This window comes from Sorex fumeus, unplaced genomic scaffold (genome assembly GCF_029834395.1).
Source record: "Sorex fumeus unplaced genomic scaffold, SorFum_2.1 ptg000043l, whole genome shotgun sequence".
Classification (NCBI taxonomy): domain Eukaryota; kingdom Metazoa; phylum Chordata; class Mammalia; order Eulipotyphla; family Soricidae; genus Sorex; species Sorex fumeus.
Window position 1 is genome coordinate 5,689,205 of NW_026606100.1, and position 69,142 is coordinate 5,758,346.

The window sequence follows — 69,142 nt, forward strand, 5'->3', positions numbered from 1 at the left end:
GGCCTATGGCCCGGGGCTTCACACCCCGGCCTCTAGCTGTGATCAGACACGTTGGCCTGAGGCCCCGGAAGGTGCATTTGGAGAACGAAGGAAAGAACGTCAGCATATTGCTTCTCGTCTGCTGCCCACACTCTCCTGGGCTTGTAATTTAAAAATAAGTGTTTCTGACTTCATCTCGCAGAAAGCACCAAGTAATGAGATTTGAGGAGAGACTCACAATCAAGAAATGAATGCAGGCTGACTCCCGGCCTGGGAGCAGTGGTCACACACGAGTCCCTGGGCTGTGGAGGAAGGTGGGCCGCGTGGGGTGAGGAGCTCTCGGCCCCTCTTCCTGGGACCCCCCCTTCCTTGTCATGCTACATTTGGGGTGTATCTGGGCCCCACCCTTCCCCTTCCCTGGCATGCAAAGGGGGAGATGACAGGAACCAAGTCAGGACAAGAGAATTGGTACCTGACACTGGCGCCTCTGCCCTGCTCTGGGCTGGCCCAGGTCCCCTTCTGCCCTCTGCGCCCCCTGGTCGTGGAAGCTGGGCTGGGGAGGGGTGGAGCTGCGGGTGGTGCCCCCACAAGGCCTCGTCTCCGCACGCCCGTCCACCCCAGGAGCACCAGGAATAAATAACTGCCATGTTTATTAAAAAATAAATTTGGTGCCTAGCGGAAGTGCTGTTTCTATACATAGAAAAAAAATGTTTAAAATAAAACCCAAAACAGTTTCAAAGGCGCTGTGACATTAATTATTCATCACTCGCTAATGAAAACACGCCTTTGCAAACAATGCACCTCCCCCCTCCAAATGGGGTCAGGGGCTTCCCGACAAGCCTGACCCAGTGGGACAGTGGCCTGGAGTGACCTGTGCAGCTGAGTCTGTGGGCTGGGGCTGGTGGTTTTGAGCCTCAGAGCCCCCTTGTGTAAAATGGGGGGATGGGACCAGAGCAATAGTACAGTGGGTAGGGTGCTTGTTTTGCATGCAGCGGACCTGGATTTGATCCCTGGCATCCCATGTGGTCCCCCCAAGCACCAAGCATCACCAGGAGTAATTCCTGAATGCAGAGCCAGGAGTAACCCCTGAGCATCGCCGGGTGTGGCTCCCTTCCGTTCAAAAAGAGGAGGGATGAAGATGGTCTGTTTGGCGAGCTTTTGGCAAGCACATACTATGTGCGAGGTCTGGGCTGCTCTAAGAGGTCCTCTTGGCTGCTACCCGTGTGTGTCCACAGGAGCCAGTATGCACCCACCACAGCGGGTGTGCAGTGCTGACTAACAAACAGCCCCAAACCTTAAAGCAACAGAGCAGGAGGGGGAAGGAGTGGCTCTAAGTTGTTCAACAGTTGAGGTGGACAGCGGCTACCTCCTGGAGCGGTGCCGGATGGCAGGCAAAGTGCACCCAGCCCGCTCCAGCCCACAATGCTAGGGCCAGAACTGAGCCTGCCTCGCACCCGCACGCCCCCCAGTGAGGCTGCCTCTCTGGCCGGAGCAAGATAGAGACGCCTGCGAGCAGCAGCAGGGACTTGAAGCCTCCATCTCCTCCAAAGCAACCCAGGGCAGAGGACTGACGAGGCCAGGCACTGCCAGGCACCCTTTAGGAAACTGGCTCGGACCCATCCACGGAATCTCATCTGCAAAATCCTGGGTTCTTGGCTCTTGCCATTACCTGGGCAATCCCAGGGTGCTGGCAGGCCTGACACTTTATTTTTTTCTTTTTGGGTCACACCCGGCAATGTACAGGGCTTACTCCTGGCTCTACACTCAGGAATTACTTCTGGCAGTGCTCGGGGGACCATATGGGATTCTGGGAATCGAACCCAGGTCAGCCCTACCCGCTGTGCTATCGCCCCAGGCCTGACACATTTGGTCTGTTGTTTTTCCTTCCTTCACTCGCTTGCTCACTCCCTCACTCACTCATTCATTTGCTCACTCGCTTGCTCACTCACTAACTGGCTCACAAACACCACCAAGTATGACCCCGCCCCCCAGGAGGTGGCAACCTGGGTTCTGGTTGGAGCAGACCAGTCTCCTGGAGGAGCCAGGACCTGGTTCTATCATTCACCTCCTCCTGACCCCACCAAAGGCTCTGGAAACCTCCCCCCGGGAGCCACTCTGGTGCATGCAGGGGGGCGGGGGGTGCAGATCAAGCAAAGCCTGGCTCCCAGTGGAGAGGTGCTGTGCCCCAGGGCAGCTGTGGGAACCCCAGCCCTGGGGAGGGGGGTCACTGAAGCTCTGGCCTGAGAGTTTGGGACTCGACTGGCCCAGCTTGGCTTCCAGGAGGCCTGTGCAGAGCGAACCTGGACACCTCACCTGCTCTCCGCCTGCCAGTGGGGGAAGGGTGCTAGCCTGGACCAATTCCCACGGCCCCTCAGGAAGCAAGTCTGGCCTGAGCAGCACTCAGCTGCCTATGAATTTCCTGTCTTCTCTGAGGCCGGAGCAGAGCAGATAGTGGGTGGCACCCAGGATGCTTTCCTATGGTGGTGGGGGAGATGCCAACATGGGCACCAGGGCCTCCTCTAGGGTGGGGGCGGGTGTCCAGCTCAGACCTCACCCCCGCCTCCAGGGCAGCACAGAGGCTCCTTTCCAGAGCCACCGTCACAGGGAGGCGCTGCTGAACAGCCCTGCGTGGGGACAGGGTGGTGGCAGCAGAGTGACACACCTCCTGGGAGAGACTCATGTTCTGGGGCTCCATCTCCCGCTGTACCTGTATTACCTGGAGATCTGCCTAGGGGAGACCAAAGTCACGACCTCAGAGGCAGACATGTGTGTACACATGTGCCCACTCGAACACGCCCATCCATGTGTCCACATCCACACACAGCAGACTCGGATGCTTGCTCACAACGTGCCTGATGGGGCAGGAGGGATGGTACAGCAAGTAGGGTGCTTTGCACGCAGTGAGTGGTCCCAGGTTTGATCCCCAGCATTTCGTATGGTCCCCCAGGGGCCATCAGAAGTGTGATCCCTGAGCACAGAGCCAGGAGTAAGCCCTGAGCACAGCCAAGTGTGGTCTAAAACCAGAGGCAAACCACTTGCCATGAGGTCTGCAGAGAAGGCAGGGCAGGTGCTGAGCGCTCATTGGCTCCTGGGAGTGTCACTCATCTTTCCCATTTTGCTGTTCTTTTTGATTTGGGGGCCAGAACTGGTGGTGCTCAGGACTTACTCCTGTTTTGTGCTCAGGGATCCACTCTTGGAGGGTCTCAGGGGACCATATGTGGTGCCAGGGATCGAGCTGGGGTTAGTCGTGTGCAAGGCAAGTGCCTTAGCCCCTGCGGTATCTGTCCTCGCCCCCTCCTTAAGTGGAAGCCACTGAAGCCCCCATCCAGGGCGACTTCTGCAGCCCTGCTCACCCCACAGAGCTCCTGGGGGCTTCCGGGAACCTGGGATAGTGAGCGAGGCTCCCTGAAGTGGGGACCTCCGGAAACCAGCCCCTGCTCCCCACTTGGCAGCAACGCTGGTAGGAGCGAGGAAGAAGGAGAAAGAGATGGGCAGGGAGCCCTGTGTTCCATGGATAACAGAGACCAGGGTTCCAGACAGATTCTGAGTCCCCGGAGACTCTCAGCCCGAGTCTGGAGGACCCCCCTACTGAGGGCAGGTGAAAACCAAAGTCTAGAGGCCTTTTAGGCTATTGGGTGTGGACCCTCAGCTCCCGGCACGGGAAGAACAACTGCTCTGCCAGGGAAGGAATTTATTTGCTCTCTAAGAAAATAGCAGCTGCTTAGAGAGCCCCGCAGGACTCGCTCCCTGGGGAGGCAGCCCCGCCCCTTCCAGCCGCCCACAGGCACCCCCAAGGAGGAGCTGAGACAGACCTATGGCCAGCTGGGCCGAGGGGACCCTCAGGGACGGAGGAGTCATCTCTGATCTCCGTTCACAGGACCGCCAGCACACAGACGAGGATCCCCAGTGCCCAGATAAGGACCCTGACAAGGATTCCTAGTGTCCAGACAAGGTCCCCAGTACCCTAACAAGGATACCCAGAGCCCAGATGAGGATCCCCAGTACCCTGACAAAGATTCCCAGTGCCCTGACGAGGGTCCCCAAACTCAGACGAGGGTCCTCAGTACCCTCATATGCTTCTGCCTTTGCACCCATAGCCCTGACTCCTTCCCCCAGCCCCTTCCTGCCCTGTCACTGAGACAGGGCAGGAGTCTGGGGGCGCTCAGGAGAGGGATGCCTGGGGAGGGTGGGCTGCACTTCTGAGGAGGTGAACAGTGAGCCTAGAGCCAGAGGAGGGGGGAGTCTGGGGGCACAGTGGACTGGGCTGTGGCGGAGCCTGGCCTGTCCTCACATCCTGTCCTTGGTTGTTCAGCAGGATGCAGTCAGAGCAGAGCCGAGTCTGCTGCCAACCTCAGGAGCCCTGGCCATGGGACTGCACGGTCCCCCAGAACCCGGCCATTTCTGGGTGCCGCAGCCCATGGCATACAGGACCTAAGTCTGGACCAGGGGCCTGATCCCCCTTCACTTGACCTTGCTGTGGGCCGCAGACAGTCCCCTGGCAAGTGCCCCCCACCCCCAGTTCATCTTGGGAGAGGCAGGGAAGCCATCAAGCTATGAGCAGGGATTGCTGGGTGTGGGGGCTGGAACACCATCCAAGACAGGCAGTCCCCCCAACCCCGATATCACCCCACATCTGCAGTTCCTCCAGTGCCCACCCTGGGGGAGCCCTAGATTTGCTGGACTTTCCCCAGCAAACACCGGCTGGGTCTTGCAGTTCTGGAGGGTCGTGAGTCCATAGTACAGAACTGGGCCTTGGCTTCTGGAACCTTCTGGAAGGAGCAACCAAGGATAGGTGCAGCAGGGAGGAGGAAAGGGCTGTAGAGGCCTCATTGGGTGAGCACTGTTTGCTGCTCAGAATGAGCCCCCAGATGGCACAGGGGCTGCGGGAAGGGACCAGGCCTCTATCTGCATAGCCAGAAGCACACGAGGGTGCTGGAGACCCTTGTCTGGGTGCTGGGGGCCCTCGTCCGGGTGCTGGGACCCTGCCCAGCTCCCTGTGAGATTCAGCTGCTGGCTCGTGAGTTCTGCTCAAGGTGCCCGGGAAAGCTCTTGTCCACACCTGGCACCATCACTACAGGCGCTTGGACTGGCGGGAGGGCCCAAATGGTTTCAAGAAGGGACCCTGCCAGAGGTGTCACCCTGGGAACTTGCTCCATCTAGACTCACCTGCCCACTCTCCAGGGAGGGACCTGACCCTGATTTGTTTCTTGGTTTGTCTGGGACATGCCGGGCTGTGCTCAGGGCTTACTCTTGGCTCTGCAGTTAGAGATAACTCCTCTCGGGGATCAGGGAACCATTCATGGTGCCAGGGAACGAACGAGGGTTGGCTGCATAAAGGCAAGCACCATACCCGCTGTACTAACTCTCCAGTGCCCCGTTTTTTGTTTTGTTTTGTTTTGAGGCCAACCAATGGCATCTGGTGGCTACCCCTGGCTCAGTGCTTGGGGGTCACTCCTGGTGCTGAGAAGACCTTGTGGTGCTGGGGATAACCCGGTTCTCCTGCGTACAAGGCCCGCGCTCCAGCCCACTGAGCTTTCTCCCCAGCTGACCCCAATTTTTGGTTTTGTTTTTGGGTCACACCTGGCAGTACTCAGGAGCTCCCCGTGGCTCAGGAATGGGTGGGGTTTCAAACCCAGGCATGCACCCTGTATCTGCTATGCACATTCTTCCTTTAATTTTGATTTTAGGGGGCCACAGCTGCCGGGGCGCAGGGGCTGCTTCCAGCTCTGCTTAGGTCACTCACTCCCCGTGGTACTTGGAGGACCTGGTGTTGTTGGGGACCCAACTCACACCTTCCTTATGCAAGCAGAGATGATCCAGTTCACAGAGCTGCTTCCCTGGTCCTGACCCTGCTTTCTTTGTTTCATTTTGTTTGGGGTCCACACCTAGCATGCTCCTGGCTCTGTGCTCAGGGATCCCTCCTGACGGGCTTGGAGGACCATCTGGGATCAAACCGGGTCTGCTGCATGCAAGGCAAGCTCCCTCCCTCCTGTGCTATCACTCACTCCTGGCCACACTTTTGTAACAAAATCCCGGGTGTGCCATGACTGGGAAGGCGGGCGAGGGAGGAGGAACTCCCCAGTCCCCCAAGACCCGCAGCTCGGAGCTGACAGGAAAGGGGTGACTCTGTGACTTTCCATCCGGGGACCCCTCTGTCCTGCAGCCCACCCCACACCAGCCAGGCACGCCTGCTTTCCCCGAGCCCAGACGCCAGAGCTGCGGTGGGAGTCCAGAGGAGGGTCTGGGTCCTGGCCAGGCGGGGATCCCACGCCCACTCCCTCCAGCCCTGGCCCTCCTGCCCTGCGTGGAGGCTCCCAGGGAGCCCCAGCCCCTCGCCCGCCAGGCTTTGCTGAGCGGAGATTGTGCCGACGTTGCCAGAATGGGCATGAAGCGTGTGCACGGCTATGTCAGGGAAAAGACCCAATTAGGAAGGAAATTGGGGGGGCAGTGTGGGGGCCCTGGGAGCCGCGCTGGCAGGAGGCTCAGTGCTGGGGAGACACTGTGAGCACTAGAGAGGGGAGTTTTCCCAGGCGCCCCCAGCACCTCCCACCCAGGGCCCTAGGTCTGCAAGACGGATGCAGTGGAGGGCTTGGGGATAGAGGTTCAGGTGGCCGAGGGCTTGCTGGGGGCAGGGGGCACTTAGGAACCCCTCCCACCTACTCAGTTGGACTCACAGATCACTAGGCTTTGTGGGCACAGGCATCCCCACCCCCAAGCTCCTTTTATGCCCTGATGGCCAGTGCCCCTTTGGGGGGAACACCAGCCACCCCCGGCACAGCTGAGTGAATAGCCAGAACCAGTCTGACGCCCTCCTAGCACCAAGGTGGCACGTGGATCTGCAGGGAAGGGAAAGGCAGATGAGTGACAGCGTGCGGGGGGGGGGGGCGGGGGAGGCGCGAGGGGTCCCCGTCTCGGTCCTCCTCCCTCTTTCCTCCCCCCAGACCCCGGGGCCCAGAGGGCCCAGAGAGGGGCTATGGAGACACTGACCTCCAATGCAGCTTCTCCCCACCACCCCAGTCCTGCGTCCTTTTCAGCCCTCACTGAGGCTGAGCACTTCCTGTCCCCAGCAGGAAGTAGGGGGACAGCAAGTGGGGGTGTGGGAAGTTGGTGTGACTGCTATCACGGGGACAGAGAATCACTCATCCTCAGAGCCGAGGCCGTGGGTGTTCTAGCTGGGGCAGGCAGGTACCTGAGGGTCCACGTTCTCCCCGCCCCCAGCCACTCCCCATGGCTGAGGGGGGCACGGGTGCCATTCTCCCTGTGCTCGGACCCTGCTTGGGCTACAGCAGGTCCATCCCCTAAGGCTCCACGAGAGGCAGGTGGGCAGCACTGTCCCGCATTTGGGCTTCCTGCCTTCCCACAATACCCTGTCCCCAGGATCGGAGCCAGGAAAGCCCCGAGTGACAGGTCCAGGGGGTCCCCACCTACTCCACCCTCTTCACCTGGGCCAGAACCCTGTTTTCCTGCCCTTCTGCAGGATTGCTGGTGCACCCTTCCCCCACCCCCTCCGTGAGCCCATGCTCTTATTAGCAGGTTTTCCCTGATTTTGCAAGTCAAATTGTGCATTATTGAGCGCACGCCCGCCCGCCCGCCCGCCGTTCTCAGCTCCAGCTGGAGACGCAGCCAGTGGAGCTGGAGGCCATCTGGGAGCCAGGGAGCCTGCCTGGGTCACGTGCCTGCAGCGCCCGTCGAGGCCTTCTACAAGTGCCTATCCAGGGACACCCCCACCCCTTGCTAGGCTCTGGGGAGACCCCACCCCCAACAATGGCCGTCATGGGCTGCAGGAAACCCACCCCACGAGGGCAGCCGAAGGGAGTGGGGAGGAGAAGCCGGTCACAGGCGACAGCCCAGGCCCTTCCTCATCTGACCTGGGGCTCTGGGTCCGGCTCAACTGGTCCCACCAAGCGGAGGCTTCTCGGGGTGTCACGGGTGACTCGGGGCCCTCTCCACACCAAGAAAGTCTTCCCAGGAGATGCCGGTGGGTGCTCAACCCTTGCCTGTCCCAGCAGAAGACCAGGTCGGCTTCAGCCACATTGGGGTGGGGTGGGGGGTGGGAGCCTGAGTCAGGAAGTAGCCTGGGCTCACTGACAAGGCAGGAGGTCTGCTGAGTTAGGGCTCAGCCTCCAGGGCTGAGTGGGTACAGGCCTGGATGGCTTCCAGGAGGAGGTGGTCCCAGAACCGGGTTTCAGAGCATCGTAGGACTCATCCGGTGGAGAATCCTGGGTGCCAGACATCGTGCGTGCCACATGGGATGCCCACGCCAGCGGGTATGGACCGAGGCTCCCCTGAGATGTCGCTTCAGGGACGCTGGATGCTGGCACCCCCCTCACTCCGCCGCGCGGCAGTTCTCACCGCCCCACGTCCTATTTCTGGAACGTGGCGTTGGGCGCTTCTGTTTGGTTGTGTTAATTGGGATCAGTTTTTACAGAATGAGACTAATGGGGTGGGAAAAATCTGCAAAAGTCTTTGTGCGCCAGTTAACCTGTGTGCGGGGAGCAGGCTTGGGGGAGGGGCATTCTGGTCCCGGGGACACAGTTGTCCCCATTGGACCAGTACCTGGGCCACTGAAAAGGGCTGCCACTGGCGCAGCCTGAGCAGGGAAGGCACAGGCAGGAATGGGGTGGGGACCCTGCCCAGACTGAGGGATCCCAAGTCAGGAGCATGACCTCATGGTGCCTTTGTCCCAAGAGTCTGGGACAGGCCCAAGGTTGGAGGGAGGAGGGGGCGGCGAACCAAATGACATTGGCTCACAGACCATAAGATCACAGTTCCTCTCCCCGCACAGAGAAAGGGAGTCACTGAAGGCAGGGTCTGGGGAAGAGGAAGTGGCAAATGGAGGACAGGTGTGTGTCCAGAGGGGGTGGCCCCTGGAGCAGGTGACCACCCCGGGAGAGCCTCGGAGTCCAGATCCAGCTGCTGCCTGGAAACAGCAGACAGGACTCGGTCCCACAGTGGTTCCGGGACGAGCCCTTGCTCCTGCTTCCACTGGACACTGCCCAGCACCCCCCAAGTGCCCCCAGCACCCCTGAAGCTGCAGTGCCCCTCCACCCACATGCTGGCTTTTGTTCTGTCCCCCATCATTTTATTTTTAATAGTGGTGCTGCATCGGGCTGTCTTGGCACGGTTCCCTCCAGGCTGCCGCACGCCAGGTCTGGAACCCCAGGGCCCCACCCTGTCGAGCGAGGTGTTCTCTGCGGGGCCTTCTTTGTCCTCAATTGTTGGCATTCATTTTTCTCCTTCCTGAGGGTATCCCAGAAGCCTCGGTGTGTCTCCCCTTTGCAGTTGCAGTGTGGTTGGTGGGGGGGCTGCCTGGTCCCCCCGCCCCACCCCGACTCCCTCTCCCGCACAGAGATGGATGTTCCTTTATTGCCCATAAATCTCCGCACAGCCCTTTGAGGAGACACCTCCGAGGCCTCCAGCTCCCCCGTGTTTGTAGCTGCAGGTTTAATTAGCCCGCCCCGCAGAGGAGCAGCTGCCAGGGCGGGGGAGCTGGGGAAGGGCCCCGCGTTTGGTCTGGGGTGACTGCAGGCACTGCTCCTCCCTTGCTCACCCACCTGTACGGATTCAATCCGGAGGGCTGGCCAGGGGGACCCCAATTCTCAAAGCCTGGGTGGCCCAAGGGCGAGGCCGGAGCTGCACCTCTGCAGGGGGGCCCTGGAAGGAGGCCCGTTGGTTCTACCTGACCCAGCGTGGACTGGATATGGGGCCTGTCCCTCCCTGCCTGGGCCAGCAGAGGGCAGGACACAACCAGAGCTGGACACCCTGTGATGGTCAAGGTGAGACTCATCCTGGGAGCTTCCGGGTCAGCAGCTCCCCAAGGATGAGCCTGAGTGTAAGGGGACTTACAGAGGGCTCGGCTGCAGCTTGAGAGAGAGGCACTGTGGCCAGCCCTGAGTCCCCCACAGGGGTGCATCCTGCTCATTGCGAGACCTCAGGAGGGTCCCACAGCCCCTCTGGGCCCGGGAAACCAGCTAGATGCTGTCCGAGGCAGGCAGCCTGGAACGCACTGCCCGGCCCAGCCCCGGGCCTGATTCCCCTGCTGTCAGCTGACCATCTGGCGCTGGCCTGAGCCGGGCCCTTCTCCAGAGGCGCTTTGAGCACCAGGGACCTTCCTTATGAGGCTGTGAGATATGGGGACAAGAAAACCGAGGGTCAGGGTGGGGTGGGGGTGGCGTCTGCAGGCTGGGGTCCCCTCTGGACCTCCAACAGTCCTGGTTTTGTTGGGTGTGGGTTGCTGAGGGTTGGCGACTCCACTCGTCTGGACGGGGACCAGCCCAGGGGAATCAAGGGGGTGACTGCCTGGAAGAGGGGGTTCTTCTCAGATTTGAGTGTTGAAGCAGAGCAGAGTCTTGGGGTGAGGACTCTGGATTTTGTTGTGGTCACTAGGGCTGGGAGGGATGTCGCTGAGGAAGCTGAGGCAGAGCCACGGGGCTGTCAGCCTGGCTCCATGGGCGCTGCCCAGTATAAACTTCCAGAGCTGTCCCCTGCGGCTGCCCCGTTCTGGAGGGAGGAGCCCTGGGAAGTTCTCAGGCTGTTGCCTGGGGTGCTAGGACAGCCTTGGCCCACAGTAAAGAGTGAACTGGGGGTCGAGGCAGGCCAGGGTTCTATGGGACACTGGGTGACAAAGGTGGGTGGGGTCTCCTCACTGTGGGTGTGGGGGCTCCCCGAAGGCCAGAAGACCGGAAACAGCCTGGACCGAGTGTACACCTAGGCTCAGATGACGCCCAGTTTCCAGGTCAAGGGACACCATGGCTTGACAGGGCTCAGGGGAAGGAGCTGGAGCCCAGGATGGTGGGACCTCCAGGACGAGGTGCTGAGGTGGGGAGAGGGCCGTGTGCCAGCCACGGTGTCAGCCCCCTGCCCAGACACTCTGTGTTGCGACTCTGGTCCCAGGTCCTTGTCAGCGTGCCAGACACGTCACGGGCTCCGACTCTGAGGACAGGGGTGACCCGGCCACGTGGGGGGCAAGCACACAGCCCTGAGGCGGCGCCTCTGCCCGTAGCCCTGGGGCCCCGGGCCCCTCAGCGAGCTGCGCTTCCCCATGCATTTCCTTCTAGCGTGTTCTCGGTCCCTCTGGACATCAGCTGCTAAACATTCTGCTGCTTCTATTATTTCAAAACTAATTTAAGGATTAAAAAATAATTCTTCCAATTACTGTTCACAGCTCCGGGCAGTCAGCTAAACAAGGGCTGTGCTCCTGCCTGAGGACCTGAGCCAATGCAGGGAAACGGCATTGGCCCCCGGAGTCCCTCAGCCCCTGCCAAGGGGAACAGGCACCCCTCCCCACCCTCCTGGGACAGAGAAGTGACCCCTGAGTGCAGCGCCTGCTGGGGACCCTCGCCTGCCCTGCAGTGGCTCAGCCTCCCCGGATGTCACCCACCTCGACTGTCCTGCACACTGGGCTAGAGCCTGCACAGGTCACCCACCCTGTGGCTTCGAGTCCTGTGATGGGGCCAGGAATGGCCAGAATCCCAGGAGCGGAAGGGGGTGGGGAAGGATGGGGTGGGGGGGGCTGCCTGTTCCGCGCTGCTTCTCGCGTTTTAATTACCTTCCCATGCAGGTGCTGGGGGTCCAGGAGGCTGAGCAGGACCTGGTGGTCCTCTGAGCCCCCCACCCTCGGGCTCAAGAGCCGGTGAGTCAGGACTGGGGTGGGGGTCCGGGCTGGAGGGGAGTCCGCAGCCCCTCCCGGCCATGCTGGCGCTGGTCGGTGATCTCATCTCTTTCCCAGGCTGTAAATATCACCCAAACGCTCACGACTCCCAAATTGTCCTCCAGCCTGGGCCCTTCTCCGGAGCTCAGCCTGCACAGCCCACGCGACACCCCCGCCCAGATGTCTCCCGGGCCCCAACCACGGAAGCCGCTCCTGCCGCACCCCCAACCTTGGGACGGTGTGGAGGCTCAGGGCAGGAGCCCTGCCTGCCACCTCTGCTGCTGCCGGAAACGGGCACGTGGCTTGTGGCCACAGCCCTCTGCACCCCCTCCCACCCTTCTATCTTGGCTCTTGTGTCCCCCCATTCCCCAGTGCTCAAGCACCCACGTGTAAGCAGCATCCCGAGAGAGACCCCCAGCCCTGCCCCTGGGAACAGTCCCCAAGGTTGGGGGACCTCCCCCTTCTCTGTGCCCAGGACCTCCCGGGATCACCTGCTCTTCCATCAGCAAGATTCCCCCACCAGGGTGTCCCTTTCTCTTCCCAGCAGGCCGGTGGTAGGCACAGAGGCCCAGGACAGGAGCTGCGGCTCCAGAAGTGGGGCCAAGGGTGGGTGGGGTGGGGAGACCAGGAGCCTAGTCCCAGCTCCCCGGGGGCAGGGACCTGCTGTCTCCTGAGCTGCCATGGGCCCCAGCCCCCAGCTGCAGGCCGCTGGGGGTGACAATCTCCAGTCACAGTGCCCGGGGAGGCATGCGCTCTGAGAGGTAGCGAGTGCCCTATTTCGGAGGCAGGCAACCGGAGGAGCTCCGGTGGGCCTCAAAGGTTCTTTGCAAATAGGTGTCTGCAGTTTGCATGGGCCCAGGGAGGTGGGGGGGACGACAAAGGGCTGTCGGGCAGTGCAGGAGCCTCAGCCTCAGCGCAGAGCCCTTCCACGGCCCCCCACTCCCACCCCAACCCCCGATCTAGCAGCTTACCGCATCTTCTGGGGAGTGGTAGGGGCTGCGCAGGAGAAAACTGGATAAAGACGCTCCTGCCTCCGCTCCCTCTGCCCACCGACGCCCAGGCACAGGCTGGCACACTCCAGGCCTGGTGCTGCAGGCGGAGGGATGGGGGGCCAGGTGGTGGGCTACAGGCGCACAGCACCAGACCCCACAGAGCTGGGCCTGCCTGCACCCTGGGAGAGGGCAATGGGATCACTGGGCAGGGGAGTGCTGGGCGGGAGGGGTGGAGGGGGGAAGCAGAGGGCTTGTTGCTGAGCTCATCTGCCCCGCACACCCCCCACCACCCCGGGCTTCTGGAGCCCCGGCCGCCCCCACAGCCATCTGGCACCACCATCCATTCTCCCCCACCGCCTCCCCCAGACGACTGTGTTTTCTTCTCTCTCATCCCCCCAGCACCCTGCCTGGGGGCTGGGGGAGCCGGCCCACCCCTCCTGGTCCCCGTGGCCTCCTTCCCTTTTAGCTCTGAGTCCTCACTGACCCAGCAGCAGAGAATGCGTATGGATGCACTTCTTTTTTTTTCTTTCAGGTTTTGGGTTACCCCGATGGGCTTTGGGGTCTCTCCAGGCAGAGTTCGGGAACCACGCTGTGTTGGAGATGGAACCCGGGTTTGCTGCCTGCACAGCAAGCGCTCCAGCCCATTGAGTCATCTTTTGGCCCAAATAAATTCAGGGAAGTCTTTTTTTGGTTTGTTTTTGTTTTGGGGCCGCACCCATCGACTATTCTCAGCTCAGTGCTGGTGGGGCGGGGGTCACTCCTGTGGCTCTTGGGGCCCTGCAGCCCTGAGGATGGAAGCTGGGCCTCCTGCACATGCACCACATGTTGTGTGCATGTGTGTGTGTGCGTGTGCGTGTACGCGGGTGTGTGAGCAGCAGACAGGCCTGGGTCCTGGTGGGGTGGGCTGGGTAGGTGCAGCTGAACCAACAGGGGGTTGCAGGTGTAGAGTGGGACCGTGAGCAACCGGGGGGCACATGGCCCAAGCCCACCTCGCCCCACAGCTCTCCACCTGCCCAAGGTCCTTGGAGATCCTCTGGGGACCGCCTCACCCCTGGGGTAGGGCTGGCTCTGGGGGAAGCCTGGGACTTCTGAGCCGTGCATGGCCCAGGGTAAGATGTCCCCACAAAAATGGGCACTGCTGGAGGGATGGGTACATGACACTGTATGACTGAAACGCAAGCACAAAATTCTGTAACTGTACCTCACGGTGATTCACTAGTAAAAATAAATAAATTAATTAAAAATTAAAAAAAAATATGTCCCCACAAACCAGTCCACCCAACTCCCTCCAGCCAGGCTTGCCCTGCACACACGCCTCTCCCTCGGCTGCCCGGTGGCCTCAATCACTTGGGGGCAGCGGGGCTAGCCCAGAGTCGAGGGAGCAGGGTAGGCGGAGCCAACCCGCTTCCTGGGCAGCTCCCGCCTTGGGGCGCGCCCAGTCAGCACCGGTCTCTGGGCCGGCAGCGCCCAGCCCCCTTCAGCTGCCGGTCGCGGGAGGGGAGGGGGCAGGCACTGCCCTTCCAAGCCCACCTTCCCTCTCGGCAGCCCCCCCAGCCCTCACAGCCCGGGAGGCCATAGCTGTAAGAAAAGAGCTCTTTATTCCACGTCGTCCGATATTTTTACACAAGTAAAATAAAATGCATATCTCTATATACCGCGATCCGGGCGCGAGGCCGCGTTCTGGAACAAACGCTCCTCGGCACCCTGTAAACATGATGGGGGGTGGAGATGGGGCGGGCGGGCGGGGTCCGTCGGGGAGGGGCCTGGCTGCCCGCTGCTGGCTGGTGGCGCGGAGGGGACCCCTATGTACACACGCCTGGAGGCCGAGGGAGGCGGGACGGGCCGGTCAGCAGCGCCGCAGCAGCGTCCAGAGCGCCACGGCGAGGCCCAGCGGGGCGAGGCTGCAGGCGAGGCCGGGCCGCGCCCCCGAGCCCTCGGCCTCGCCCGCGCCCGCGCCGCCCGCCTGGCCCAGGCGGCACTGGCTGCGGGTGCGGTTCTTGCGGGAACAGCCGGGCCTGCGGCGGGGCCCCGAGGTCGGGGGCCCCGGGGCCTCGGAGCCCTCGGGCGGCAGCGCGCTCAGCGGGGGCTCGGCCGAGCCGGGCAGGGTCCCGAACGGGGAGTCGTTGATGTGCCGCGGGCGGGAGCCGTTGCCCGGCGCGCCGTCGCCGGGCGGCAGCCGTCCTTTGAGCGAGTTGCCCGCCGAGCCCGGGCTCCTGCCCTCCAGCACCGAGGCCTTGTCCGCCGCGTCGGGCTGGCAGCACTTGGGCAGCCCCAGCGCGTCGGCGGCGGCGCGCCCCCCGGTCCAGACGGCCGCGGCGCAGCCCTCCAGGTCGGGGGCGCTCAGGCGCTTGAGGTCGCGGCCGGCCAGGCGCGGGGGCAGCGCGCAGGGCAGCTCGGACGAGGAGCCGCGGAACTGCTGCAGCCAGGCCCAGAGCGGGCGCGCGCGGCAGTCGCACACCCAGGGGTTGTCGTTGAGCCGCAGGTACTGCAGGGAGCGCAGGGGCGCCAGGGCGTCGGCGGGCAGCGCCGACAGGTTGTTGGCGAACAGGTAGAGCGTCATGAGGCGGCCCAGGTCCCGGAAGGCGTGCGGGTGCACGCGCGCCACGCGGTTCTGGTGCAGCAGCAGGCGGTCGAGGCTGTGCAGGCCGCGGAAGGCGCGCTCGGGCACGCTGGGGATGCGGTTGCCGTGCAGGAAGAGGTGCGTGAGGTTGCCCAGGTCGCGGAAGGCGTCGTCGGGCAGCGCCTGCAGCCCGTTGTCCTGCAGGTAGAGATACTGAAGCGCGGCCAGGCCGCGGAAGAGGCCCGGGCCCAGCTCCTGCAGGCCGCAGCGGTCCAGGTGTAGCGTGTGCAGGCGGCTCAGGCCGCGGAACGTGGCTGGGTCCACGGCTCGCAGCTGCGCGTTGTCACTGAGGTCCAGCTGCTCGAGGAGGGCCAGGCCCGCGAAGGCGGCGGCGTCGATGTGGGATAGCGCGTTGGAGTGCAGCCACAGGATGGTGAGGTTGCGGCAGGCGCGGAAGCCGGCGGCCGGCACGTGCGCGATGCGATTTCCGTGCAGGAACACGCGCTGACTGGAGGCGGGGATGTCCACGGGCACGGCGTGGAGGCCCTGCTGCGGGCAGCTGGTCGTCACCTTCGGCTCATTGTAGCACACGCAGGCGCCGGGGCACGGGGCTGCCACTTGCCACGCCTGCAGCCAGAGCACCCAGGCCAGCAGCCGGCTCCCTGCGGGCAGAGGAGAGGGCCGTGAGCAGGTGGGACCCCCGACTGAGGGGGCGCAGGGCACAGGGGCTGCAGACCCGTCCCTGGGGCCTGGGGAGCACTGCACAAGGTCGACTGGCTTTGCACGAGCATTGCCCAGGGACATGCTTTTGCCCGCCTGGAGCCCTTCTGGGCGAGGCACTGATGACTGCCGATACCTCCTTGAGGCTCTAGTGACCACAGTCCCCAGGGCCAGCCCAATGGGTCCCAACCCTGTCCCTGGCCCGCCCTCTGCCCTACCAGTTCAGGTTTGCACAAGAACCCGGAGCTTCTACTCATAGCCTGGCCACTCAGCGGCTTTGAGTGCTGCCGCCAAGGGCACTGCCAGGCTGCGGGTCAGACCTGCCCAGGCCACAGGACTGCCCTGACCGCTGTGGGAAGCTGAGCTGTGATGAGGAAAGTGCAGTGGCCACCACCTCCCCCCCCCACCCCAGCAGGGGTCTGGGGATCCCCCTCGCAGTGCTGGGGATCACGTCACAGGGCTCCAGAGCACTGCACTCTCCCAGGAGCAGGAGTCTGGGTGCCTGAGGGCAGGGGCGGCAGCTGGTCCAGGAAGCAGGAGGCCAAGCACAGCCCCGCCCCACCCCCAGGCCCCTCCAGGCAGGTGCCCGCTCCCAGACACCCTCCTCTCAGCACTTCCTGTGCTTCCTGCCTTGGCACGGAACACCTCCGCCCCTCGGCCTCATTCTCTGCTGCATCTCCAGGGCCAGGACTCCGCCCCTTCCAGCCAATCAGCCCAGGCACCACCCGCTGCCCTCCGCCCTCTGCAGGACCTTTCCAGCTGGCTCTGGTGACATGACCATGTGGAGGGGGCTCCAGGAGGGTCGCTTCAGGCTCCCAGACCCCCCCCCCCCCCCCCCCACACACACACCTGCTCTATCTCTGGGAGCCAGATACTCCCAAGAGCAATCTGGGCCAGGAACCCCCACCCCACCCCTGGCTCCGGGGCTCTATCCTGCTGGTCTCGCCAGGAGGGGCCACAAGCCCCAATCTTAAGCTCCTGTCTTAGCGCCCCAGCCTTGGAGCCACCCCTTAGATGCCAAAGAAGGTTCTTTCAGCCTGCAGGACTAAGTCTATTAAAATGTGAATCCCCCGGGGAGGGTTATGGCTTATCAGCTAACACTTGAGTTATCAGCTAGCACCTTGGCTGACAGCTAGCACCTGTGCTGATAGCTCGCACCTCCCTCGGCAGCTAGCTAAGAGCAGAATTCTGCAGACAAGAGGCCGGGCGAAGGCGAAGGGAGGACAGAACCCCGGCCCCCTCCCCTGCCCAGCGCTCTCGCCTTGGAGCAGGAGGGGCCCTGCACTGGTCCCGCTGGCCTGGATAATGCCGGCACAAGTCCCAGAGCCCAGCCTGCTCGGACCCGGGCATGGTGCTCCTAGACTCCAGCTTCTGGAAACACACACACACACACACACACACACACACACACACACACACACACACTGGCCGGGGCGGGGCGGGGCGGGGCGAGGAGGTGGCTCACTTCTCTGTCCCTTGGGCCATTTGCGGGTTGTCAGGGACAAGGTAGTCCCAGGAGAGGGGCCCAGCGAGGCAGGCCTGGCCCCATGGGCGCCTCCCCCAGCTAGCCACGCGTGGGAGGCTGTGCGGGGCACCTTGGCCTGTGGCTCTGTTGAAACTGCTGACATGCCTCGCTCGCTCTCTCCTTCGGGGGCCTCCTTGGGAAAGTCGAGCCTGATTAGGCCGGCTCCCACCAGCCTCTCACCTGCTGTCACAGGGCAGGACTGTGTTAGAAAATAGCACTGCTGTCGCCGAGACTCAGTGTCAGCATGGGGCAGGGTACCCCAGGGCCTCACCAGACCAGGCTCTGGACTTCCCCACTACCAGTGGGCCACAGGCCAGCCATGGCAGCAACAGCTCCTGGCTGTGGAGTGGGCCACACCTCTGGGCACTGCTGATGGTCCCCATCAGGACTGTACCCACTGTGCTGCCCACTGAGCCACACTGCCACTTCCCCTGTCCCCTGGCTACGAGGCAGGCAGCCATGGCCATGGCTTCACTAGAACCCACAGTTCCTCGGGCCTCCCAGGCTTCCCATCCCCGGCCCCCAGAGACAATGAGCTCGGTACTTGGGGAGCCTGGGGTTCCCCCCACTCAAAGAGTGCTCTGGGCAGGGCTCCAGGGCCAAGGCACGTTGTGGTGGTGAAGGGGGGGCCGGTGCAGCGTGGCCCATGGCTCAGCGCTGCCAGATGAGGCACTGAGCAGAGGCGCGGCTCCCTTCCTGCCGCGTGAACTGCTTTGGGGAAACCAACTTCTAAGCACGGCCCCTGCACCCGCCTGCAGCGGGAGGCCGCCGGTGGGCTCTCTCCTTGCCGCAGCCGCAGTAATTGGCTCCAACCCGACCCCCCTTGGGGCCTGCCCGCTGGTCTCCATGGCAACCCCTCCGCTGAGCAAGCAGAGGGGGCATCTTTTTATGAGATAATCAAACCCAACTTTTCAGCATGGGTTCAGACACACAGCAGGGGCCCTGGGAACCCAGGAGACGCCCCCACTATGTCTCGGCCCCCCCCAACCCCACCCCAGGCTCATCTGGACCACTCCCTGATCCCTTCCCCTCTGCACTCCCTCCTATGCTCACCCCCAGGGAGTGCTGGCCTCTGCAGCTCCAGAGTGAGAGGGTCTTCCCAATTTCCAGGCAGGCCTGCCCACCCAGAGGAGCCCTGGGACTGTTCCCTGGCCCAACAGCCTCCCTTTCCCAGTCCCCAGCCTGCCAGCCTTCACCTCTGTTCCACCAGTCATATGCCAGCATTATGGCGTCCCAGTTCTTAAGTGTCCACACACGGGCACACATGGCTGGGGCGGCGGGGGCAGGAACCAGCCCCTCCAGTCCAGCCTGACTCTCACACGGGACATCGTGGGCATGCACACCCCCTCAGCACCCCTGCAATCCCCATAACTTCCCTCCACAGCCCCCCAATATAGCACCCAGATCACTCTCCCGCCACCTTGACGTCTTGACTGCCACACGGGTCTTCTCTTCTCTCAGACTCAGCGCAGCATGGATGGATCCGGGGGTTCCTTGGGTACCTCAAGGCGCTCACCTCCCCCTGATCAGGATCTGGCTTATGAGCAGCCAAGAGTCCAGTCAGGCTCTGATGGCTGCGCTCTGATGGGCAGAGGTTAGGGCTGGGGGTGGGTCCTCCCATGTGATGGGGGCAGGAAAGAGGCTTGAGGGCACTGGGCATTGGATGGGGTGGCCCCAGAGAGCACCCCAGTGCTCACCCTGCCCCAGCTCCTGTGAGGCAGGTGGGGGGTGCGGGTCCCTGGGACCCGGGGTTGGGGGAGGGAGTGGCTCTGAGGTGGGCAGCTCAGAACAGCAACACCAGAGACTGCAGGTGGGGGAGGCCTCGTGTGTTCTGCCTCCACCACTCCTGGGACCCCACCCCCCACCCCCAGCCCAAGCCTGCCCTGAAAGCTGGCGGTGTAGCTCTCAGAGTCCTCCTTGGTGGGGTCCCTGGTGGCCCAGAGCAGCCTTGGGGTCTCAGTGCTGGCCGGGTGATGGGATGGGAGACACTGTCAGGGGCTCGTCAAAGGTCCCCACTGGCTTAGCAAGGTAGGAGCGCAAGAACCAGTCTCCTCTGCAGGACCAGGAGCCTTCTGGCTTAGTGGTGGAGAAACTGAGGCAGCCACCTGGTAAGGCCAGAGGGATCAGGGAATGTGAGGGAAGGGCCACAAAGCACAGCTGGCCAGGCCTGGGGTGGGCTGCTGTGTGGGCTCAGCAGCAAGAGTCCAGATTTCGGGATGGCAGGTGGGTGTGGGGCACGCAGTGACCAAGAGGGTCACCGAGTCCGGTCAGGCTCTGATGGCTGCCCCCAGGCTGGGGTCTGCTGGTGATGAAGGGGCTGGGCGGGGTGGGGGGAAGCTGAGGCCCAGCCAGGACACCAGTCAGCTCAGGGCCCTCCTGGACACTGAGAATGTCCCCGTGTAGGGCCACTTGACAGACCACAGGAACGGGAGGAGGCCACAGCACCGCGTGCCAGCATCAGAAATAGCTGTGGGTGGGGGTGGGGAGGTGGCATCGGCACGTGGCGGAGGGTCAGGGCACCCCGCAGCAGGCTCGCACCCTCCCCTCTGCCTGCTCACCACCCCGCCGGCCCCCCTGCGGCGACTGGCTCATCCGCCCACCCCGCACCGGCCATCTGTCCCCCTGGTCTCACTCGCTTCTCACACTCACCACCCACCTTCCTTCCGGCCGGCCTGCGGTCAGTCATGTGCGGGCCAGCGCACCCGGCCTGCTTCCTGGGCCTCTGGCCTGGTACCAGGTGTGGGGGCAGCAGCTCCCCACACCCCTTCCCTGGGGTCTGGCATCCCCTGGGGTGTCAATTCTGCACCCCCGAGGTCCCAATCCTTAGCTGTCTTCTCAGGCGAGAACAGGGAGGGCGGCAGCTCAGTCACTGCTGGGTTATCTGCCCTGCAGGTGGGCGCCGGGCCCAGGGCGGAAGCAGGTCTGGGCCAGCGTGTGCACAGTGAGGACAGGGGGTCAGAGCTGCCTGAGGCTCAGCCCGGAAATGGCGGGAGGGGCCGCCCCAGCCCCGCACGAGGCCACATGGTGCCAGCAAGCCAGGGGCCAATTATATTCCACTTTACGGATGAGGACAGTTAAGTGTGGAGGCCCCGGCCCCAGAACTCTACCCATGGTGCCCATAGGCTGAAAAGTGCTTAAGTTTTCCCTTCCCTACCTACCGCCCCTCACTAAACCCAAGCTTCATCCCCTGCCCCTCCCCCAATCTCTAGTCAACTCAGACCCAGGTGGGGCGCCCCAGGATCCTCCCAAGTCAAAGAAAGCAAGACTGGCAGGGAGGGGGCCCTGGTGTGGGCACGTGACCCCATACCCAGCCTGCCCTGGGGCAGGTGATCGAGAAGCTGCCCAGTGGCCAGACTGGGTCACGTGCCCAGCAAACACAGCAGGTGAGCCCCACGACAGCCGTGAGACCAGATGTGAATCCTGGCTTGAGGCACTTGCGGCCCAGCCAAGGGGCCACGGGCAGACGGCCAGGTACGTGGTAGGAGCCACGTTGGGGATGGAAGAGGCTGCAGGGTCCTGAGTTGGCTCTGGGTCTCAGGGGTCGAGCTGCCACCAGGATGAGATTCACACAGACCGTGACAGACGCTCAGGACTGGGCCCTGGGGGCTCCTCCTTGGTTAAGACTGGAGAGTGAGAAATGTACACTGGTGAAGGCAGGAGTGTTGGAACATTGTATGACTGAAACCCAAACATGAACAGTTTTGAAACTGTGTAGTTCACTTTGTAACTGTGATCCAGTAATAGAAAAGGTGGGGGGCGGGGGAAGACCACCAGGGCCTTCCTGTCCAATGTCTACTGCCCCAGTGACCACTCTGGGGAGTCCTGCACTGGGGGCTCTGTCCAGCTGAAGACTCGCCCAACCCCCCAAAAACTGCTGGGACAATCCCTTGCTTCCCAGACACCACCTGCACCACCCCATCCCTGGAGGCCAGTACCTCCACCCCACTCCATCAGACCGACAGACACCCACCACCTAATCACCGAATTCGATCTCCACAGCCCTCCTCGCAGTCCGGGGCTAGTTCAATATAGGACACTGGCCAGGAACTGGGACAGCTTTCTCTGCCCTGGGTATGGGCTCAGGATGGAAGCATGAGGGTGCCAGGGGTGAAAGCCACACCATCACACATCTGAGTCCCACCCATCCATATGCCCTGCCACTCACTGCCTGTCCAGGACTGAGGTCCAACAAGGCAGTGCAGGGGTGAGCCCTCGCCAACCCACCACCCTCCTCCAGACCCTGCATTCGCCCTTGCATGAAGCTACCATCCCTGGGAGCACCCCATCAGATAGCACCTACATAAGACAGGAAAGCACGCCTGAGAAGGACACACACTTAGGGGCACACGTCCTGGTGGGTCCTTCTGGTGCTCGCTCACAGAACGTGCAGTTGATGTGGGCTCCCAGGCCTCTTGGCTGCCAGGGCGCACCAGGGAAGACAGGCAGGCAGGTCCTAGGGCACACTTGAGCTCTTGGCACTTGTCAAACGTCAGGGACAAGGCAGGCGGCAGGATGCACCCCACCGTGGAAAGACACGACTGGGCCTCTGGGGCGCTTCTTATCTGCTCAGTGCTCTGGGTCATGGGGAATTAGCAGGCCCGCCTCCACCGGCCCCAGCACCCCAGATTGTCCTGGGAGAGAGCTGAGTGGGAGAGGGGGAAGCAGCACCTGTCCAGACCCTGCAGAAGCTCCATGTGGCCCTCAAGGGTCCCAGCGAGAGATACATGGGCAGGGGACCTCGGGGGACAAGGGTTTCTGGGGGGACAAGTGATGTCTCAGCCCGAGCTGCTGCCCCTGCCACCCCCGCCAGGTCAGACACTCAGTGTCGATGCTGATGCTGAGAAGCCTCCTCTCGAGCCCGTGGGTCCAGGTGCAAAACTGCGCAGCACCTGGCAAACGGGGGTGTGGCCACTGCCGTTGTTTGTAAACAGTTGTGCGGGCCTGTGTGTTGACTGTGGCTCTTTCTGGCGCTGCCAGCACGGCCCACGCAGCTGAGACCAGCTCATGTCCGTCCCTTGCCAGCACAGGTTTGCTGACTCGCTTTGTGCCAGAGCACCGGGAGCGCCGGCACCATGGGGTGAAGCCACCCTCCCCTACTCCGGGGCACGGGTCACCCAAACCCTCACCCGGCGGAAGGCCTCCCAGGGGGCTGGGGGAGGTGAGGACCGAGGGTGTGAGGTGAACAGAAACAGGGATGCGCAAAGGAGGCTGCGAACAATCAGACACACACCAGAGGACACCAGAGGACACTGCCAGTGGCCGGGGACAGCATCCCGGCAACTCAGCACACTGCAGAGCTTATACAAAGTGGCATCAGGATCTGGGGGCAGGGGATGGGGGGCAGGTGCAGGGAGGCAGGTCTCTCTCTGGGGCTACAGTCCTGCACCCAACACCCCACCCCCTCTCTCCATGACCCTTTTTTAGCATCTGTGGGACTGGAAGCCCCCCCGCCCCCGGGCTTCCCGTTGTTTCTAGGAATCGGGGACACAGCAGCAGGACAGTTCTGAAGTACTTCCCAGGATGTCAGGCCCATGGATGGGAGGGCACCTCAGCCTGCCGACGAATCCCGCTCTCAACAAAGCATCCAATCACCTTTCGTGTTTCCCCTGTGAACGGCACTAGAAAAACAACTCTGGAAGAGATGATGATGCAAACAGAGGCCACAGAGATGGGACAGGGAAGAAGAGGATTTAAAACAAGAACAGGGTGCGATGAAGCAGGAATCAGAAAGCAGAGTGCCCGGGAGGAAAAATATAGAATTGCTAAAATTTCAGAAAATCAATAGAAGGATTGGGAAAGAAGGTCAAGGAAATCTTCCAGAATGAGAGAGAGAGAGAGAGAGAGAGAGAGAGAGAGAGAGAGAGAGAGAGAGAGGAAGAGGAAGATGAAGAAGAAGAGGAAGAGGAAGAGGAAAACAGGTTGGCGGTGAGGCAGATGAGGAGAGTCAGAAGTCAAATATAGGGCCAGCAGCTGTCTTGCAGGAGTTTCAGGGAGAGAACAGGAAGAGAGGAAAATCCTCCAAGAACTAATCTCTGGAAGTACGTGCCCTAGCCCTCTGGCCCTTCCTCATGGGAAAAGCATTGAGGAGTAGACCAGGCAGCACCCTCAAGCCCAGGCACCATACAAGACATCACCCCAGCATCCCATTTGGTCCCCTGAGCACCGCCAGGAGTGATTCCTGAGTGCAAAGCCAGGAGTAACCCCTGTGCATCACCGGGTGTGACCCAAAAAGCCAAAAAAAAAAAAAAAAAAAGTAGATGTGGGGCAACAGGAGAAGCCCTGGACATCTATGAGGGGCTGGAGCACCACTGACTCAGGTGGACACAGCAAGGCCTGAGGGCTGGAGGGAAGCCAGGCAGGGCTGGAGGGCTGGACAGCAGCTCAAAGGGCTGAGCACACTGGGTTCGATCCCTGATACCTCATGGCCCCCCAGCAGGGAGCATCCCTTCCCTGACCACAGAGCTGGGAGTAGCCCTTGGGCATCTCTAGGTGTGGTCCCCAAAACAGAAAGATAAAGTTGGGGCCAGAGAGATAGTACAGCGAGTGAAACACTTGCCTTGCAAATGGCTGACCCCAGTTTGGTTTCCCGGCACTACAAATAGTCACCTGAGCACAGAACCAGGAGTGATCCCTGAGCACTGCTGGGTATGGCTCAACCCCTGAGTACCTCCTCCACCCTCTACCCCCGTCAAAGACAAAGTCAATTGTAAACTCCAGGAAAAATCAAAAGCCATACAAGAGCGCAAGGTCGCCAAAGCCCAGCCCTTGCCCCAGTCCTCGTGATGAGATGATCCCTCTGGGAAATATTGGCTATGAACTAAACTGGCGGAATCAAGCTGGGGAGAGGGCGGGAGAAGTGGAAGCTGGGGGAAGGGCCCCCCCAAACAACACAGAGAAGCAGGAGGTGATGGTGTGTGTGTGTGTGTGTGTGTGTGTGTGTGTGTATGTGTGTGTGTGTGTGTGTGTGTAGTTGGGGAGCAGGGAGAATGCTCTCCAGACCAGACTCGGGCGCAGGGATAACCAGCAGGTCCACCAGTGGGCCCTGGTGGATCTCGGTGCTATCTTTCGAAAGCCACTTCCTGTTTGGCACTGAAGCCTGGAAACAGACACAGGTACACTGAAAGAGAGAGTATCAGCAGATACGAGACCAAAGGGCGGCATGGCCAAGGGGGTGAAAGAAAAAGGGGGCCAGGATGTGTTTGCAGCACCTGAACCCCACACTCTACTCTTCGGCCCCCTTAAGGTGTGGCCAAGGATGCATGGGGGCCTCTGCGAACACTCTAGCTCTTGAGCCCAGACACCTGGCGGGGCAGCTCCAGACCAGGAAGTCTAGCTGCGTGCATGGTCCTTCCCAGTCTTGCTAGGGACCGCCTCCCCTGGGCCCTGGCCTCTAGTCCCTGCCTGGGTCCCTGTTCACACAACACAGCCTCTCCCCAAGAGAGGGACGCTTTGGACCTGCAGCATCGCGGTGGATAAACCAGAGGAGCCGCCTACACATGGGATACCGGGAGCAAGGTCTGCGGCCCTCGGGAGGGCACCCCCAGCCCCAGAAGGGCCCAGAGAGGCGCCCCTCAACTCCCGGGAGAGCCCCAATTTTATTTCTGCATGCAGACCTGCAGCAGGCAGGCTAGGGCACCGTGAATAAGTAATTGCTCTTTTATTAACGAGTGATAAATTATTCCTATATGATTGTGTGTGATAACTCTTCCTTATTTGAAATCAATTTGGGATGGAAATTGTTGGCGGCTTCTCACCAGCGCGGGTGGGAGGGCCAGGCGCCGCCGCCGCCGCCTGGAAAAGCAGGTCAGGGTATTTCGGCTACTTCCGGAGATGCTGCAGGCGTGCCGTGTGCGGAAGGAGGGGGCAGCGGGCCTTTCTCCGCGTCTCTCAGGGGGGCTGGCGGGTCAGAGTAGGTGCCCCTCCATACCTCCCTCAGCCTGACACCCACTGGGAGCTCTCCAAACCCTGGATCACCCATCCCACCCCACTGGACCCAGAGCCCAGATGTCCCCCGGGTCCAGGGTGGGCTGAGATGGGGAGTTCCCGAAAGGCCAGGGCCGAGACACGACCATAGTGGGCATTGTGGCCCTGGCTGGTCATTGGGGCTCAGGGGCTTCAGGGGCCACTCATCCCCCACTCGTCACCCGCCCTCCCTCCCCTCTTCGGGACCCCAGGGACTACCTGGCCAGTCACCCCACACCCCCACACCCTCATCCCACCCAAGCAGTCTTGCCTGTCCAAGAAACCAGACTTCAGTTTATTTATATATTTATTTATTTATTTGCTTTTTGGGTCACACCCGGCGATGCACGGGGGTTACTCCTGGCTCTTCACTCAGGAATTACTCCTGGCGGTGCTTGGGGGACAATATGGGATGCTGGGAATCAAACTCGGGTCGGCCGCATGCAAGGCAAACATTCTACCCACTGTGCGATTGCTCCAGCCCCCAAACTTCAGTTTATTAAGCTCCAAAAAGACATTTGCCTTTTCCCCTAAAAATGTCCTAAATGATTTCCTCCAAAAATGACCTTAACATCCCACCTCCCTGTCTTTCCTCTCCAACTAAACACGTGACGGGCCCTGATGCAGACAGACTTGGGCAGGCCCCCAACTCCAAGCACCTCCTGATCTGTGGGCACTACCCACAGCAGGCACTGGGCAGCCGCTGAACAGGGCAGGCAGGACCTGCTCCTGATGGACATCTGCCACTCCGAACCTTCAGGGTCCTGGGCAGACCCTCAGGGACCAGGGTATGGGCTGTCTGCTTGGGGAGTGCCCACGACCCCCCAGCCCCTCACCCCTTTGTGAACTTAAAAGCCCCACACCTCTTGGGGTGCAGCCAGATGACCCTGTCCCAGTCAGGCTCACCCTATCAGCACTGAAGCCTGTGAGGATGGGTCACCCTGAGAGACTTAGCCAGGGTCTGACACCACCAGGGACCTCAACTCTGAAAGGCCCCCCAGGGTAGGGGTACTTTGGTGAACTGACTCCTGGGGTGTCATGATTCCCCACCTCTGTCCATACCAGGATGTCCCCAGCCCTGTTGACCTAACTCCACCCTTTCTAGCTGGCACAGCAGGCTGGGGTATCAATGATTCCTGCTGGTCAGTCTCTTGGCTCTGAGCACCCAGGGGAGGCCCATGGCCAGTCACCCAGCATACAAAAGGTACCCCATAAGTGTCACGAATGCAAGAAAAGTCCAATGCTTTGGGCAGGTCTGGGGCTTGGGGCGGTTGTGGATAAGCATTTCCCAAAGACATCAGGTCTGGGGGAGCCCATGGGAGCACTGACACTGTTGCAGGGACGTGGCACCAGCACCCAAGGCTGGCACTGCCAGAGCCTCGCTCTGCCACAGGCCGAGTGTCTGTGCCACCTCCTGCCCTCCCAAGTGTATACAACGGAGCCTTTGACCCCAGGTGAAGTGTTTGAAGATGGAGCTGGAGGGTGGGGTCGCCATAATGGCAATGTAAGGAAAGACCCCCCTGGGGAGACAGCTGAAGGGGTGGAGCGGGAGCCTGGCTAAGTGAGGCCCTGGATTCACCCTGAGTCCATCCGTGATCCAATCCCTGATCGAATCCCTAATCCATCCTTTTTCCAATCCCTGATCCAGTCCACAATCCATCCCTGGCTCATCCCTGATCCAATCCCTGGATTCAATGCCTGACTCCATCCCTGATCCTGACTTCATCCCTGTTCCAATCCCTGTTCCAGTCCCTGATCCAATCCCTGATCCATCCCTGACTCATCCTTGGATTCAATCCCTAACTCCATACCTGATCCTGACTTCATCCCTGATTGAATCCCTAATCCATCCTTTTTCCAATCCCTGATCCAATCCCTGGATTCAATGCCTGACTCCATCTCTGACCCTGACTTCATCCCTGATCCATCCCTGACTCCATCCCTGATCTAATCCCTGATCCATCCCTGACTCATCCTTGGATTCAATCCCTAACTCCATCTCTGACCCTGACTTCATCCCTGATCCATCCCTGACTCCATCCCTGATCTAATCCCTGATCCATCCCTGATCCAATCCCTGACTCCGTTCCTGATACATCCCTGATTCAATCCCCGGTCCAGTCCCTGAATTCAATCCTGGCACTGCATACCCAACCCAGCCCTTGTCCCTGCAGGATGTGGTCCCTATAAAAACACTGACAGAGAAGCAGCGAGGCCCGCCATGAGCTGCCACAATGTGGGGGCCAGCGGGGAGGCGGCCTGTGCAAGGCAGGACGCAAACTCCCCGCGCCCACCACGCCAGCACCCGCTCAGCCTCCAGAACTGAGAAAAACACATTTCTGTGGTTTGGGCTGCTCAGCTTGTGGCATTTGGTGTGGCACCCCCAGCTGTGAAATACCATGGCTTCCCGCAAAGGCGGGTGTCTCTAGCACGGCCGCCGCGCCAGGTTGGCATAGCCAGGGCTGCTGCGTCAGTTTGTTGGGGTCTCATATGCCAGTGTCGTGCTGGGGGCCCAGCCCTGCTCTGGGGAGGGTTGGTGAGGCCAAGCTCAGGAGCCCGTCTCATGAAGCCCCTGCCACCATGTTGAGACCCCCCTAGGGTGGGCCAGAGACTCTGGGTCTCTCTCTGCCTGGCTGGGGCATAGGTGGGTGTCTCCAGTCTCCGGACTATCACCTGGGCACTGACTACAAGACCCCCACTCTCGGGGTATGGAGGGCCCAGGAAATGCAGGGTTCACACACCCCAGTGGGAAGCATGCACGGGGGTCTCTCCCTGTGGGGGTCCCTCAGGTCACCTTGGAACGGACCCAAGGCAGAGAATGGTCCAGCTCCCCCAGGGTGCACGGAGCCCCTGGCCCGACACCTGCAGCTCTCAAGGCCTGTGTTCATTACCCACCCCCCACCCAGTCTGGCATGTCCCCCGATTCCCAGCATGCTCCCTAGGAGCCCCCCTCTTTCCCCCACCTGCCCCCTTCCCGCCCAAGCTGTAGCCACAGCGCAGCCTTGTCCGAGCTGTGGGTTCTCAGACCCGCCACAACCCCAAGTCAGCAGCATGGGGCAGCCAGCGAGGCAGAGGCAGGGTCCCGCCCCGGTGGGGTTCCTCCCCAGGACAGCAGGGCCCTCTCCCCACACTGGCTCTCACTGTCCCCCTGCCCAGGGTCCCTCCACTGGCAGCACAGTCATGCCCATCAGGCTGAGGGTGGGAGCAGAGAATTGGGAGCTCCCCACCCCCACCCCATTTTCAGGCCACCCTGGGGCAGGTGGAAAAAGTCCATTAGGGCTCATGTGTCACCTGGTGACATCCGTGAGCTGTGTAGATGGGAGATATTCACGAGCAGAGTTTTTCTTTTGCCAATTTTTGAACAGGAAGCCAGACACTTGTCACACCTGTCCCCGTGTCAGCCTCTGCCTGACATAAATTGGGGCTAGGGCAGGGAGATGACAGATGTCCTGGACACAGGCAGCAGGCGGGCTCTGGGCGTGAGGGGGTGGGGAACGTGAGCCGACCCTGTCCCCGAGGCTCCATCTCAGCCCCCTCCACTCCCTCCTGGTGCCCCCCTACCCTCGAGTCCCACCTCACCCTGGCTCCTTCCTCTTCGGGCCCAGGAGCCCTGAGCACTGGGCTCTCTTCTCCCCGAGTCTCTCAGACTTCCTGCCTACCAGGAGCCCCACACAGCCAGCAGCTGTTCATGATACCACTATCACGTGTGAGCCACCAGTGGCACACGCCAATATCAATGTGTTAAGACCTGGGGTCAGGGAGGCCTTGGTGGGATTTCCGTGGGTACCACCTCACTGGCACCCACTAGAGCACTTCTCTGACATGGCACCCTAGATTTTGGGGTGCTACCCTAGTGCTACCCTAGCACCCAGGGGTTCTCGGATGTAGAATGTGTCACAAGATGAAAGATGGTCTGGACACGGGGCAGCAGGCGGGCTCAGGGAGTGTGTGGGGGCGGGGAGTGTGGGCAGCGCCCTGTCCCCGTGGCCCTATCTCAGACCCCAGCATGGGGTGGAAAGATTGCTTGAAAGTCCTGACTGAGATGGGGGAGGCAGAAGCTCGGGGGGCTGTCCAGGGCCCCCCGCACCCTCACAGCATCTAGTGCCCAGCTAGCCCTGCTGAGGATGGGGAGGCAGGGGGAGGGCTGGGGCCTCACCAGGCAGGCTGCTCTCGGGGATCAGTGCCCGGGCCCATCACCCCCATCAGTCCCTATCACCTAGGAGCCCCCCCTGCAAGAAGAGTGCAGCGCTGCTGCTGCTTCAGCTGGGGTTCTCGGCACCCCACAAGGAGACCGAGGAGCGGGATCCCCTCCAGGCTCACCCATCAGAGCCCAGGGAGGCTCCAGCAGGACCCACACGGGAGAGGGGATGGAGAGTGGGGGCCGGGGGAGGACACAGAACTGCACTCTGCTCCAGGAAGGGGAGAGCAAGGGCGTGGAGCCCTCCCAGGCTTCCCAGGAGAGGGGTGTAGAGGCAGGTGGAGGCCGGGAAGTCGGGTGCAGCTGCAGGGGGTGGGTTACCCCTTGCGAGGCTGGCCGGACTGGCCTACCGCTGGGACTCTGCTTCCTGCTGTGTTTTGGGGGGGCAGAGGTGCTTGGGTGTGGAGAGAGGTACATAGCCCCTGCCTGCACCCCCCCACCCCACCCAAGGACCAACAGGAACAAGGGTCCATGGACGCCCCTCCCAGTGTACCCCAAGACTGAAGCAAAGCAGAGGGTGACCCAGCAGCATCTTGAGGACAAAGGGACTTACTTTCTCAGTCAGGCTGGGGTTCCTGGGCGCCCTCCCAGCAGAGTCAGCCCCCACTCAGACTGCCTCACTGCTGGCCCTGCCCAGAACCTACATACCCCCTGGCCACCCGCCTCGGCCTTCGTTCAGCGTGACCAGAAACACATGCACCCACACCACATATGGGGCCCAGACTAAGGCAGCCCTCCTGGCCACGGGGCTCGCAGAGGCTCCCCAAGAGGGGCGCACTCTGGTCACTTGCCTCCCCGCCCGCCTGCTGGGTCCCACCCCAGATGTCTCGGGCAGGGTAGCCAGAAGGACTCGGGCGTCCGACTGTTCCACAGCAAGTCTTAGCCAGGGCAGTAAGGCGGTGGGAGGCCCCCACGGGGGAGGGGGCCCATGGGGAGCACTTGCCTCTGACCCCCTCCCAGTATCCCACATGACAGGTAGGAGTGGCCCTCCCGGCCAGAGTGGACGCTGGACCACAGCCTGGAGGCTCCACCTGCCCACACCACCGCTGGCGCCAGCCCAGGCTCACCCAGGGGCACCTGTGCGGGGCCTCCGGCAAACGTCCTGCAGCCGCTCTTGTGCTTCCCGGGGGCCGGCTCATAGCACCCCTATCCAGGCCGGGCTAGACTCGGGGGAAGTGGTGTAGCAGATACAGTGTGTGTGGGACCAGGCAGCTCCCCACGAAAGGGCAGAGGGAAGGTTCCTAGGAGACCCCCCACACCCCAGGCAGGTCTGAAGGGGCTGAAGTCTCATCCTGGGGGCCATGGGGAAGCCAAGGCAGGATGGGGGTGCTGGCACGTTTCAGGAAACAGCTCAGTGGCTAAACAGAGCTGCCAGAGGAGAGAGTGGGGGGGGGGATGGGGGGAGGCAGGGGGCGGCGTGAAACCCTCGGAGAGGGGTAGAAGGGGATGGGTCTGCAGGCAGGGGTCGGGGCTGACCTGAGCTACCTTTGGGCTCGGGGGCAGAGAGGAAGCAGGACCCCAGGCTTGGGCTTGGGGGTCAGTGGTGGGGACGGCCGTACAGGAGGCCGATCCTGGGGAGCTGGGGCGCCGGGGGGTGGAGCTGCTGGGGAGAGGCCAGGGGCGGGCACCCAGGCTGGGTGGCAGCGTCCAGTTCGGTGTTTGCTGAGTGGCTCCGGGATTCTAGGGAGATTCGGAGGTGGGTGAGGCTGGTGCGGGGTGGGGGGGCGCTCAGGCTGAGGCTGCGATTCCAGGCTGACCCGGATCTGTCGAGAACCTGGAGCCGTGGATCTGTCGAGAACCTGGAGCCGTGGCTCGTGCCCCCGCCGCCCCATGCTGGGCCCTCGCAGTGTTTTTCCCACCCACGAGGGTGCTGAGCTGGGGACCCCGTGTCTGGCAAGAGCCATGGGTCACAGATTACCGGGAAAGGACAGCCCTGCCCAAGGTCACTCACGAGCAGGCGCTGCACAGGCTGATCCAACTGCTGCCCAGACTCGGGGGGGGGGGGGGGGGCAGGGGTTGGACTCCTGGCAGGTCCCTGAGCCCGCCCCATCTGGGCCCTGGCAGGAGGCGAATACAGGCAACATCGCAACAAGGTCACCATGGCTGGGACGGAGTGAGGACGTGGTGTGCGGCTGAGGCAATCCAAGAGGGCTCCTGGGAGGAGGTGAGGGGCCCAGAGTCCCACCTTGGCCAGAGGACCCCTCCTTCACACCTCACCCCCTCCTCAGTGGGCTCCTCCCCATCTCCAGCCTCAGCCTGACATTTCCCGTGACATTTGCTGCCGAGAAATAGAGTCATAAACCCAAAGGTTACATTTGCACACTGCCTCACACTGCCAGAAGTGGGGTCCCTCCGCCCACCAGGTGCCGGGCGCAGCGGAGGAGGGGGATGACCCGCCCATCCCTGTGGGCCCTTGCTGGGGCGCACACGTGGACCAGTGCTGCTGCTTCCCAAAGCGGATTCCTGGTCAAACCACGTGGGGCCCAGGAGTGCTTTGCACTGGGGGGCCCATCTGAGGTACTGACAGGCGCTCCTGAGGCTCTGAGACCCCCTTGGTAAAGGCGCTTCCTCAGTGCCAGCACAAGCCCACGTCCACCCTGCCCACCTCCCCACCACGTGCGCTCCAGGCCAGAAGGTGTGCTGCCTCCTGCTAGCCAGAGAACCCCACCTAAGGTCCCCCCATCCGGTTCCTCCAACGCCATTGGCTGGCAACACCTGCCAGGGCCCAGGAGGGGCTCAACACTGAGGAAGCTCCTCGCCAGGCCCCCTGCGGCTCTGCCTGCAGCCCACCGCAGCCCACCGCAGCCCAGCCTTCTCGGCTCGGCCCTGGGCCCTACAGAGCTGGGGGCCTGGGGACTTGGCCGCAGGACCACGGGCTGCTCAGAGCCCCATACTTCTCCCTCCCCGAGAAGGCCAGGAGGAGGCCACACGGAGGAGGGACTGTTGGGTAGGGGCAGAGGTAGGGGCAGAGGGAGAGGATGCCCCCCCAGCACCCCACATGGCACTTCCCTGCCAGGGAATCTAGGATATGTAGATTACGGGGACAAACCAGCCCCAGCCCTGGGCAGGTGTGGGAGGGCAAGGCCCTTAGAAGCTGCTGCCCTCCCTGCGTCGGGGGTGAGGCAGGCCACACAAGCCATATGCTGAGCCAGGCTCCCTGCACCCAGCCCTGTGGGCTCAAGGTTGGGCCCCGTGGGGGGTTGGGGCGGGACGGGAGAGAAAGGAGGGCGCTCCTGGGAAAGGGATTCCACACTCCCCACCAGCCGCCCGGGATGCACAAGAATAGTTCCCGACCTGCCGGGAGAGCCAAATGCAGCAACAGAAGAGGAAACCGTGGCACAGAGCGGGAGGGGGTGGGGGAGGGGGCGGGGACCAGCGGGGCCAGGCACTCCCTGACACTGCTGCAGGCACTGCGGCCCAGCTGCTGGGGCCACGTGCCACCCCCAGGGGGGTCTGTGACCTGTCCTTTGTGGGAGAGCTCAGGGGAGCAGGGCTGTCCCCCCTCAGTGCCAACCCCCGAGGAGGGTCTCACGGGCCAGCGCCAGATGAAAGAACAGCCGGTGCACTGGGCAACTCACCGCCCAGAGTGAAGCCGCAACTGCAGGGAGGTCCGTTGGCTCTGCAGGCCACGGTGTGGGGGACCCCAGGGCTGCAGCGGCTGCAGACGGCGTGGGGTGGGGGGATGCTGTGGCCCCGCAGCAGAGGCAGGTGGGCCAGCTGGCCAGTTCCACTGTACCTGGAGGAGGACCCTGTGTGGCCACAGGGTCTGGCAGCCCCTCGGCGAGGTGAGAGGTCAGAACCCAGCAGTCATGCCGCACACCAGGCAGAGCCAAGAATTTGGAGCCCAGGGCGAGGGGGCTCAGCCTCCCCCCCAGCCCCCAGACACGCCCCTGCCCTCACGCACACGCACGCACGCACACTCTCTCGCCAGGAAACTCCTTTCTCCTGCTCCTTCTCCCGATCTCTTTCCCAGCACAGACTGAGGCTCCAGGAGACCTTCTGGCGGGTGCCCAGGAGAGAAGGAAGCGCAGCCCCAGGGCTGGATTCCTTCAGCCTCCAGCAGCCTCGGGAGCCCCTCCCCCCTCCCCTCCTGGGGCTGCACCAGCTCCCTGGCAATCAGACAAAGCCCTGAAATCAAGGCGGGGCAGGGGGCTCACCTGGGAGGGTCCCCAGGCCTTGGATTGGGGAGGGGCAGCACACAGAGCGGAGCCGGACAGTGTGTGTGTGAGGGGGCACAGGCCTGGGCTCTGGAATGGGGTGCGGGGCCTGGGTAGTGCCCTCTGGAACTCAGGACTTTCTCCCCCACATTCCAGAGCCGGCCCAACAGGTGGTGGGGTGTCTCCCTCAGATCGTGGCCCCTCCTCCAGCCCCTTCCCCAGCAGGGTCTCACTGGGAAGATGCCAGCTTGCAAGACATCAGGGTGCCCAGCACCATCCTGCCCAGCCTTCCCGGAGGCCCAGACACCTCTCTTCCCCTCTACAAGCGAGAGGGTGGGGCCCAGGGGAAGGTGTGGGGAAGGGGGGTCCGAAGTGGGTGTTCTGAAGGCCCATGTTCTGGGTCAGAACTCCATGGACGCCTCTGCCTTGAAAAGCTCCCCAGCACCTCCCGAGGGTGGCCCCAGGACGGGCCTGTGTCACAGGTGAGCTGTGGAGGGGGTGATGGGGAACACACCCAAGGTCATACACGTGTGGCTGCGCCTTGCACCCCAATCTGAGGCTTGTTGGGTCTCAGGTGCCCCACCCAGGGAGCCCCCTGCTGGGAGGAGCTGATCAGGCACACCAGCTGGCCTCTTCTCAGGCAAGAGAGGGGGCAGAGGTGCCCGCTTCACAGACAGAAAGACCGAGACTCGCCAAAGGGCGACTGCTGCCTGCCCTGTCAAGGAAGCTGACTTCAGGCGCACCCCTGTGTCACCCCAAAATACTCTGTAATGGCACCCCATCTGCATTCTGCAGACAAGGACACCGGTAATGGTGGCAGGGGTGCAGGCAGCGTCTGGTTCAGTTTCTGTGACCCCCTGGCCCCAGTTCTCACCACCATAGCATGAATGGGTCCCCAACACCCCTTCTCACACCCAGGGACCCCTCAGTAAGGCTCCCATTACAGGAGACTGAGGCACCTTCAGTTTTCACAAAGGGCTGGACCTTCGAGGATCCCCCCCGGGTAGTCCGAGGTGGGCTCACACTTGCCCCGGCTGAACCGGGCAGCAGCAGCTGCTCAGTCCACGAGGGGCTGTCCTGATGGTGGCGCTCTCCACCTGGAGGCTCATGGGGGCCCTTCCGAGCCCCCGTGGGTCCCTGTCTGTCTGCTGCAGCAGCTGCCACAGCCCTGGGGGGTGGGGGGGAGTTGCTGGGAGCGTGGGACTAGGGGCCCTACCACATTCCCAGGCTCTCTACTGCCGAGTCCAGCCAAGCTGGTCACTGCCTGCCTGGGCACACAGGAGTGACCACACTCCAGTGGAGACACTTGCCAATGTGGCCTCAGGCACCCAGGGGCTGCGGCGGAGACGCACGTGCAGATGCATACTGAGTTAGAGGCTCACGCATGCACACTCGGACTGGGGGTGGGGGCGGGAAGGGGAGCCTCCCAGGACACTCCCAGAGGCAGGGGCTTCTGCAAACAGCCAAGGCGAACCCAGCCTCCTGCGTTTAGGGTCCCTCGTGGTGAGCACTGGCTGCCCAGAGCTTCTCCCTCAACGCATGTGCCTGCAAGCGCCCGGAGCGGGCGCTGCCGAGGGGCCCCAGCAAGCCCGGCAGGGAGAACACAGCGGCACATGCTATGTGCATGCATGTGTGCCCGTGGGCGTGCAGGCGGGCGAGGACACTGACGTGCACTGACGGCGTGTGTGCGGCATGTACGCGCACATGCAGCGCGCGAGTGTGCAGCCCCTGTAGACGCGGGCACGTGCAAGGCAACGTGGGTGCAGCCTGCGGCAAGGTGGACATCAGCAGGGCAGTAGGGGCGGGCACCTGGGAGTGCCCTCCAGCCAGGACTCCCCTCACCCGCGGTCAAGACACCGCCCTCCTCTCCAGCACCCCAGTTCTCAGGACCTCACCGCCGCGGGGTGGGGGTCCCGGGAGGGGCCGCTTTGAGTCGCTGCCCGCGCCGGGCTGGGTTCCTCCGCTCGGCCCCGCAATGGCCCTCAGGCTGCGGGTCGGAGGTGTTCCGGGGGTTCGGAGCGCTCTGTCCACGCCCGCCCGGGTGGGGCTGTGGGGGACAGCGCTGGCCCAGCCCCGCCCCCTCACGCCCTCTGCTGCCGACAGTGGGCCCCATTCATCCAGCTGTGGCCTGACCCGGGGGGCGGGGGTGGAAATGACAGGACCCGAACCGGACTAGACGGGTACGAGGACGCCGGTGGAGGCAGGTGGACCCCCCAGCCACCCCCGCCTCGGTCGGGGCTCCAATCCTCATTAACCCCTTCGCGACCGGGGCGCGCGGGGGCCGGACCCCACCCTTCGCAGCCCGCAGCCGCCACCTCGGTCCCGACCTCGCGTGCGTCCGGGGGCCCCCGACCCGCCGACCCCCCGGTCCCGCCGCCGCCGCCAACTTTCCCCGGGAAGCCGCAACTTTTCCTGCCGCCGCGGGCTCCGCCCTCCCGGGCCCCCTCCCCCCGCCCCGAGCAGCCGCGAGCCCCGAGCCCGGCGCGGCACTGCGGTGGCCTCGGGGCGGCCGGGTGACCCTCGGGCCGGCCGCCGCGGCAGCCCGGGGCAGGGGCCCCTGCGGCTCGGGCACGGCGGCGCGGGCGCGGCGCGGCACTCACCTCCCGAGGACGCCCTCTTCATCGTCGGGGTCGGGCGGGGCGCGAGCCGATCCGAAAGTCGCTCGGGGGCCGGCGCCCGTCTCCCCGCGGCCGGGGCCGCATTCAGGCGCCGCCGCTCCGGCCCGGCCCGGCCCGGCCGCGGGACGAGGCTGGCGCGCTCGGCTGGGCGCTCGGCGGGGCTGGCGGGGCTGGCGGGCGCGCAGGGCGCGGAGGGCGGCGGCGCGGCTGGCGGGCGCTCGCGGCGCGGGCCGGGAGCCGATGAATGTTTTATGGGATCATGTGGTTCGACGCGCGCGGAGCCCGCCCGGTGCCCGCGCAGGCCGGGGCGGGGCGGGGCGGGGCCTCCGGCGGGCGGGGCGCTCACCTGCGCGCGGGCGGCGGGGTGCGGCGGGGATGCCCGGGCCGGGAGGGGCGCGGGCCGCGCTGGCCGGGCCGCAGGAGGCGCTCCGCCCGCCCGCACGCCCGCCGCCCGCCGCCCCGGCCCCGCGCTCCAGACAAAGGCGGAGCATTTCCGAAGAGGCGGCGGCCCCTGCAGGCGGCCGCGGGGATGGCGCCCCGGCCGGGAGGGTTGGGGGCGCCCGAGCCGGGGCGTGGCGGCGCCCCGACCGGCCCAGGTGTGCCGGTCCGGGCCGTGTTCCGGACGCCGGGGAGAAGGGCTTCGACGGACGCCTGGGCGTCGCCTTTTGCCAGGCGGGTCCACGGCCGCCCTAGCCCCCGGGAAGAACCTCGGCGCCTCCTTTCCGCTGTCCAGCAAACCGTGTGCTGAAGTGGGTTTGCTCCGTGCTTCCCTTGAAAGCAGCCGAGAGACGCCCAGGCGCTGCATGCTGCGTGCCCCTCTCAGCCCTAGCCCGGCTGCTGGGCGCGGTCCCTTGAGCACCAGCGCTTCGGCGGGATCCCCGCCCCCACAGCAAGACCCAGCACTAAAAGAAACCCCTCAACGTCTCAGAGACGTTCCTCAGGGCCCTGGGAGAGGTCACCCTACTTCTTCCGTGCCCCCAGCTGTTACCTCCTGTGGAACGGGACTCCACACTGGGATTCACTCTGAGCCCAGCCCCTTGGCACCCCAATCTACAAAGCCAGAGACCAGTGACCCGCCCTGGCCCTCATCCCCCAAGATGGGTCCAGCCCATCTTCCTTTCCTCTCCTGCTTCCTGTCGGCCTGGCTCATGCTCCTAACCGCATCCTGGGGCCTACTGCCCACCCTGCAGGTACAAGGGCCATGAGGATGGACAGCTGTCTTCCCGTCCCCGGACTCATACCAGTGACTGCAGTGTCCTGGCCTAGATCCTGGCTTCCCCATCCCGGGATCCCTAGCAGTGCTCCCTGCTGATATGCAGCCCAAAGACTGTCCGGGAAGTCCCAGGCCCTGGCTCGACTGTAGGGGTGGACTGGGAGAGGCAGAGGCCTCTTAGCCCCATAGCTGGGCCTCCAGCGTGGACCAGAGGCCATGTTGCCTACACCTTGTGGCTACTGCACTGTGTCCTGACCACATACTGGCCCGAGCCTCGGTTTTCCAGAGCTTTGTAGGGGACATGGGGGTCTCAGAGGCACAAAGGTGAGGTGGAGCCCAGGTCCCCCACCCTCTCACAGATACGCTGCCCCCACTCAGTGGTGTCCTCCGTGGGTGCTGGCTGCTAGTGTCACCAGTGAGTCGTTCCTGCATGTGGGAGGTGTACCCCCACCCCATTGCACAGACAGGGAACCTCTGGTGAAGCTCAGAGAGGAGCAGAAGATGGAGCATGCTCCCAGGGCTGGCAGTCAGCGCATGTCCCCGGGCCCTGCAGGCCCTGCAGGCTGTGCTGTGACAACCCGAGTGGGGCCAAGGGAGCAGGATCCGAGGCAGGGCTGGCCCACCCCTGAGACCGTCCTCACCACCTCCACTGCTCAGAGCCCCATGTCCCCTCCTGCTGCCGTGGGGACAGCTATTCTGGGGCATGGGCATGTGTGGGAGGAAATGGGGAGCAAGTGTTGGGATGTGGAGTCAATCCAGCTGCCATGCCTGCGTGTTTCTGGCTGTTCCGGGCTGGGCCTGGGCCTCTTTCTGCCCATGTCTGTATGGTAAGTGCAGGTTCCCTGATGCCGGCTTCCCAACCAGTGCCCTCCTTTGGGGAACAGCCCCTCCCCATCAGGGGTGCAGTTCCTGGTGTTTGCTGCTGTTGAACTGGAGCTTGCAGGCTAGGCTGACTGGGGCTTGAGGGGGTCTGTCTGCTTGGAGCTAGACACTGCTCATTGCTCAGACTGGAGATTCGGGGAGTGGGGGGGGGGGCTGGAGGGGCCCATACAGGGTAACTGAGAGGGGTGGGGCAGAGGGAGGAGGGGCTTTCCCTGGGTAGGAGGATCTGTCGCTCCTGCAGGCCCTAAAGGGGACCAAGTGACAGCTGCTGAGGGGATTGGGGAGCACTTGGCAGGCTGCAGCCTCTGGTGGAGCGACTCAGCTAGCCTTGGGGGTCAGCCCCGTGGGAGGAGCCAGAGACCCCTTGAGAAGAGCTTGGCTGCTCAGTCCCTCGCTCGGTGCATCTGCGCAGATGGGGCCCAGCAGGGCGGTGCTGATGGCAGCCCATTTGGGCCACCTGGATCTGAGCCCCTGGGGTTTCTGGACACAGGGCCGTGGCAAGCAGACATGGGCTTGTGCTGGAGGCAGCACATAGCTCTGCCGTGAGTGAACAGGCCTGTGGCCACCAGGCTGGGTTTCCAGCTGAACTGCCCCCCAGTCTCCCACCCCCGCACATCCAGGGCCCAGCTCCCTCCCCTCCACCCCTTTCTTGAGGCCATGGACTGTCTGGATCCTGGTCCTGGGAGGCAGACACCCAGAACAGCATGTCAGACACTGTTACCCTCCCAGCCATGTGACCGTGGTCCCTCGGAGCAGACACTAGTGCCTCTTGGGCAGAGTTACCCAGCCACACCTTGGCGTGCTGCTTCTGTTGTCTGCAAGGGCTGCATGGGACAGTGTCGGGTATAGACACACACCTCTAGCTGGGACAGGGCCCCCTTCGCTGTGGCTGTGTCTGGGCTAATGGGGACCCCGTTTAGCCTCCTGATTAAAGACAGCCACTCTCCTGACACCCCCATCCACCTGGACTGACAGAACTGTGGGGCTTAGCTGGGCCTCCAGTCCCTCCCTGCCTGACCAGGGAGCAGTGGGGGGATGGGTGGGGGACATCTTCGGTCGCATACCCCGGGAGTCCACCCAGCCCAGGAAAGGCCTGCGAGGCCGCTGCAGGCCCTTACAGAAGCCCGAGCCTGCTGCCCCACTCACTGCTCCAACGTGACCCTCAGGTGGGCAGCTGGGAATGTCTCCCTGTGCCAGGAAGCCGGGGGGCACCAGCTCGCCATCTGCCCTCACCACAGAGGGTGGCTCCCTGCCCAAGGCCCAAGAGGATTCTGTGCCAGCATGCCAAGTGCACTGTCTGTTTTGGTTCTGTGGCCGAAATGCCACCCCCACAGTGTGTTCTTCAGACAGGAAAATGGAGGTTGGGGCCCTGAGGTCCCCGCCCCCCTTCCGGCAGCCTCTAGGGCTTCTCCACCCTCTCCCTTCTGCCCATCCTGGGCACATATGAAACCATTATGCATCTGCAGCTCATCTCTTATTCATCAAAGTCACGTGTCAGCCATGGGGCTGGCTCGGGGACCAGCAGGGAGGGGACAGCAGCCCCTGGAGGTCCCTGGGCTACAACATCCATACCGAGCAGGGCCGTCCCTGGGGGCCCAGACAGAGGGGGACAGCCACTTGGCTTCTTAGTGATCATGGGAGGGGCACCCTGGGCTGGAGCTGGTTGGGACATTTCTGGTTCCTGAGAACCTGCGTGGAGCTAGGGGGTCCCCCACCTCACAGGGCCCAAGTTATGGGAGTTTGGTTCAAGGCTGTCCCCTGCCCATTTGGGACACTGGATCCTTCCAGGTCACCCACCCAGCAGTGACAACTCAATAGTAAGGTGCCGTTCACACTAGGAACCCTCAGGTTGGGCCAAACCTTGGCAAGGGCACCCATGAGGGCCCAGTGGGCCAGGCTGCCCCTGGAGGATGCTAGTGTGGAGAACCAGAGCCTCAGCCTTCCAGCCCTGGCCCCAGGGTTCCTGGGTCCCTCGAACCACCCCAGGCTTCTTCCATCTTCAGGGCACATAGACAGGTGCCGTGTCCCCAGCGGAGAGGCCAAGGGCTCAGTGCTCCCACTGACAGGGCACCGTGGGGGTCCTCCCTTCTTGTACCCCTCACTGCTTCACTCAATCACTCCACACACCTCAGGGAATCTGCGCCCAGATCTCAGGGTGCTGGTGACAAAACTGGATCCCAGAAGGGTAGCCTCTGTGAGAGATTCCATTCCACCCCCTCTGTGAGAGAACAACTTGCTAAGGGGAGACGGTTCATGCTACAAAGTCACCCCAAAGTCTAAGGGGGCCAAGATATTGGGGGAATGGGTCAGACCCCTTGGCCTCCCCTATCCTGACAGTGGCTCAGCCTAAGCCCTGGAGTTCTGTTCCCCATTGGCTTCTACCCCCTCCCCACCACCCCATCCAGTCACAGGCAGAGCTGTGCAGTTTGGGGGCCACAGAACCCTCATCCCATGCCTGAATCAGGCCGGGGCTGAGGTTCAGACCATCCCTGAGCAGGATCATGGGCATGGAGCCGGACAGGGACTGAACCAGCGCTGAGGTGACACCCTGGTCTCCGGCCACCCTCCAGAAGGGCCCCTGGGCTGGGGCTCACCGGACTGACTTTCCCTCCCATCCACTGGCCCCTCGATGGCCTCTTGCTCCATTTTGCAGCGCTAGTGTGAGGAGGGGGTTTGGAGGCAGTGCAGCCGCAGGCAGGCCTCTGAGACCGGGTATTTTTAGCCAGCATTCCTGCTGACAGTCCAGGCCGGCAGAGGTTTGCTGCCAGCCTCAAAGGCGCTTCTCACAGCCTGCGTCAGGACCTCGGGGTCTGCCCAGTCCGGTCTAGCCCGGCTCAGGGCCCCCGCCCACTCCCCCCTCCCAAGGCAGCCACGCCCAACCAGCTGGGGCTGGGTCCCTGGTGAGGCTCCGTTGGGAGATGGGCCACAGGGGAGACCAAGCCTGGGGCTTGGGGTGCAGCTGATGACAGACCAGGGAGAGACCAGGGAACTGCCCATGGCTTGGGCCCTGGGTTCCCAGTTGTCACTCTTTTTTTCAGGGGGAGTCAGACCTAGAGGTGCTCAGAAGCCCTCAGAGGACCACAAGGTGCAAAGTATCCAACCAGAGGTGGACGCATGCAAGCAAGTGCCTCTATTCCAGTGTTGTGATCACTCCCCTCGGCACTCCCCAATCACTATATACTTATTATTTTTTAGTTTGGAAAACACACCCTGGTGGTGTGTCATGGATCATACAAGCAAGTTTCAAACTCAGGACTCCCACATGGAAGGCAGGCTCTCCAGCCCTTCGATACACTCCCAGCTACTCCTCTTCATCCACCAGCCTGAGATGGGCTTTTTGGGCTCAGAAGTCTGTGCTGAGCACGGGCAGGTCAGTCCTGGGGTTGCTCGGCTGCTCCCTGCCACCATCAGACCCTCTGAAATGGGAACACCCCTTCTGGGGCTGCCCATTTGCTCTGGCCCCGGACACTGCAAGCCTGTTCTACAAGGCCAGGCCTGCAATACCCAAGGTGACAGAAGGTCACCTCAGGGCCCCCAAACCCTCACTTCGGCCAGGACTGCTTTCTAGGCACCTGTGAGGATCCTAACTACAGCCCCTCGTCAGGGCGTGGCTGGACAGGAGAGTGAGCACTCTCAACACAGAACCTTGAGGGGAACCAGCAACTGGGACCCAGGCCGGTCTCTGTTCCAGCTCGAGCTCAGGCTGCTTGTTCTCGGGGCGAACCAGAAGGAGCTGTCAGAGCAAATCTGAAATTCATAAGCAGAAGCAAGCCCCTGAGCCCGGAAATGAAGCCATGATAACAAAGAGGGGTGCTGAGATCCCAGAGCTGGCTGGGGGCCCCCAAGAGACTTGAAAACCACAAGCATTAGCCCAGCCCACGGACAGGCAGAGGATAGGACAGAAATTCAGTTCAGAGAAAGACTTCAGTGCTGAGATGAGAAGAGGACAGGTCAAATTCAGGAGGGAAAAATGGATTATTCCATAAATAATTCAACGTATACGATAAACACACAGTTTTTTGGACAACTGAAAAGACATTTAGGGGAAGAACTTTTGGATCCTTACTCTCTCCTCGAAACAAAAACAAGTTGCAAATGGACTGAAGATTTGAAAATGTTACAATGAAACTCTAAAACTGCCTGCAGAATTTTTAAAAATTTCATAAGTTTGTATCATTCTAAGAATTATACCTAGAAACCATAAATATATGGGCATATTCAGCCTCCTAAGGACCAAGGGCCAAGGCGGTGGTTGGGGGAGATAAAAGATAAAACAACAAATAGGGAATTTCAGCCATTCAGCTCACAAAGGGTCTCCGTTCTTTGTAATGAATTCTTGCAAATCAATAAGAAAAAGACCAACCACCCAAGAGGAAAAGGGGCAGAGTCATGACGTGAACCCATCAGAACGGGCTCAGCCTCACTCTCCGTGGAAAGCGCACATCTAATTACAGCGAGATGCCTCCCACCACCCGCTGGCAGCGGGGGCACGGTTGGGCCAGGCAGAGACTCTGCGCCCGGCAGGCTCTGAGGGTGCTCCTGCTCATGGGGCTGGAATAGTGATGAGGGGCCAGGACAGGTCTGACTGGGTTGTCGGAGACTGGGTGATCAAAATAGAAAATAAAGGCAGCGAGGAGACAGTCGCTCCGAGGGCTGTGGGCAGTGGAGAGCAATAGCCTGGAGCTGAGGTGTTTGCCTTGCGTGTGTTTGACGCCAGTCCAGTCCTTGAGACCAACTGGGCCCCAAGCATCATTGGGCAAAGCTCTGGAGCTTGATGAGCACCCCTGGGGTGGCCCAGGTAATCCCCAGCCTTCCGGGGCCCAAATGCACTGCGTCCTCAGGCTCTGACATTGAACCCCCAGTTGCGTTGGCTAAGAATTGCTGGGAGTCCTGAGTGCCGCTTGGGACTGCCTCCCTGCACCCCAGGACTAGGATGCATGCCTTACGTGCTGGCAGGTTCCGTCCCCAGCACTGTGTGATCCTTGGACATGGCCAGCTATGTTCCTGGTGGTTCCTCGACCCTCTGAGTATTTCTTGGGAGGTCTCCTGCCCCCCCCCCCCAGGTAGAATATAACATATTAAAAGAAAGCAAATGACACCATCTCCTCCTGGCTGCTGCCACTGACAAGACAGTGGACAGGGCAGCCCTCCCTGCCCCCTTGTGCCCTGCGGGGAGCTGCCAGGACTCCAGCCGCACAAACTGGCTTTGTCATCATTAGTGCCCGTTAGCAGAGCTGTGCTTCAATTTGTATCTGATCCCTTTTCTCAGGAGCAGTGCTAGCTTACAAAGGGGGTACGTGGTGGCTCTGACAGCCTGACCCCCGGCTAGCACCCTCAACACTGCCTCTATCACACCTTGGCCATGCCCCCAAGTCCCAGCCAGCCAGCCAGTCCCAGGACCCTCACAGTCTAGACACATGTCCCTGGGCTATGCGCTCACCCACTTTGGCTCAGTTCTGAGAGTGAGATAAAGGTGAGCCCTACTTCATAGGACATCAGTATCCCTGAGGGGCAGGGTCTCAGGCTGGTCCGGGGGCCCCTAAGTTGCAGGGCTGGGGGATATCCGTCTGGAAGGTGTGGCATTGCCAAGACAGTGATCCAGGAGGTCTGCCTGGAGGAGCAGGAGCGAGATTGCTCAGTCCTGGGGACCCAGGCTGCAGTCCATCTGTAGGGATCCACCTGCCTGACTTCTGCTTGTTCCCACATGCGCCCGCCTATATGTGAGGAGGGGCGTGGGGCAAACCTGAACTCTGGGTGGTCCCTGAGGCTCAGTTTCAGGGGCCAGGGAAAGGCAGGAACGGCTCAGTCATGGAGGGCATGCGGGTCCCACCCCAGAACTCCCCAGCTCATCTGGTCCTGGCAAAGCTATCTGGGGGCAAGGACACCTTTTCAGCTGAGGCGTGATTAGAGGGACAGTTGGATGGGGCAGGAGGGGGAGGCTGAAGGGGAGTTGGGAGTGAAAATGGGGTGGGGGGCTGGAGCGGGTGCATGTCGAGAAGCCACTTTACTTCCAGGTCAGGAAATGCATCCTGGGTGCCCGTCAAGGATGGAGTGTGTCCCCTGGCCCCCTGATGCAGCACCTAGGACAGGAAGACCCTGGTGGGGACTCAGGTTCCAGGGACTGGGGGGTTGGGACCCAAGAGCATCTGACCTCAGTCAAAAGCGGAGGAAGGGGCTGGGGCGATAGCACAATGGGTAGAGCGTTTGCCTTGCACGTGGCCGACCCGGGTTCGATTCCCAGCATCCCATATAGTCCCCCGAGCACCACAAGGAGTGATTCCTGAGTGCAAAGTCAGGAGTAACCCCTGAGCATAGCCGGGTGCAACTCAAAAAGAAAAAAAACAAAAGCAAAGGAAGATTCTGCCAACTGCTCATCAGTTGCCAAGCACAGGGCAGCAGAGGGAAACCGAGGCCCAGGAGGGTCCCCAGAATATACAGGGAATAAGAAATGTGAAAGGGTAGCAGGGAGGCATGCGATGGCCTTTGCTTTTTCTGAGAAATCCCCCAAATGCCCGGGGATCTGGAAAATGAGTAACATCCCTGCGGGGGAGGGGGGAGGCGGGCACGGCAGCTATAGGCCCAGCAGACCACACTGTGACTCCGAGTCCTTGGAAGCATCCCGGTAAGTAAAGTCAGGCCAGACCCAGAATAGCGGGCCAAAGAATAGACAGAAAACACAAACTTCAGTTGATAATAACTTGATCAGTATGGGCTTACTGATTACCTAACCTGCTAAATTAATCTGTCAACTGAAAGGGAACCTCGGGGCATGCTACATGGAAATTCTTGAAACTGTCCTCTCAGGGTTTTTTTATTTTTGGTAGAGAAATGTTCTAAAATAAAATTGTTGTTTTTTTTTTTAAAGACACTTTAAAGCAAAAGAAAAAAGTGGGATTTATGAAACTAGTCGTGTGCCACCTCCAGGGGTGACCCAGGGCACCTTGCAGGCCCTGTGTGTGTGTCCACGGTTCCCCAGGTGGCCGTGGAGAGGGATGGCCCGTCCTCTACTCTCCCTCAGTCCATGGACCATCCTGCACACAAAGGGGGTGCGTAGGTGTGCTGGGCCTGGTGGGGGGTTCGGAGTTAGGCCAATGTTGGGCACCTTGGACCCAGCCCCGTTAGTCCCCCTGCCCATCCCCCTCCCAGGGGTGAGCTGTGCGCCGATAGCAGATGCGTGGTGGCCAATCTCAGCTCCTGAGGTGGGTGGTGGGTCCGGGACACAGGTCCATCTGTCTGTCTTTGCAGGGCTGTAGCCTAGACTCTGCCTCCTACACCCTTCTGCTTCTTTGCAGAGAACCGTGGGGCTGCAGATGCTGAGGTTAGAGGGTGGCTGAGTGACCTAAGGAAATAGGAGCAGTAACAGGGACAGGAACAGGGACAGGGACAGGAGCGAGAGCAGGAGCAGGAACAGGAGCAGGAGCGACCGGCACTCACCCAGCGTAGGTCCTTTGCACTGTTGGTCCTGGGGAAGATGGAGTGTGCTCAGGGGCTCTTGACCAACTCTTCCCCACAAGGGAAGGGTCAAGGGGACTCTACCAGTTACTGGGACTGCAGCAAAGCACAGGGTGGCCAGGGGACACCTACCATGTCATATCTAGGAGTGATGGGGATAAGGGCCCAGTTCTGATGACAAACTCTGGGTCCACCCACAGTGGGGCTCAGAACCAGCCCCAGCCTCCTCCCTTCCAGGCAGGCCTTTTGTGGGTGTGTTCAGTGGCGGAGAGGCCCCAAGTCTAATTCTCTATGCAGGCTGCACCCTAGACCCATGGATCTAGAATTAGCCTTTTCCCTCCCGGTGCTGGGTGCTGGGGGCCTGAGCGTGAGGGCTCCGGGGTGGTCTGAGAGAACTGCTGCAGGGTCCGTGCATGCAGGCAGGGCCAGGGACCCCCTGAAACTGCTTTATAGCACACGTGTCCCCGGTGTCTGCCCCCCTCCTCACAGCGTGACACCTCCCAGCAGTCCAGCTCCTCGTCCCTCCATCCCTGGGCTTAGGGTTTCAACAAACCCATTTATAGGGGACATGTTTGGAGCATCAACCCCGAGGAGCAAGGGTCACGGGGCAGCTGACAGGCATCTCCTCCTCACAGCCTGGGAGACCCACCTCAGGGCCCGAGACCTCCTCCCCCCATCCCCCAGACCCTCACCTGCACCAGGGGCACTGTGGTCCTTCTCTGCTGCCTTCCGTCCAGCTCCATCTGACCCCCTGGACTTTTGTGTGGAGCCTCCTCTGAGGGTGTGACACTGCCTGGCCCCCCTCTGTTGAAAAGGACTCCCCCCAGCCTTCACGTAGCACCCCTTCCCCACGGGGAGAAAGCATGAGGGTCACTGGCTGCCGTGTTGGGCAGCCCCTGGCACATAGCCTGGCTCCCGGTACCTGTCATCTGGCCTGACCTGTGTAGCTGTCCTGTATCCTCACCCCTTGCCCAGTCCTGTCTGGGACCACATTGTCATCTGTGCCTTCTGTGGCAGTGAGGATAGCCCTGGGCCAGGCTCCTGCCACCCTCAGGAACCCCGGGTGCAGCTCCTGTCCTGGACTGGAAAGGGGTCTGAGATGGGGCACATTCACCATAGTCCCTGGATTGGAGCTAGGGAAGAAAGGTGGTGACAAAAATGACCGAGGGTCTCAACCTGGGGCCCAGCAGAGTTTCTGGGACGTCTGGGGGCACACTGCAGGGTGGCTGTGCAGGAGGGGAGACTGAGGCTCTCAGTCCCTAGACTCACATGCTGCTGGGGCACGGTGTCCCTCACGGCCCCCCTCACTCATGTCTCCAGGTGGGGCTGGGGCTGGCTGCCACCGCTGGAGATCTTGCTGGTGGCATGAGTCGGAGGAGATGATTAAAGGGGGGAATGTAGGGAGATGAAACACCGGAACGGAACTCAGGATGGAGAGAAAGTGCAAAAGCCTCAAAGACCCCGCTCAGCAATATCCTTGGGTGACTCAGAGGCAGGCTCCATGCGGGGACGCAGGCGAAGCGAAGGGGCCTGGATTAGGCGCCCCAAAAGCAGCAACACCCCCACCCACCCACACACACACTTGCCAGCCACAGGCTGCTCAGGGCTGGAGAGGGGGCAGCAGCGCCCCAGGTGCATCGCTGTGGGTGTCCAGGCAGAGCCCACCTGCAGGTCAGACGGGGCCTGGGGGCAGCCACTCAGAATCCCGCAGCTTTACGGAGCCAAGTGGAGCAAGGTCTTCCCGGGGCTGGGAATGCCTCAGTTTCCCTCCAGGTAAGGGCTGTTCGTGCAAGGGGCTGTACAGAGGCAGAGGAAATAGGTTCATAGGCCCTAGCAGGGGGGTGGGGGATGGAGAGAGGAGACAGGGGCCATCTGCGGGGCTTGGGCAACCACCCCGGCTCCCCCTGCCCCAGCCTGCCGGAAAGGAGGGAAGCCTTGAAGTGCCAGGCCTTTGAATCGCCATCTCCATGGCAACGCGTGGGCACAAAGGGCCGAGCCGTGAGCAGGCAGGCAGCAGCGGAGGCTGCGCAGACAGCAAGGAGAAAGGGGAATCTTTTATTTATGGGGAGGGAGATTCGGGGAGCTGGGCAGCACAGGACCCTGGCCGGGCTGAGGTCTTGAGGTGGTGCCCTCTGCCCTGGTCTGCGAGGCTGAGCCCAGAGGCTGGAGCCTGGGCAAGTGGAGGGCAGGGCCGGGACACCGCAACCGGGTGGGGGCGTGAGGCTTGCATGCGCTCCGCCTGCAGCCAACAGGGGGCGTCGGCGCCTCTCTGCGCGCTTCCCAGTCTCTCTAGGGCACACGTGCCGGGACAGGTGCCTTCCAGGTGCTCGGGCAGGTGCAGGCAGTGAGGCGACGAGGACGAACCCAGCAGGATGCTACCGAAATAGACGTGAGGCAGGGACTGCGTCAGCAGGTGCCAGGGCTCTCAGAAGAGAGCAGCAGGAGGCACAGGCCCAGGCCACAGGTGCAGGTCCAGCAGCAGGAGGAAGCGGCAGGCTCTGCACAGGAACCAGGTCCTGGCTGGCCTCCATGCCGCCCCACCTGCAGCCCCCAGGCACCAAGCATGGTGGGACTCACCTGCTCTCAGTGCTCACACCTGAGCTGCACGTGCAGGCCCCCGTGCTCGCGATGCCATGGGGGGATGGCGTTCTGAGGCAGACACCTGGGGCAGAGTCTCCACCACGACCCACTGGGGGGCAGAATTTGATCTTTTTTTTTTTTAATCTCCACCATGTTACCCTCCCTCGCACCTCCTGGCAAGCACACCACTTTTCTCTCCTGTTAAGTTTCTGGATGGGGTCAACAGTTCCTGAAATTGGGGGATCTGCCCAGAGATGCAGAGCTGCCGGCAGGTACCACGAGGGACAGCCACTCCCTGGGTGTGGTGAGGAGGCAAGTCACTGGGCTGAAAGGCACCGGGAAAAGTGCCAGTCAACCTGGGCGTGCTGGAGCCCAAGACCCACAACGTCTGGCTGAGTGTCCAGCCTGCAATGCCAATGTCCACCCCCCACCCGCCGTCATCAGACTCAGGTGTCCTGTATGGCTGAGGGGAGCTCTTCCCCGCTGGCATTGGGAGACCACCTTTTCTCACTCCCACCTCTCCCCCAGCCTGACTGGGCCAGTTTCGTCTCCCACATATTCAACAAGGAGACAGAGGGTGGCTCTGGGGAACCAGGCAGGAATGAGGGGAAAGGAAGGAGAAAAGTCGCCGGTGGGGGCTGGAGTGATAGTACAGTGGGGAGAGCGTTTGCCTTGCATGTGGCCGACCCAGGTTGGATCCCCGGCATCCCATATGGTCCCCCGAGCACTGCCAGAAGTAATTCCTGAATGCAGAACCAGGAGTAACCACTGAGCATCACCAGTGTGACCCAAAAAGCCAAAAAATAAAAAAGGTCAGCAGGTGGGCCAGGGCCGCAGGCAGGTCAAGTGAAGTCACACCCACCAGGAGGAGGGGAACTGGCCATTCTCCCCACGGCTCTGTGACCAGAGTGACACAGGCCCTCTGATGCAGGGATGGGACCCTCCATCCCAGGAAGCCAGACTGAGATCCCAAACCTTCCCCCCATCGCCTCTGCTATCACTATGCTAGAGGCAATAATGATGCACTCTGCTGCAGCCATGGCCCACTGCATATCCCGCCCAGACACGCCCCGGCTCCTTCTGATGCTCCAAAAGGCTCCTGCCTGCTGCTGGCTTCCCTGAGCCCGAACCACTCTGCCTCCTGCGTCTGACCTTGTTGAGCTCCCTCAGACCACATGTGGTCCCACAAGCCCCACCGGCAGTGATCTCTGAGCACAGAGCCAGGAGTAAGCTCTGAGCACCACTGGGTGTGGCTCAACACATGCCCCCCATAGAGAAATAAAACAGATGTCCCAAGACAGGGAGATGGTGCAAAGGACTGGACTTCCTACCTCGCTTACTGCAGGTTCCAAATTTAATCTCCATCACAGATGGTGGCCCTGGTGGTTCCAAGTACCTGTGTTGCATGATGCAGAGGGGCCTGGGCCAGACTCTAGGCTGGGTCAGAACAGGGTGAGGAGAGTGACGTGTGTGTGTGTGTGTGTGAGAGAGAGAGAGAGAGAGAGAGAGAGAGAGAGAGAGTCTAAGTGGTAGGTGACTCTATGCCAGCAGCTAGGCTGGGGTAGGCTGCGGGAAGGTGAGGCTGACCCCCGCCCCCTGCATCAGTGATCAGGGTCTGGCTATCCTGGAGGTAGGACAAGGTGCCAAGGGCGGGGGGTAGGCTCCATGGCTCTCTGCTGTCCTCTTCTGGCCATCTCTGTCACTGCTGTCCCACTTAGTTTCCCTCAGGCCTAGGACCTCCAGCCCAGGGGTATGCCAAGAGCCAGCTTGGGATTGAAATGCTGAGGACAGAGGGGAAGGAGCACCTTGCCAGTCCTCTGGAGCCTCTGGTGGGCCAACAGTGCAAGTGCCCATGGAAAGATTGCAGCCTGGGGGACAGAAAATCCCGTCTAAGGACCAGAAGTAATGGAACGACATTGGTGGAGGCTCTTGGGCACTTTGGTGACACGAGGCAGTAACTACTGTACAACATAACCACAAATGTCATTAACACTATTATAAACATGTGACCTAAACTATATATATATATATTTTTTTGCTTTTTGGGTCACACCTGGCATTGCACGGGGATTACTCCTGGCTCATGCACTCAGGAATTACTCCTGGCAGTGCTCAGGGGACCATATGGGATGCTGGGAATCAAACCCGGGTTGGCCACATGCAAGGCAAATGCCCTACCTGCTGTGCTATTGCTCCAGCCCCATAAACTATAATATATTTTTAAAATTTTTTATGTTTGTTTTGGGGCTGCACCTTGTGGTGCTCAGGGGTTACCCCTGGCTCTGCGCTCAGGAATTACTCCTGGCGGTGCTCTGGGGGACAATATGGGATGCCAGGAATAGAACCCGGGTCAGCTGCATGCAAGGCAAACGCCCTGCCTGCTGTACTATCACTTGGGCCCCTTAATTTTTTTTCTTTTTCTTTTTTTTAATGAAAGAAAATCCCACCTGAGCTTTCTGCCCTCTGGTTCCTCCTCCTCAGGCATGGAGACATCCGGTTCCCACATTCTGTCCTGACTCTTCCTGAATGCAAGCCTGGCCGCCCACTCCCAATCCACCCCAAAAGGCCCCCTGAGAAGAGCGTGTGCCCCAAGCTCAGACCGGACTCCCTGGCTGCCTTTGCCTGGACATATTTGGTGTGTGGCTCGGATCAGGCCCCGTCTACCTGGGCTTAACCCTCATGAGGCCTCGGGGTTCAGCAAAGGCACAGCAGGGCCGAAGCGGGGCTGTGGCCGCATAGCTGGGTAGGGGAGGTCTGGAGACACTCACCCTCACCCCCACCCCACTGCCCTCTCTGAACTGGCTTCCTGCTGTGAGGGGTGGTGGCCACACCCCTACTATCCCTGATTTCTCCGAGACTCAGAAGCTGACCCTGGTGGCTGGCCTGCGAACACTACTTAAATGGTGACTGCTGTCCCAGGGTAATGATTGCATCGCAGGGGTGAGGGGCAACTCTCAGAGGACTGAGTGGTCCCCAGACCCAGCCCACCTGCCTGATTTGGACTTCCTGGTGCCACATGTAAACAGAAGGACAGACAGAAGGACATGCGGACTGACTCTGGCTGGGATTGGCAGCTAGAGGCTGAGCTGAGGGCGGATTTTGCTTCTTTGGGGGGGCCACCACACAACAGGAAATGGAGCTACTCCCAGCTCTGTGCTCAGGAGTTCCTCCAAGAAGTACTCAGGGGACCACGTAGAGCCTGGATCAAGCTCAGAGGCCGTTTGCAGTCAGAGCACATGCTCAGCCACTTGGGTGGTCTCCATCTTGCGGTGCATCTGTTGTTGTTCTTTCAGGGGCCACACTCCAAAATCACTCAGAGCTTACTCCTGGCTTTTCACTCAGGACTCACTCTTGGTGGTGCTCAGGGGACCATATGCAATGCTGGGGATCAAACCCGGGTCAGTGCGTTGCAAGGAAAAACACCTTACCCACTGTGCTATCCTTCCAGCTCTGTGTGGGGCATTTTGAAAGCACTGGGAACATGGCCTCAGTAGTACCCAGAGGTGCTCTGTGCACAGGAGGTGTGCCCAGGAGTGACGCCGTGGGTGCCCGCACTGAGGGCTGTGGTTCTGTGCTCAGGCACTTGATCTGAATACACATGCGCGCATCACACCTCGAAGGTTCAGAGCGGCAGCTGGCCTTCTGCCCGCCTCCATTCAGGGTACCAGCTATCTATCCTGCTGCTCCGCTCCTCATCTCTGTCCTCACTACAAAAGCACGCACCAGCTCCCCCTGCAGAAAGGAAAGGCGCTCAAAGCCTGCGAGGTGAGGGCGAACTCCAGGTGGGAAAAAGAGCTAAGGTGGAAGTGGGGGCCATACTGGGTGGGGGGGGGGGGGCCTGCAAGCTGCTGTTTGAGTGGTGATTTTCCTGCCACGCCCTGCACAACCTCTGGGCCACCTGCCGGGTCCAGGAATCCCTCTAGGCAGTGCTTGGGGCAGGAGAGGTCTCCAGTTGGGTGTGTGCAAGGTAAGCACCTTCCCCGCTATCCTATCGCTTCTGCTCCTGGTTTTTGTCTTTTATGTCCTAGGGTTGGGTCCTTCCCCTTGAGCCCCCATACTCCTGCGGGCTCCTGGGCACCCACTCCAGACTCTCCAGATACATCCCTGGTCCTTGGGAATTTGCAGGGGCTCGCTTGGGGGGAGCCCATCGTTCCACAAGGGGGTCGAGGCACAGGAACACCTACAACCCCTTGCTGCCCCTTCAGCCCCACCAGCTGGCAGCCCCTCCCGATGTAACACAGAGGCTCATCTCCCGCCGCGCCTGTCTTCCTCAGCACCCCCTGGTTGTAGGGTCTGAGAACGTGGATGTTGCTGATGTGGCTCCCAGACCTTTGTGAAGCGGGGAGGAGAGAGGCGGCAGCCTCGAGAAGGAAATCTCCCGCTTTCCCTCTATCCACCTCTGTCACCCCAGGAGCACCTGGAGATTGGAACTGATGGAAACAGAACTGGAAGACGGTGATTGATGCAGGCAGGTAGACAGGAAAAGGCCCCCGGCAATGAAATTTAGATCAACAAAATTTTGGGAAGGAAACGAGACCTGATCAGACCTTCAGCAGACGCTGAGGAAATTTGACTCCTCACCAGGTGAGCTCACCAGGCGAGCCCTCAGACACATCTGCATCTTTTTTTCCTTTTTTTGTTTTTCTTTTTGGGTCACACCCAGCAATGCTCAGGGGTTATCCCTGGCTCAAGCACTCAGGAATTACTCCTGTTGGTGCGCGGGGGACCATATGGGATGCTGGGAATCGAACCCGGTTCGGCCACGCGCAAATGCCCTACTCGCTGTGCTATTGCTCCTGCCTCACATCTGCATCTTTTAATCCGATTAACTTTAACTCTGGTTCAGTCCAGAGGAGACTCAAGAACTTTCAGACCAAGATGACCCCGGAAGAGCCTATAAAACCCCACCCAAAACCCCATTCAAGGCTCTCTCAGTCCTTGGAGAAGCCTGCATTCTCCCTTGAACACAGAGCGTATTACGCTCTCATTCTCTCCCCTCACTAATAAAATCTGTTACTTCACTGCTTGTCTACTCCTGAAATTCTTTTCTGTGAGGCGAGACAAGAACCCAGTAACCCTGGGTCCCGGGCGGCAGAGGCAGATGGGGAGAAAGTGACAGTCTTTCTCTTCCCAACTCACATGAGCCACCTGTGGGACCCACCGACATCAGTATGAGCTCTTGAAGGGTACTGACTTCACGTCTCATCGGCCCCACGAGGTAGCCATCAGGCTCCTGGACAGCAGGACAAGGGAGATGATTCCCGCCACCCAATTTCAATTTCTCAGGGAGCTAGGGACTCAGGTTGGAGAGGGACATTGCCCTTTGCAGGAAAGGGAAAGTCCGCCCTATCCTTTACCCAGGCTGTTCGGGTCCGTCGTATTTCCCTCACTGTAGCACTGTCGTACTGTCCTCCCGTTGTTCGTCGATTTGCTCGTAACATCTCACAACAAATTGTGAGACTTGTTATTGTTTTTGGCATATTGAATACGCCAGGGAGAGCTTGCCAGACTCTGCCGTGCGGGCGGGATACTCTCTGCCGTGCTTGCCAGGCTCTCCGAGAGGGACGGAGGAATCAAACCCAGGTCGACTGCGTACAAGGCAAACACCCTACCTGCTGTGCTCCAGCCCATTTCCCCCACAGAAAAAAAATTTTGGAGGAGGCAAACTAGTGCAGTAAAATGGCTTTTGTTTAGAAATTTTGAGGAAGGGGAGAAAGTGAAGGAAGAGAGAGGAAGAGAGAGTAACGTTTCAAGAGAGAACGCGGCTTCTCCAGAGGCACAGAGCCTTGAAAATGCACATCCATCAGATGGAGATGCGGGCGGCCATCCGGAACCCAGACCGGGCAGGGCCTGTACTTGCCTTCGCCTTCGCAAGCTGGGTTTTACGGTGTTTTTTCCCAAGCTACCCCCATGTGGGGCTTTCCACCTCGTTAAGAGTCCATTGCTATGGTGTTGTTAAGGAGAAGAGTCTGGAACTTTTGATGGTCCTTTTCCATGTCCTTATTACGGCTTCTTGTCTCTGCTGAAGTTTGCCCTCTACTGCAGGGGTCAAGGCTTTCCTAAGCCATCTCTGGCGTCAGCTCAAGTCTTATCAGGCCTTAGTTCCTGTGTCTACAAGTGGGCCCTGGCAATAATGCCTTTAGCTATTTAGGGTTAGTGACAGAGTAACTTCTTCAAATCCCATCTTGGTTTTATCTCTTCCCAAAAACTCATTGCCTGGGGGGTTCCCCCTAGCTACCCTCCTACCGGCTTCCTGGGGACAGCACGGGACTGGGTCCTTTCCCAGGAGCCAGAGATATCAAGGGCACTGGGGAGGTCAAGGTCAGCGCCGCCTTCGGCGGATGATGCGTCTCAACAAGCAAGCCTGGCCGAGCCAGAAAGTAAAATCCATGTCGCGCCAGGCGTGGACTCAGCACTGGGGACTGGGATGGAAGCTTGGGGGCCCGACCACCTGGCTGCCAGGTTTTTCCATCTCTGGAACCCGTACAAGGTGTGGCTGGATGAAGGGCTCCAACTGCTGTGCTTTGGCTGGGGGGTGGGCGGCGCTGGGTGGGGCTGGCTCCTCTCCAGTTTACAGCCTTGTGTCCCTGCTGGGGAGGCCTTGAAGGGCCACCAGACTCCTGCAGGGGGCCAGACTGGCCAACAGCTCCGCTCTGAGAAGCACCCAGAAGTGGAGTGTGCCTGGGGCTTGCATTTCTTGCTGATGCTGATAATTTCGAATGACAAAAGAAGCAGTGTGGTGATTTATGGCGTTATTACTTTGGTAAAAAATGGAGGCTTATTATGAAAGAACAATTAATAAAAAATATTATCATAAAAACAATGGAGTTAGGATGAGAGAGAGGGGGAGAGAAAGAGAGAGGGAAAGATGGAGAGAGGGAGAGAGAGGAGAGGAGAGAGGGAGAGGAAGGAAGAGAGGGAAAGAGAGGGAGGGAGAGAGGAGAGAGGAGAGGGGAGAGGGAGGAAGAGAAGAGAGGGAGGGAAAGAGAAAGGAGAGAGGAGAGGGGAGAGAGAGAGGAGGGGAGACACACACACAGCGAGAGCCTTGGGGGCCTAGGGGATTGCTTTCTATTTGCTTGCTTAAAGAAGGTAGATTTCCATACTGTGGTTGAGTGATTTTATTTCTGAAAAGGTGTGTGTATGTGTGTGGGGGGGGATCTGTTAGACCGGAGGACCCAGTGAATTTGGGATCTGTGGTTCCCAGAGCTGCTGGCGTAGCCTGAGGGACCTTCAGCCACAGGACATGCAACCTCCCATTCCTGACTGCACCTGAGGGTCAGGCACTGGTCACTGAAACTCTGCTGCACCTGCCCGAGGGCGATCTGGGCAGGGATCCCCTCACTTGCCTCCATGCCCAGCAGAAGCTGTGGTTGGGCACCCCTAATTCTGGAGCTAGGCCTGATGGGGGTTTGGGGGATCAGGCTCTCCCCTGGCCTGCCTCCCCCTGGCCCTCCCCCTGGGGAAAGTGGAGAGGGTGCTTCTGAGGGCGTGGAGAGAGAGCAGGGGGCTCAGATTCATCCTCAGACCCCTCCCTGAAGACTGAAGGCTGGAGGCAGGCTCAGGGAGAGCCGGCTGGCATAAAATGAGTGTCCACACAGCTGTTTTGGGCACTGTGACTAGAGGCCCAGTTTCCCCTCACCAAGCCAGGATCCTCCTTGCCTCAGATAGCTATCACCTACCCCGGAAAGGCTTCTAGTCCTGCACGGGTGCTCAGGAGGGTCAATCAGTGCCAAGGCTGTTTGGCACTTATAGCCAGGCTGGACCCTGGGACACTGACCAAGTCCATCTCCATGTATCAGGGACAGACTGCCAGGGGCGGGGATCTATGCAGGCGGCATTGTGCCAGGCACCTGGCAGAGGTGAGGCTGTTTTCACCTGTGTCCAAAGTCACGAATGGCAGCAAGCCTGAGAGGAGCCCAGGGGACCCGGGATGAGGCAGAGGCCTGAAAGAGTCGGAGCCAGAGGGAGCCTCTGCTTTGGCAGGGAAGGGGCTGAGGCTGGAATCCAGCACGTGAAGAAAGGCGGCAAGTCCGGGGTCCTGGGAAACGGCACGCTCTGCGGGGTGAAGATCAGAGTCACGCTCGCAGCAGCCACGCAGGGTCCCGGGGCTGCAGGACCCCTGCCTCCCCTGCCCCCAGCACACACAGACTGCAGATGGAGACTGCAGGCGGCAGCTCTGGGCCAGAAACCGGGTCTTCTGTGAGCTGTGATTAAGATCCTGCGTCAGGATGCATTGCCAGGAGTCAGCCGGCTCATCTGGCTCCTGACATGCTCCCCTGACCAATCAGGGCCCTGCAAAGGCACCGTGGGGCAGGAGGGGTGCAGGTTAGGGCAAGGAGCTGAGAGGAAGGGGGACCCCAGCCCTGAGCCCACTGCCGTGGCAGTGCCTTCCACAGCCTTCCTGTGTGGTGGCTAGTGGCCCAGGCGGTGGGGACAGGTGACCAGAAGCTATTAGAAGAGGAGGTGATCCTGGACGCAGTCTGGGAGACAGGGCCCTCCAGGGAGCTGCATCTTTGTCCTGCGGCCCTCCCTGCAAGCCCGCACATGTGCTCAGAGCCCCAGAGGTGGGTGGGAGGTCAGAGGCGGGCGCCAGGGGTGCTGTGGGGCTGGCCAAGAACTGGGTGGCACCTGATCAGCAGTGCTCTAGATTTCCCAGCCCTCTTTGCTCTTGTGGGACTTCCCAGGGAGCGGGGGGCTAGGCACTGCACACAGCCACTTCAGGGTCAGCCTGGGACACAGAACAATACCTATAACATCTGCTTGGGGGTCTCTGCATGTGGCCAGAGGAGTCTCCAGAGGGAGGGAGCGGGGCAGCCACACTCGCTTGTTTTCTTACTAACCTTTTTGTTTTGGGGATGGAAGTCATAGTACAGCAAGGGAGGCGCTTGCTTTGCATGTGGCAGACCCACATTCTTTCTATCCTCGGTGGGTGCCCCATATGATCCCCCAAGTCTGTCAGGAGTGATCCTTGAGCACAGAGACAGGAGTAAGCCCTAAGCATTGCTGGGTGTGGTTCCCCAAAGCAAACAGCAATCAAAACCCTCTGTTTTATTTCAAGAAGCTGGGGCCAGGACTGGCGCGATAGTCCAGCGGGTACCTGAGTTCGATCTCTAGCATCCCATATTGTTCCCATATGGTCCCCCAGCACCGCCAGGAGTAATTCCTGAGTCTAACCCAGGAGTAACCCCTGAGCATCACCAGGTGTGACCCAAAAAGAAAAAGGAAAAAAATAAAAAAAGAAGCTCAGGCAGGGTTCAGTGAGCTGGAGCAAAGGCTTCACAAGTGGAAGGTCTGGCTACTGCCTGACACCGCGTGGTCCCCTCAGCACCACCAGGAGTGATCCTCAAGTATCAAGCTGGGGAGAGTCCCTGAGAATTGCTGATTGTGGCGCCCAGATGAAATATATGTATATATATATTTAAATATAACACTTATATTTAAAAACACACATATATATATTTAAGTGTTTAATAGCAGCCATGGAAAGAAAGGCTAAAACAGAGACTGCTGGCTGGCTTCCTGTTCACAGGGGGTGAAGGGCAGGCCTGAGCCAGGGTCTATATAAGCAGCCTTTCATGGCTTTGGACACAGGGGACAATGGCCTCACCCCCACCAGGTGCCTGGCACGATGCCACCTGCAGTTTCCTGCCCGGGCAATCCCCTGGCATAGGGATGGCCTTGTTCAGTGTCCCAGTGTTCCAATGGCCTTGGCATTGGCTGAGCCAGTGTGTGATTTCTGGAGCTGGTCTGGGGTGACACGGGGGTGATGGACTCTGTGGACCTGGCGTGAGGCAACTGGAAAAGGTGGGAGGGCGCTCTGGGATCAGTGGTCCTGGCTTCAGATCTTGCCCTTGGGCATGACTCTTACCTTGAGCCTCAGTTTCCCGCGAGTAAGATAGGACAGAAATTGTAGCTGCTAGAGGGGAAGGGTGAAATGTTGCGGCTGCCAGCGCACAGAGTCTATGCTGCTTTCCTTGGGAAGGAACCAGGGGAGGCTGGGAGAGAGCCCCAAGGACTAGAGTGCATGTAGGAGCCCCAGATTCAATGCCAGGACCAGCGGGTCACCAAAGCACTGCTGGAAATAATCCCCCCTCCAGCAGAGAGGCCCTGAGCACTGCTGCGTATGACCTCATAGCAAAAGCAAACAAATCTGAGAAGCCTCAGTTCCTCACCTAAAGGTTAAAAGTGGCAAATGTTGGAACTCATAGAAAGCCCAGGGGTTAAGTCCTTTGCCTCGGGATTGCTTTCACAAACATAGCAGAGAGCCCTGGGATCTAGCAGATAATCTGAGCATCAGGAAATGCAGTCTTATTTGACTACCTCTAAAAAAAAATAAATAAAAGGAATAAAACTGCATAGCTAAATAGCTCTCAAGCAGAAGCTGTAGATGCCCCAAGGAGTGGATAAGAGAATAACGTGCCAGTGAGGGAATCCCGAGCGCCAGGCAGGGCAGGCTGGGTGAGTTTGTTGCAGGCCGATAAGGGAAGACAAGCCCAAATTAAACAAATGTGAATGAATTCCACTGTGTGCAGACAGAGCAAATCTATCAGTAAAAGAGGGCACAAGCAAACGGCAAAAACGCAATAAATCAGAATGAATCCTGACGCAGAGAGCCGCAATTTGGCCTAATATTTCAGGAAGTATGGGTAAGAGGCACACAACAAAATAATAACTTTGACAGAGTTCCAATGTCATGCTCATGGCTGCAGTGAAAACAGATATTTCACTGGGTCTCTGCAGCAGATGGGACCCAGGAGGGACACTGATGGAGGACAGTCTGGGAGGAGTATGTCAACAAGTGAGGGTGCAGAGGGTAGGTCGAAACCCTACGGTGACCCAGGTGGCTACCCGCTAACTCTGACCCTCACTGCAGTATCCCTGCCAGCTCCTAACCTTGCTGCGTGGCCCAACCTCATTGGGGTTGGGAGAGTGACCACAAGTCCTAGTACCTGAGGTGTCACCATTTCTCACTTAGAAGCTCAGGAATGGGGCTGGAGGGATAGCACAATGGGTAGGGCATTTGCCTTGCACGCGGCTGAAGCGGGTTAGATTCTCAGCATCCCATATGGTCTCCTGAGCACCGCCAGAAGTAATTCCTGAGTGCATGAGCCAGGAGCAACTCCTGTGCATCACCGGGTGTGACCCAAAAACCAAAAAAAAAAAAAGACCCCACATCTCTGATCTGAGAGTTTCCTCTCTCCCTCAGCTGACCTCCTGGGGGACCTCCCAACTCCTCCAGCCTATCACTCACTCCCATTGAGATCTGGGTCCGGGGCATATGCCAGCTGCTGTCCAGCAGAGAGTGGAATAGGTATTCACAGGATAGGTGAGACAAGACATTTCACGGTTTCATGCTCAGCAGGGACTGCTGGTAGTGCTATAACTGAATCTTTCTTTGTTGTACCCTAATAACTTTATTCGGTGACAGTTTGCCTATCATACAACTTACCCCATTCAAGGGTATGATTGAATAGCTTTTTTTTTTTGCTTTTTGGGGGGTCACACCTGGCTATGCACAGGGGTTACTCCTGGCTCTGCACTCAGGAATTACTCCTGGCGGTGCTCAGGGGACCATATGGGATGTTGGGAATTGAACCCGGGTCAGCCGCATGCAAGGCAAACGCCCTACCCGTTGTGCTATCACTCCAGCCCCTGATTGAACAGCTTCTAAAATTTTCTCAAGGTCAGCCTGGAGAGATAGTATAAAGGGCAGGCTGTTTGTTTTGGACGCAACTCACCCATGTTTGATCTCCAGCATCCCATATGGTCCCCCAAGTCTACCAGGAGTGAGCCATGTGTACAGAGCCAGGAGAAAGCCCTGAACACCATTGGGTATAGTTCCCCCCAAACCAAAACAAGATAGAACAAAAAACCCACAAAACTTTCACAAGGACAAGCAAACATCATCCCTATCTATTTGTGGAATATTTTCATACCCCAAATCCATACCCATTAGCAGTCACTTCCCATTCTTCCCCGTTCCAGAGAACCAGGGGGGAGCACACTCAGCTATCCCCGGCTCTGTGCCGCTAGTGGGGCTTGGGGGGGTCACATGCAGTGCAGGGGATGAACCCCAGTTTGACTGCATGCAAGGAAAGCGCCCGACAGGCTGTACTATCTCTCCACCCCTGCTCACAGACCTACTTTATATCTTTATAAATTTGTCTACTCTGGATGTTCAAGTAAGCAGAATCATACAGCTCCTGGCCTTCTGTCTGGCTTCCTAAACTTAGTATATTATTCCCTAGGTCATTTGCATGTATCTTGCATCAATATTTCGTTCCTTATATTCCACTTGTATTCCACTCCACTCCTCTCTTTCAACACTTCATACAGATATTCCACTGTCTGAATGCAGCACAGCTTGTTTCTCTGTCCACTCATCAGTGGATATGCAGATCACCTCCCCGCGTTTGCCGTTGTGAATAGTGTTGCTGTGAGCTGGAAGAACTTGTCCCTGGCCTCTCAGCTGCTTGCCAAAGGTAGTTGCTCTGCTAAAGGTGGAAATTGACTGAAATAGAAATCCACCAGCTTTTTTTTTTATCAGGCTATTCTCTGGAGGTGCTTTACTAATTCTATAGTTCCCAAAGTAATTTCTTAGGTTAGCTCCTGTTAGTTCAGATGCTGTTGGGTGGCAGGAGTTTCCTGGAGTTTTCTATACCATCATCTTCACTACTGTCACCCTTGAGCCTTTTGAGCCACCGCGTATAGAATAAATTTACTCCAAGAGTTGGCGGTAGTAACTAGGCAGTCTAGAGGTACCCAGGGAAGCCTGGCGGTCTGTCCATTGGGCGGGCAGAGGAACTGGGAAAACCTGTGAGGAAGAGTCGGACAAATCGTTAAAGGACCTCAGTCCTACATTCGCACGTGGCCTCAGCTGTGAATCATGGGGATCGCGACCTCGGAGGAGCTGAGACATGCATGTTGCGGGGTGACGGGGTGGGGATGGAGGGTGCGGCGGGTGGCAGGGGCGCCCTCAGTCCTGATCCATTGCAGAGAAGTTGGAGCTGCGGGTGGGCAACCAAGGGGACAATATTTCGCTCGGAGCTGCGGCCACCGGTGCACAGGATGCGGGACCACGTGGAGCCGTTCTCGGGCTCGTGGGGTGAGTCGGCCAAGGGATTCTCATCATTCCCAACACTTGAATGAACTGGGCCTCAGGGGAAGAGTGTGTGGTGGCCGGACACAGGAAAGGTGGGTCGTAACTCCTAAGATCTCAAGCCGGGGACGTAGCCTCCTTCTCCCGGGGCGTGTGCGTTAGAGAGAGGCAGCGCTTTCCCCAGAGAAAGGCGTTCTCCTGGGGTGGGCGGGGATGCCCGATAGGGGGCGTGGCTAGAGTCGGGGCGGGGTTTCCTCCCGCAGAAGGCGAGGGTACCGGGGCGGGGCGGGGCCTGCAGGCGGGGGCGGGACTACAGTGCAGGGCAGGGTCCCCAGAAAGCCGTGGATACCGGGGAGGGGCGGGGCATGCAGGGGCGGGGCCAGGGTGAGGGGCGGGGTCTCCCCAGAGGAGGCGCGGATTCTGTGGCGGGGCGGGGCCTGCCGGAGGGGGCGGGGCCAGAGTGAGGGGCGGGGCCTCTCTGGGAGCCGGCGCGGGTCCTTCCAGGAGCGCGGGACGGGCAGGCGCGGCTCCGAGCGCGGGCTTGCGGCCCCTTTGGAGGCCGACGGGGTGCCTCGGGATGGCTGGCCCGAGTTTGCCGGGAAGGCGCGGCTGAGCGCGGGGCGGAGCCGGGGGAACGGGGCGGGGCCGGCGGCGTGTACTTAAGCCACCCGTTTTCTTGGCCGCCGTCCGGCCATGGCTTTCAGGCGCATCTCGTCGGCGCTGCGCTCCGGCACCCCGTGCCGCGTCCCGCTGTCCACGGCGCCGGCCACCCGCGAGCAGCCCGCCGCGGCTCCAAGGGTCGCGCAGGGGCGCGGGGCCAAGGAAGTCACGCGGCCGCCGCTGCCCCCCGTGGACTTCGGCAACACGCAGGAGGCGTACCGCAGCCGTCGCAGCTGGGAGCTGGCGCGCAACCTGCTGGTGCTCCGCCTGTGCGCTTCGCCCGCGCTGCTGAAGCACCACGAGCAGGTGCGCGGTGGGCACGGTGGGGGCGGGCAGGTGCGCAGGGGTGCGGGCCGGCGCCCCGCGGGTTCCTCCGTGAGTCCCGGGAAGTGGGACCGGTAGCCTCGGAGTCAGGAAGGGAGGCGTTTCCTGCGCTCCTAAACTTTCGAGCTCATTGGTTTTGAGCCTCATAAACTTTCCTATATGTTCTCTGCTGCCTGTTACAATCGAAAACCAACGTATCCTTTAGGCTCTAGTTCGCTCCTAGAACTTGAGCGTGAAGCGTTGTTCATGTTGCCTTCGGGGAAGTCTGGTTTGAAGCCCTCTAAGGGATGGACTCATTGCCTGGATCCCCGAGTTCTCAGAAGCTGTGACCCAGGGGTTCCCCAGACAGGGCCACTCTGGACGGACAGCTTTGGCGAATAAATGGGAAGCCGGGCAGACATCCAACTTTGAAAACGTTAACATGGCAACTTTGAAACTCTCTGCGCTCAGGGGAAGTAAAGAAGCAGAACACATATTAGCACCGTTCAGGCTTAGAGAGATGTTAATTATTTCATGGCAATCCTGAGCCGAGTCAGGAAAAAAGACTCTCTTCTCTGTCCTGGGTGTTCTTTGCTCCCTGAGACTGTGCTTAGGGGTGGAGGGTGGGTCCCCAGCGGGCACCTAGCTTTCCTTGGGGTTCCAGAAGAGGTGAAACTGCTGCTGGGAAGGTGGGGAAGAGGTCACCCCATCGGGAAGACTGAGCCCGCACAGGTGCTGGCGCAGCCCCCTCTGGGAGCTTTGAAGCTGCATTCAGAACGGAGCACTAAATGGTGAGGCCCGGGGGGTCCAAACTGGACAGGGGAAAGGTCTAAACTAGACAGAGGGAGCCTCTGTGAACCTCTCCATGTTTTTGGTGGACAGTGATGTCCCCGGTAAAGTCATGGCTGCAGACACTCCTGGCTAGCCAGGGAGGAGGACCAGGAGGGACACTTGGGATCAGGGGAGTGGATGGGGTGGGGAGAGACAGTGATGCCATTTATTAGAGGAGCTCAAGCATTTGCAGGAGGGAGGTGAAGGCTGCGGGGGACAGAGATGACGAGGGGAGGACGAGGCCACGACAGATGGGGTCTGTGAAAGGCAAAGACAGGCCCCTGGCTACAGAGGTGGAGAGTCAGGGGGCTGTGAGGCAGATGAGGATTGGGGGTGATAAAAGCTGTCTCTGGGAAGACAGGCAGCACATTCCTGGAGCCAGGACTGCCGCCTCTGGTGAGCCCAGACCCGCGCCACCACCCTGGCTTTAAAGCCAGTGGAAGAGCCCGCAGAGCCACGGGTGGCTGCTGTCCAGTGCTGGAGAGGGACTGTGCTGGGGTGTCGGGAGCAGTGCTGACTTCCCCTGGTGTCCATCAAACGTGTGAGGTGCCCTGCATGCCCCCACTGAGCCCATTCTACCACGGCCCTTGCTCCTATCCCACGGGAGGCCATGGCCATGACCCCAGTCTGGAGGAATGGGCCGCAGTCCAGACCTGCTCCCTCCCTGACCTCTGGCCTTCGGGAGATCCGCTGAGTTGGGTGGTTCTGGGCCAAACCTACTGGGGTAGTGGGGGAGGGGTCAGGCCTGCTCCCTGGGAGGGCATCAGCCCTTAGGAGCCAGGCTGCATCATCATTGGGACGTAGTGGGGGGCATGCATGTGCCAGAAGATGACCCTTTGGGAGTATTTAGAACATGCAAGTCTTTCCTTGGTTAGGACTGGTGCGGGGCGGGGGTGCTAGTGGGGGCCGGACACAGACAGGGTGGGCAGTGGGGGCACCGAGGACAGGAGCAGAAAGAGGGAGCACCTTCACCATTCCACGTCCTCTGACTTTCATTGCAAAAGTGGGCACATGAGTGCCCAGAGCATCTCTGAACCCACAAGCCACTTGCAGACGCAGATGGTGGGGGTTGCCCTGGGCTTGTAGCATGTCATCCAGGGCACACCTGATGGCGCCAAGAAGGTTTCAGAGCTTTACATGGGACTTGGCTGCAGGTACCTGCCAGGCCCCGCCGCCTTTGACAGGCCTCCTTTTGCCAAGGTGAGCAAGCGGGTGACCCTGTTAGGTGACCAGGGTGGGAAGTCCTTCCCTTGGGGTGCAGGAGGTCAGCACCAAGCCGTGTGGAGGTCACCAGCCCACAGCACCAGGGCCAGTGGCAGCAGTGGCTGTCCTCACGCCCACTGGCACAGGAACCGCATTGCGTCAAAGGCCTCACACAGCTGGACTTGTTGATTGTGGCCAGGAGCAAGATGGTCTGCAGCCTGCAGGGCTGGGAGCCCCCTTCTGCACATGTTATAATACGTGGAACATCAGTAGAACCCTGCTTTTCAGAGCCGAGTGATGGTCTGCAGGCCCCAGTTCTGCCCTCTTCACACTGGGGTAATGTTGACGAGGTTCTGGGCCTGTCATTGCCCCCCCACCCAGGACCAGGAGGATGCTTCAGTGCTCCAGCCCCCAGGTTTCCCAGGTTCTGGAGCGAGGTGGGGGCATGTAGAGTGCGTATGTCTGGTGTTGGCACTCATGTTTGCCATTTCTAATCCTTCCTGTAAACATGAGATGTAATAAGGCAGGAAGCCGAAGATGCTGCCAGGTAACCGTCATCCTAGGCCACCACACCAGGTACATGTGATTGGAAAGTGTGATTCGAGTACAGCTGCCTTTAGGCTGGTGGGGTTCAGGGATGAGGGGTTTGATTCTCAGCCTATTGCTTTGATTAGAAATAGCTTCCAGGGGCTGGAGCAATAGCACAATGGGTAGGGCATTTGCCTTGCACACAGCCAACCCGGGTTTGATTCCCAGTGTCCCATATGGTCCCCCAGCACCACCAGGAGTAATTCCTGAGTGCGGAGCTAGCAATAACCCCTGTGCATCCCTGTGCATCTCTAGGTGTGACCCAAAAAGCAAAAAAAAAAAAAAAAAAAAAAGCTTCCAGACAGTTGGAGAGACAGTCAGGGGAAAAGGCACTTGCCTTGACTACAGCCAACCTGGGTGTTATCCCTTGCACATCACATATGGGTCCTGAGACCCACAAGGAATGATCCCTGAGCACAGAGCCAGGAGCAAACTCTGAGCACAACCGGGTGTGCCCTCCTCCAAAAGCAAACAAATAGAACTCCAAAAAAAAAAAAGAAAGAAAAAAATCTGAAATTCTGATCCCAAATCTGATTCTAAATTCTGATCCACCTCATACCCCTCAAAAAAAAAAATAGTGGAGGGGCCAGAGTGATTGTGTAGTTGGTAGTGCATTTGCCTTACATGTGACTGACCTGAGTTCAATCCCTAGCATCCCATATGGTTCCCTGAGCACCACCAGGAGTGTTTCTTGAGTGCAGAGCCAGGAGGAATACCCTGAGCATCGCTGTGTATGGCCCCCAAACCAAAGCAAGCAAGCAAGAAAGCCAAAAAAAAGTGGTGGAAGGGGGGCTACTCTCTATCAATTCTCAGATTTTTCCTGTCTTGGGGCAGGATTGGGGGAGAGTGGACATAGAAATTTCCAGGCAGGCGTACATGTCCCCTCTTGGCCTTAGAGGACTCTGGTTGTCCTCATTCCTCTTGTCCTGGCTGTCCCCACTCGGGGAGCCCTGGCACTGTTCTCCTCCCTGGATCTGAATTAGCAGACCCCAAGGGCAGCCAGCCCTTGACCCCTCCTGAATCACTTCCCGGAGTTCCCTGCGCCTTCCATTGGGCTCCCTGCTAGGATGGGAGCACTTGGTCTATTTTGTTTGGCCAAGAGCCGGGCCAATGCATGCGCGCCCATCCCTGCCAATTCTAGGTGGTCTTCTGGCTCACAGATAGACCCTGGAGCTCTCTGCGCTCTGCCGGTGTTCACGTGTTCAGCAGCCCACAGAGGGCCGGCCCCAGGCCAAGCACCATTTTAGGGACTTGGAAAAATTTTTCGAGACGTTGCAGAATCCAGGCACTTGCCTTCTAGCAAGTTCCTCCTAATCCTCCTCTTGGGCCAGGTAACCGCTGAGGTGTGCAGCCAGAGGCAGTGAGGCACGTCCCCCTGCTGCCTCCCGAGATCCCTGTCATGCCAGCCTTTTGCTTCCTGTTGGCGCAGGAGTACAGAGGCGCAGTGGCAGGACAAGCTTGTGCCCGCCCCTTGTGGGTGATTGACAGTTGCTGCGAGGGACGCAGCCGCTGCCTCGGGTGACTTCCCTCATAAAATCAGGACCCTGAGACACTTGTGATCCTGGGAAGAATGGGTCAAGGCCCTGGGTTGGAATGGAGGGGCAGGGTGAATGCTGGGCACAGGGGAAGTCAGGCCCAGTCTTTGTCTTTCAGCTGCTCAACCTGGCCAGGAAACTTCTGGGGCAAAGGCTCTTTGACAAGCTGATGAAGATGACCTTCTACGGGCAGTTTGTGGCGGGCGAAGACCAGGAATCCATCAGGCCTCTGATCCAGCACAATCGGACCTTCGGTGTGGGCTCCATCCTGGACTACGGGGTGGAGGAGGACCTGAGCTCGGAGGAGGCAGAGCGCCAGGAGCTGGAGTAAGACCTTCTCCGGGCATCTCGTGGTCACCCCGGAACCCCCTGAGGCTGCAGGGGAGAGCCGGGCCAGCCTGCAAGGCAGCAGTTGTCCTGGGCTTGGTGGCAGGGAGGGGGCGTGTCACTCTGGACTCTCAGGGAAGGCCTGGGGGGTGTGGAAGAAGTGGTCAGGTCAGCCTTGGCCCACGGGGCCCAACACCTGGCTTGGTACAGCCTGCAAGCCCAGAGAGCGTTCTATGTTTTATTTTGCCTTGGGGGTGGTGGATGGTTTCGACCACACCCAGCAGTGCCTGGGGGCTACTCCCAGTTCTGTGCTTGGGCAGTCACTTCCAGTAGTGCCTAGAGGACCATGTGGCGCTGCGTCTCGAACCCGGGTGCCCTGCAGGCAAGGCATGCACCCGCGCCCCGTTGAGCTTTTTCTGGCCCCGTTTCTGCCTTTCCAAATCCAAACAGGCATCAGGTGTGGTGATTCATGGGAATGATATGGGATGCCACAAGATTCATTCTGCAGCAGTGGAATGCAGAGGTTGTGTTGTGCCCCCGAGCTGTTTGCAGCAAACTTTGGTGCACCCTGATGTCCGGCACTCTGGCTCACTCTGCTGAAGCACTGCTTTTTTTTTTTTTAATGATTTTTTTTTTTTTGTTTTTGTTTTGCTTTTTGGGTTATACCCGGGGATGCTCAAGGGTTACTCCTGGCTCTGCACTCAGGAATGACTCCTGGCGGTGCTCCGGGGACCATATGAGATGCTGGGAATCGAACCCGGGTCAGCCGTGTGCAAGGCAAATGTCCTCTCCACTGTGCTATTGCTCTGGCCCCAGCATTGCTTTCTGTGGGTGACTGCGGACCCGCTGGACAATCCCACCATCTCACCATTTCAGAAGGGAACTCTGCAGGCCTGGGAGACGGTGTGTGTGTGTGTGTTTGTGTGTGTGTGTGTGTGTGTGTGTGTGTGTGTGTGTGTGAGAGAGAGAGAGAGAGAGAGAGAGAGAGAGAGAGAGAGAGAGCCCGGGATGTCTCTGCCCCATTTAGCCCCCTGCTGTAGGACCTGTTTTCTGGGCCCGGAATGTGGACACAGGTGCTGTCTCCTTAACCCACCGGCCCTCACATAGGCAGAGCTAGAGGAGGAGTCCACACTGCTTCTGGGGCGTGGCCTTAGGAGAGGCCCAGGCGAGACCAGCTCTTTCTTTGTAAGATGCCCAGCTTCCGTGCTGGCACCCTGCGGGCAGGACTAATGTTGGTATTGGGGCCCTGAGTCCCACCGCATTGGTGCCCGTCCCACGTGGGGTATGGACAGGCCTGTGGGGAGCCCGGCCTCTGGCCCAAGGTAGACAATTTGCTCAGGCCCAGGCGGGGGCAGGGAAGGTGTCACATGAGCCTCCTGGCCTGGGAACAGAATGTCCCGGCTCTGTGTCTGAGCCAGCGGCAGCCAATTGGCCCAGAAAGCCCGGCCCCTGCCTCGCGATTTGCAGGGCTGAAGGCGGGGTTGTCTGTATTCCCGGTGGGGCTGTAAGCCAGGCCTTGGGGGAAGGGGCTCTCGCTGAGGTGCCTTGAATCACTAAGGCGCAGCCTCCCTTTGCTCTGGGTGAGGGCTGGGGCTTCCTCCCAGTGGTATTGTTTCTCCCACACGCCCTCCCCCCAGCCCCTGCCCCTCCTTGCACCTCCTCCCCGCCCCCCTCGCTGAGCTACACTTCCTTGTGCCCTTGATCCTGTACCTCTCAGCCTTTGTATCCCCTCGCCCCGAGCTCTGGTCCCGGAGCTGCAGGTCCTCCCTGTCCATGAGGATGGCCCCTGTGCAGGGCTGGCAGCAGGGGGCAAGGAGGCCCACCCAGCTCCATTGCCAAGTGGCCTTGTTCCTTTGGAGGGACCGAGGGGGTCCAGCTATGCTGCATGATGTTGTCTGGCCGGGAGTGACTCACTGCAGTCCCCACGTAGGGAGGGGAGGGGACACACCACTGCTCCAGAGGAAGACCACGGGCTGTGGAGGCCATGGGTGGTGCCAGCCTGCTCTGGGCATAACCCGAGAGTCTCAGAGATGGCTGGGGTGTCTGTGTGTGTAGGACAGGCCTCTGGACAGTGAGGGGGACCCTTGGCACCTCTGGAGGGACCCAGA

At 60.4% G+C, this 69,142-nt stretch overlaps 2 protein-coding genes across 2 annotated transcripts in view; one reads left to right on the forward strand and one right to left on the reverse strand.

The window, feature by feature from the left end:
• Positions 1–14,467: 14,467 nt before the first annotated feature.
• Positions 14,468–36,535, reverse strand: RTN4R (reticulon 4 receptor). Its single transcript, XM_056120541.1, has 2 exons — positions 36,344–36,535; positions 14,468–15,843 (listed from the first exon to the last, which is right to left on the reverse strand). Exons 1-2 carry the CDS (start codon positions 36,363–36,365, stop codon positions 14,468–14,470), a joined length of 1,398 nt encoding a protein of 465 aa, XP_055976516.1. The 5' UTR covers positions 36,366–36,535.
• A 25,707-nt stretch (positions 36,536–62,242) lies between these two features.
• PRODH (proline dehydrogenase 1) overlaps positions 62,243–69,142 on the forward strand; it is an 18,464-nt gene continuing 11,564 nt past the window's right edge. Inside the window, exons 1-2 of the mRNA XM_056120532.1 lie at positions 62,243–62,553; positions 66,826–67,034. Of these exons, the coding sequence (XP_055976507.1) occupies positions 62,281–62,553; positions 66,826–67,034 (482 nt within the window). The 5' untranslated portion in view covers positions 62,243–62,280. The remainder of the gene's footprint in view (positions 62,554–66,825; positions 67,035–69,142) is intronic.

Excerpts from the sequence above, each read along its gene's own strand:
- RTN4R (XM_056120541.1), bottom strand. The coding sequence starts at position 36,365 with ATGAAGAGGGCGTCCTCGGGAG. Across the intron at positions 15,844-36,343 it reads GAAGAGGGCGTCCTCGGGAG|GGAGCCGGCTGCTGGCCTGG; the intron begins GTGAGTGCCGCG and ends CTCTGCCCGCAG.